Source organism: Stegostoma tigrinum, chromosome 37 (assembly GCF_030684315.1).
Source record: "Stegostoma tigrinum isolate sSteTig4 chromosome 37, sSteTig4.hap1, whole genome shotgun sequence".
In the NCBI taxonomy this organism is placed as follows: domain Eukaryota; kingdom Metazoa; phylum Chordata; class Chondrichthyes; order Orectolobiformes; family Stegostomatidae; genus Stegostoma; species Stegostoma tigrinum.
In genome coordinates this window covers 11,236,137-11,308,225 of record NC_081390.1, presented here as the reverse complement: position 1 = coordinate 11,308,225, position 72,089 = coordinate 11,236,137, and the positions used below count along the sequence as shown (strand labels likewise).

Genomic DNA, 72,089 nt, shown 5'->3' with positions numbered 1-72,089 from the left:
GTGGAATATGAGTTGCTGTTCCTGCAACCTTCGGGTGGCATCATTGTGGCACTGCAGGAGGCCCATGATGGACATGTCATCTAAAGAATGGGAGGGGGAGTGGAAATGGTTTGCGACTGGGAGGTGCAGTTGTTTATTGCGAACTGAGCGGAGGTGTTCTGCAAAGCGGTCCCCAAGCCTCCGCTTGGTTTCCCCAGTGTAGAGAAAGCCACACCGGGTACAATGGATGCAGTATACCACATTGGCAGATGTGCAGGTGAACCTCTGCTTAATATGGAAAGTTATCTTGGGGCCTGGGATGGGGGTGAGGGAGGAGGTGTGGGGGCAAGTGTAGCATTTCCTGCAGTTGCAGGGGAAGGTGCCTGGTGTGGTGGGGTTGGAGGGCAGTGTGGAGCGAACAAGGAAGTCACGGAGAGAGTGGTCTCTCCGGAAAGCAGACAAGGGTGGAGATGGAAAAATGTCTTGGGTGGTGGGGTCAGATTGTGGATGGCGGAAGTGTCGGAGGATGATGCGTTGTATCCGGAGGTTAGTGGGGTGGTGTGTGAGAATGAGGGGTTCCTCTTTGGGCGGTTGTGGCGGGGGCGGTGTGTGAGGGATGTGTTGCGGGAAATGCGGGAGACGCGGTCAAGGGCGTTCTCGACCACTGTGGGTGGAAAGTTGCGGTCCTTGAAGGAGTTGGACATCTGGGATGTGCGGGAGTGGAATGCCTCATCCTGGGAGCAGATGCGGCGGAGACGGAGGAATTGGGAATAGGGGATGGAATTTTTGCAGGAGGGTGGGTGGGAGGAGGTGTATTCTAGGTAGCTGTGGGAGTCGATGGGCTTGAAATGGACATCAGTTACAAGCTGGTTGCCTGAGATGGAGACTGAGAGGTCCAGGAAGGTGAGGGATGTGTTGGAGATGGCCCAGGTGAACTGAAGGTTGGGGTGGAAGATGTTGGTGAAGTGGATGAACTGTTCGAGCTCCTCTGGGGAGCAAGAGGCGGCGCCGATACAGTCATCAATGTAACGGAGGAAGAGGTGGGGTTTGGGGCCTGTGTAGGTGCGGAAGAGGGACTGTTCCACGTAACCTACAAAGAGGCAGGCATAGCTGGGTCCCATGCAGGTGCCCATGACCACCCCCTTAGTCTGTAGGAAGTGGGAGGAATCGAAAGAGAAGTTGTTGAGGGTGAGGACGAGTTCGGCTAGGCGGATGAGGGTGTCGGTGGAGGGGGACTGGTCGGGCCTGTGGGACAGGAAGAAGCGGAGGGCCTTGAGGCCATCTGCATGCAGAATACAGGTGTATAGGGACTGGACGTCATGGTGAAAATGAGGTGTATCCCCTCCCTACCTCCCCACCTACACTCTCCTCTCCACCTATCTTCTTTTCTCTCCATCTTCGGTCCGCCTCCCCCTCTCTCCCTATTTATTCCAGAATTCTCACCCCATCCCCCTCTCTGATGAAGGGTCCAGGCCCGAAACATCAGCTTTTGTGCTCCTGAGATGCTGCTGGGCCTGCTGTGTTCATCCAGCCTCACATTTTATTGTCTTGGATTCTCCAGCATCTGCAGTTCCCATTATCACAGATGTTTATGTCACTGCTGTTTGAAGGAGCTTGCTGTGTGCAAATCTGCCATATCCTATCGTTGTGAAAAATGCTATATAAGTACAAGATCTTTCGTTCTGCAATGAATTAGATGAAGGCATGAGGATAATGGCTTGGACAAGGCTAATTCCTTAAGCTAGTTGGTTGAAAACTGAAACCAACTTTTGAAGTTAAACAAAGTTCCTATTTAGCACTGAAGGATTGATTGTCTGGCGAGATCAATCGTACACAATAATTACAGTTGCCACCACAAAATTCTGACTAAAATACTATGTAACAAAAAAAAATGGGTCTTTTTGAGCTAAGACTGAATAAGAAATATTTTTGGGTATCAATCAACAGGGTCATGACCTTCAGCAAAACTCAAAAACCAAACTTCAGGAATGAACTCAACTGGGATTGGATGACATGTGCTTGGAGTGTTTAAAGGGTATTTATTACCAGGGGACTGGGTTTTTCTGAAAAAAAGTCTTTCCCTCTAATTCCCATAGACCCAGCACAAGCTCTATTTTGACAAATGCTCGTCTGCAATGTGACTTTCTATCCTAGTTCCCACAGCTTACAATCGACACATCCATTCCATTGCCAACTGGATAAAAAATTACTGAGACTATTTCTGTGCTGTTGTTTGAGTTATGTTTTTATTTTGAGAGGTTTTAGGATATATAAACTTCACTTAACTTTGCTTGCAATCTAATGGTTGACTGCGTTCACAGTTAATGAAAACAACGCAAAAACATTTCGAATATTCCTTTGACTGCCTGAACTATTTTCAGTACAGTAATGATAAAGAATTAATATTTAATTCCTAAAGACTCCAGTCCAGACCTGAAGGGCTGGAAACCTCAAAGTGTCTCAATCTTGCTGGCGGTGCCTTGTTTCCTATTTCTGAAATGAACATTGATTTAGGAAGTAGCAGAAATGAAGGCCTAGTGGGGGCAGAACTCCTAATTCCTCAAGGTAGGAAAAAATCATTGCAGGTGCTGGAATCTGCACTGAAAACACAAAGTGTTGGAAATCACAGCAGGCCAGGCAGCATCCATGGAGAGAGAGCGAACTAATGTTTTGAGTCTAGATGTCTCTTCATCAGAACATGAAAAACTCATCTAGACTTGAGACGTTAGCTTGCTCTCTCTCCATGGATGCTGCCCGACCCGCTGTGGTCTCCAGAATTTTTTATTCTCAGTCCCAATCCTCAATAGAACCAACTGGGCAATATTTGTTAATGAACTTATAAAATGCCTGAAACCTGGTGTTGGTAGTTTGAAATAGAATAATACTCCTTTGATAGACACACATCTTGCAAAAAGAAGGAGGATACAGGTGGACAGATCAATTTTCTGGCAACAAGGTGGCAGAGGAGATGAAGAGTTTTGGCAAAGATCTGTAGCCCAGAGGAGATGAAGACTCTACAAGTAGGGAAGGGTAAGTAATGAGATCATAGGGTAGGTAGAGGGGTGTTGTAGCCTCAAGAAGGGATGGTAGCTCATAGAAACTGTGAGCAGAAATCATATTTATCAGCTATGGGTGGATTTTGATAACAAGACCAAGTAAATGCCCATACATACTTGGCAAGCATAGAAATGGACAACAGCTCTTTAACAGTCAGAAATAGTGGTCACCAGTGTTGTGTAAACACACCTACCAATGACAAAAAGCAAGGAACTGTGGCCGAGCTACCACGGGAAGGATAACTTATCACATTGAGCCACATACAACTTCAGTCTGGTAACAAAATTACATTTAAGTGTGTCCTGAAAGGTCAGTTGGAATATTTGCAACCTCAGGACTATTTTGAAATAGGTTCCAATACCTTCTTAGCTGCAGACATTTTGGGTAAATTGTTTTGTTTTGAATTGACTCGGCCTTAAATGTAATGCAGGTGGAACTGCTCCTAGGAGGCCAACAAAGGCCCAGGCAGTGGGTGGATGAGGGAGAGGTTCAACCCAACTGCCCTGCTTCCCTTTGATAGTTACCTTTCCATGGAGAGAGAGACTTCTGTGACTAGGAAACAGGGCGCATCACCTATCCTGGGAACAGAAGAAACATCACAACAAGGGGCAGAATTCAGCCCCTCAGGCCTGCTCCATCATTTAGTATAATCATGGTTTATCTCATCTCAACTTCAACTTTCCTTCTCACTCACCGTAACCCTCAAACCCATTACTAATTAAACGTCTGTCGATCTTCTCCTTAAATTTACTCCACGTTCCAACATCTACCGCAATCTGCGATAGTGACTTCCAAACAGACTCATGACCCTTTGAGGTAAGTAATTTCTCATCAGTTTTAAATCTGCTTCTCCTAATCCTAAAACTATGACTTTTCATCCTGGTTTTACCAACAAGGGGAAACATCCACTCTATGCTGACTTTGCCAATTCCTTTAAGCATACACCTCAATTAGATCTCCTCTCATCTTTCTGAACTCTAGACTGTAAAGGCCTAGGCTGCTTAATCTCTCTTCATAAGACAAGGCTTTCATGTCTAGAATTAGTCAAATGAACACTTTCTGAACTGCCTCAAATGCAATTACATTACTCCTCAAGCAAGGGGACTGAAACTGCGTGCAATACTCCAGAAACAGTCTCACAAGTACATTATACAATTGCAAAAACACTTCCCTACTCTTATACTGCATTCTTTTAGCAACAAATGACAACATTCTATTTGCCTTCCTTATTACCAACTGTAAGCGCATACTTGCTTTCCACATGAGGCCACATAGACCCCTTTGTACCAAAGCACTCTGAAGTTTCAGAAGTTTTTCTCCTCTTAGATAATAAATTGCCATTTTATTCTTATGACCAAAATCGTTAATCTCACACTTATTGATGTTAACTTCCACCTGGCAAATTTTAGCCCATTCACCTAACTTATGCATATTCATTTGTAAGTTTCCTATTTCGTCATTGCAACTTACTTTCTCATCTATTTCAGCTTCATCTGCAGATTTGGAGATAGTATATTTACCCTTGTATCCAAATCATGGGCTGAGGAGTGGCAAATGAAGTTTCGTTTAGATAAATGTGAGGTGTTGCATTCTGATAAAGTAAACTAGGGCATGAATCATTAGTACTGCTTGTAAATAGGTGGGGCCTGAGGACCAACCCCTGTGATACCCCACTAATAACAGCTTGTCAGCCAGACAAAAACCTATTTCTCCCAACTCTCCACTCCCTGTCAGTTAGCCAATCCTCTATCCAAGCTGATAAATTATCCCAAAGCTGTGAGGTTTTACCTTGTGTATTAATCCTTTGTGTGGCACCTTGCTAAATGTCTTCTGGGTGTTATTCTGCTTTGTTTTTACTTTTTCTTTATTTTTATTGCAGTTCATTAGTGTGTTCTCTTTTAAGGAGGAGGATCTCATTATCTTCACTTAAATGATTGGTTTAAAACCAGTTACTATTGACTGAATAAAAGAAATAACAACAAATTCTTTGTGTGAAGTTTATTTTAAAGCTTTCCTATAAGTTACATGATTAGTGATGTCTCTTTAAGAATGGGACTGCTAAATGCCTCTTTTTAATTGATAAACATCTGTAATTACTTGAATACAAAAGCTGTAGAACTAAGACAGTAAAACAGTAAAGCTCGAGGGGCATTTGCAGAGTACTCTGTGTTTGACTCTGTATGGGAAATGCCCTCTGGTGGCTAGGCAGGAAACAGCATCTCAATCTCACCATTTGGATTTGAAAAGCCCATTTGAGACCTTTGCCTATGAATTGATTCAAGTGGTTTGTATTCTGGTAAACACAAATGCTCAAGGAGGAACAGTATATTGTTCCTATTAGAACTGAAACTCATATTTTGTACAACTTTCTTTGTCTTCCTAACATTCCATTCATTCGTTTTACAAAGGAAAATCTCAGCAGGTCTGAAGAGAAAGTCAGAGTTAACGTTTTGGGTCCGGTGTCCCTTCCTCAGAGCTGGACCTAAAGCGTTAACTCTGATTTCTCTCCACAGATGCTGCCAGACCTGCAGAGCTTTTCCAGCAACTTCTGTTTTTTTGTGGCAACAGGTTAGTATGAATCTTTGGATCTTCAAGATGATCTTATGAATGAAATGCAATAGGTCCAAGGAGTATAATCAGGAATGGTGATCTAAGGTTTCCTTTGATTCTGATAAATACTAATTAGTAACAATTTTAAATGATACTAATATCACATTTTTTAAAAAAAAGGTTTATTCACAGAATGCAGCGTTACCTTCCTCTACCTTCTAACTACTCTCATGTGCCTGCAATCCCCTTGTACGCCTTTCAGCATCAGTTGGCAAATGAAACAATAGTAAGGAGTTAATTTTCGCTTAGGGGAACACTGAAATGAAACAGAAATATCAAAGAGAACCTCAGTTAAAATGCAATTATGGACAGTGATAATACATAGCAGTCCCCGCAGAGTCCACTGATCAGACAGTGTCAACAGCACCAGTGGATGTCATATGCCTAAGCACACCGTGTAACCATGGAAGAGTGTCAGGCAGCTGGGCTGGACACCCCACTCAAAGCCCAAGGCTTGGACTTGTTAATGGCCATCTTGTCTAGGCCCTGGAGCAGGGTAAGGAGGAGGTACTCTGCCCTACTTTTCACACAATCTCCTCCTGCGAAGATCAGGAGCGTGCAGCTGAAGTGCAGGCAAAAAGTGATGAGTAATCCCCTCAAACATTGGAATGGGACTGCAACCTCACCTACATGGAACATATAGTTGGCATGGACTGTTTGGACCGGCGCGGCTGTTTCCGTGTGTACGGCTCTGTGACATATTTTGAGAGGCTGTAGAAAAAGTCAAGCAACCTCCGAGTGAGTGAACCATCTTAATCTTCCATTGAATGTTAATTTAAGAAAGTTACCAAGCAATTCAACAGGGAATACTGAATAGCAAAAAATGAATGAAGGTGTGAATGTGGACCTCTCTACCAGGGGACTAGTTGAAGCAGTTAGGATTAACTCATTTGGTGGGAGATTTGGTAGAATGATGGGTAAAGGAAGAATTGAACGTTTTACTGATAGAGTTAGTTAGGAAGGATGGGAGGAGACTTGGTTGCCAACATAGACTAGTTGGGTTTAATGGACCTCTCCTATTTTGCAAACTCTTTGTAATTCTACTTAAACTTAACACTTGTACATCACAATATACTGCAGCCAATGGAAGAAAAGGACATTTGGTGAATTGTTACTATTCACTGGTGATTCCACTGTGTTCAACTCCATTCAGAATGCCTGCAATATTATAACTGCAATTGCAAATTTACAGTTGGAAATAAAAATAGAAAATGCTGGAACACAATATATCAGAGAGTATCAGACGCAAGAGGAATGTTGGGTCAACATTTCACATCAATAATGAAATGTCAATGATCCAAAATACTAACTTTGTCACCGCCTGTGATCAGTGGACATTGTAGGGTCTGGAGTGTATTATCACTGCTCACAATTACGTTTTAATTTCAGTTCCCTTTGATATTTCTGTGTCTGCCTAAGCAAAAATTAACTTGTATGATTGTTTTGTTTGTTATTCAATGCTAATAAGCATAAAAAGGGGATTGCATGGATATTACGGTATGGTCAGACATGAAGTAGAAATTTCATATCCTGATGACTGTGTAAAAATGTCTGCAATGTTTTAGGTTCCATTAATATGTGGTCACATTTTTCCAAGCTCTAAGTGAGGTTGACTTTGGCCTGCCTGGATTTGTGTTCTTTTCTTTTATATTTAACAGTTAATTAGTCACCCAGCTATGGTACTTGTATCAAAGGAACAGGCTTTGTACTGAATTAGACATTCAGCTTCATTTTGACCCATGTTCTCTGCACGACTGGGACAATCTGAAAGAAGTTCTATAGTGAGCATTGTCTAAGTAAATTTTGGAACTCTGGTAACAACAGTGAGTGGCTGGAGAGGGGACAAAGATAGAAAAAAATGCTGACTTTTATCACATGCCTTTCACATCCTTTAAGGCCAATCGATGTTTTGGATTCACAGTGCATTAGGAGTTTGGGCAGAAAAGTGGAGTTGAGTTTGAAGCTTGACCACGGCCTTACTGAATGATGGAATAGACTCGAGAAGTGATACACCTGGAACAATTTCTGATTTTCTTAAGAAACAAGGAGGAAGCAAAGGAAGATGCAGAGAATCATAGGATTTAAGAGGAGTGCTCAGCTCTCTAGTCCTGTGCTTTAAATGGAATTGCCTGGTAACTTTGGAAAAGGAGATTGTTGGATAGACGAGAAGGATTTTCATGTAGAAAAAGGTTGTCAGATAAAACCGCTTGTAATCTCCAAGCTGATGAAGGTATGTCCAGGGCTGGAGTAGGTAATCTCCCTTCTTTATTAGCCTGTGCTCCATCTGAAGAACAGAGAAGATTAAATTAATTCCATTTCGAATAACACACGTGTAATAGAACTGGTGCCTCAAGCAGTGCCAGACAATGTCAATAAACATGTCCAAGAGAAATGACTTGTTCAGTTGGCAGGATGGTTGACCTATTTATTCACACATTACTCACGAGGACCATTAGCACTATGGGATGTTGTTACCAATGCTAGACAAAGTCAGTCAGACCCTTGCCCCATCACACTTCTATGGAAGGTCTGTAAATCTCTCCTTGGAGCCCAATATTTGTTACATTGATGTTCTCAGCGATGTTACTTAAAAGAAATTTCCTCTTGAATTGTGTCAAGTTACCACCTTTGGCAAGTGCATGGGATTCTCCATTCACCATGGTGAACCAGTGTCCTTTCTGTTTTTCAAGCTGGTTAAAGTCACTAAGAGGGTACCTTGAGGAAGAGATAGTCTGTCTTCCTCCCTCCCTCCTTTACCAGTAATTGGACAATCTAGCTCCATCCATGCAGAAGGCCCTTCTATTGATGTTCCAAATTCAAGAGTTTTCCTGCTGCCCTTTATTGGAGGTGATTTTGCCACTAATTGTCCAACTCAACCTAAGCCACTGTTAGACATCTGCTAGGGGAACAGTGTAGGGTTGGGATAGCACAGTGTGGAGCTGGAGGAAAACAGCAGGCCAGGCAGCATCAGAGGAACAGGGAAGCTGACATTTCGGGATTGGTCCCTTCTGGGTCCCGATCCAAAATGTCAGCTTTCCTGCTCCTCTGATGTTGCCTAGCCTGTTGTGTTCCTCCAGCTCCAAACTGTGTTATCTCAGAATCCAGCATCGGCAGTTCTTACTATCTCTCAGGGTGGTGTTGGAAAATCTATTAGATCTTGACCCAAAATACAAAGTCCTGTGGTTCCCAACATCTTACAATGACCTCCTAATGAACGTGCAGAGTTGCATTAACAGGGGCCTGGTCCCTTGTTCTCCATTACGGCTGAAAAATGTAAAAAGGAAGAAAATGTCTACCCGAAAATAATGCAGAGAACTTAGCATTCTGCAATGTGAAAAAATAGGGCAGACAGTAATTGATGTTTAAATGTTCCTCCATATGAACGGATAGGTCAGCAATATCCCTAAACGAAATTGTTGATTCAACTGAATCAAGGCATTGCATAAAAATACCGGTTATTCTGTTGGAAAAACTCAGTAGCTCCTAGTTACAATGCAGCTGTCTTTGTACACCTGGAGATGTGGCGATAATTAGGTTGTCCATTTTGGTTGGAGGAATAGAAAGACAACGTGTTATCTAAATGGAGAGAGCCTCCACAGTGTTTTAGTGCAGAGAGGACTGGGTGCCCTTGTGCATGGATTACTGAAAACTAGTTTATAAATACAGCAGACAATTCAGGAAGACAAATGAATTTTTGGAATTTATTGATAAAGATAGAGTGTAAATGTAGAGAATTGCTGTAAATGTACAAGGCACTAGTAATACTGCACCTGGAGTATTGCATACAACTTTCATCCCCTGACTTGAGCAGGAATGGAGTAACATTGGAAACAGTTCAGAGGAGGTTCACTAGATTGATTCTATAGATGAAGGGTTTGTCTTCTGAAGACAGATTGCGCAGTTTAGGCCTATACTCTTTGGAGTTTCGAAGAATGACAGGAGATCGAATTGAGGTATGTAAGGTGCTAACGGGGATTGTGGGACAATCTAGCATGAAAGGTTGTAGTTTTAGGATAAGGGGTAGCAGATTTGAAATAGAGATGAGGAGAACTTACTTCACTGAAAGGTTTGTGACTGTTTGGAAATCATTATCACAGAGTTTGATAGATTCTGCGACACTGAGTCAATCTAAGAAGCATGTAGATAGATTTTTAATTAGCAACATATTGAAGGGTTATGGGGAATTGGCAGGAAAGTGGAGCTCAGACTGAGATGAGATCATATTAAATGGTGGCAGGCTAGGGGGCTGAATGGCCTACTCTTGCTCCTAGTTCTTATGTGTCTTATAACATAGGGTACTCTGAGAGAGGCCGAACGACAGGTTGCCACAGAATTTTCGTGGATTGGGAATATTTGTCCTAGAATTGGAATTCTGTCATTCTCTGAGTAGTATAGGAAAGGTTTCTTCTATAGATCCAAAATACACCCACATATAAAGGAAAGGAAAAATAACTAGAATATACTTTATTCTGATTGTTTCAATTAAAATCCCCCTTTATTATTCTCATTGAGAGTGAGGAGAAAGTTTTTTTTGCAGGAATGCTGGAATACTCTACAAAAAGGAAATGGTTGATTTAGTGATTATTATAACCTTCTAAACAAGGAATAGATAAACCAGTTAATCACAAAAATACAAAGCTCTGAGGAGGGAATGGTTGTAATTTTGGATCGCTCCACTAATGGGTTGAAAGGCCTTCCCTGCACTGTGAGCAAAATGGTAGAATTTTTACTGGTGCTTTCCAGAACTCATTTGAACTAAAGCTAAATCTTTCTGGTGTTATTTTGTAGAACCATAGCATTAGTTCATCACAGAAAGAGACCATTCAACCATTGAGCCCATGCTAGTTCTTTTTACAGCAATCCATTCAGTCCTATTGTCCATTGTATCACTGAAGTCCTGTAAGTTTATTTCTCCATGTTCTGTTTCATAGAAATCATTAATTATCTCCAATTCCAACACCATCATAGGTAGAAAATATCTAGTTGTTACCATTGACTGAGTAAATATGTTCTCCTTCACATTGCCCCATATCTCTTGCCCAAACTCTCAAATCTGTCTCACCTAAACTTTGTCCATCCTGCTGGTGGGAGCATTTCTTTTCCTGAGCACTTCACGATCAAGTACACATCTGTAAAATCTTCACTCAGACTGCTTTACTCCAAGGAGATTAACCCTGAATTCTCTAACCTAACCTTGTCGTTAAAATTCCTCATTCACAGGACTATTCTGGTAAATCTCTTCTGCAACCTTTCAAGGAACCTTGTGTTGTTTGTAAGTTGTGGGGACTAGAATTCAATGTGACACTCTCCTTATGGCCTAACCAGTACATTATAAAGGTACTGCTTTTATGCTCTGTCTATTTTGTGAAGCCCACAATCCCACATGACTAATATGTCTAATAACTACCCTCTCACTATTTCATTTCACATTCAAGGATCTTTAGACATGAACACTAGGTCCCTCTATCCCTGGAGGCTTCAGAATTATCCATGTCAATCCAAACTGCTACTCCATAACCCCACTCCCAAAACACATCACCTGACAATTCTCTCCGTAAAATTCTGTCTTTCACCATTCTGTTAACCTATTCATGTTCTGTGGTTGTCAATTGCTACCATCCTCATTATGTTCCATACCTCCAAGTTTGGAATAATTGAAAAACTTTAAAATTTTACTTTGCACTCCAATCTCCCAGTCATTTAAATGCATTAAAAATCGATGACTGTAGCTCTGACCCTTGGGAACATCATTGACCGCTGTTCTCGGTCTGGAAAATCACTATCTGCCACAACTCACCGTTTTCTGTCCTGAAGCCAGTTATTTTATCCAAGTTGACAATGAACTTCCTATCCCACGTTTTATTAAACAGCCTTTTATGAGGCACTCTGTCAAACACGTTCTTAAAATCCATATAGACAGCATCCATTGCATTCCCTTCCACAGTCTGCTCTGCAATGAGAAAATATCAAATCGGTTACTCAAGCTTGATCTGTTTTATTTACATTGCACGCTGGCGCTTCTTAATGAACTCAAACCTCTTTAAGTGCCTATTCTTCTTTCCCCTAATTATTCTTTCTGAAAATGAGCTTTCACTGAAGTTAAATGGGCCAGCCCATTGTAACCAGGAGTGTTCTTAATATTTACTTCACAAACCTCCGTATTTCCTGATGTATTTAACTAGCAGTATACCAACAACAATCTCAGACAGATGGCGAGGCCCACATTGCTTGACTCTCAATTTATGGACCTGTCAAACATTGCAATAATAAATGGAGATTTTATCTGCACAAGTTGTTCCTGGACACATGGGTAAAGAACTTGATTTATCAGGAGAGATTAGTTTCTGTAGGTTAAAACAATCAGAATTAATGTGCTTTGGTTTTCTGTATTTGCTGAGAGCAGTACTGAGGACACAGCCTTGGCCAGTGTTCACAACTAAATGTCTAGTGGTTTTCCGACTGATTTACACTAGCCTCATTACAAGGGACCATAGCTTGCTCATATGGTCCTTGTCTCTTATTTGACACATTGCCTTCGCAGTTGTCTTTTTGACATTCAAAATATTATGGAAAATATGATTTTCAAGGGTCTCCTTTTATGTTCAATCTACAATAAACCCTCCCACAATGTCTCCCATCTATTTGATCTCCTCATTCCATAAGCTCTCTGATCTCTACATGTTTAAGAGTCCAAATTTCATTCTCATTCACTCTGGCCCATTTTGTCCACGTAACAGCCTCTTTCTCTCAGCTTTCAGCTAAAGTGCAACCGTAAGCAAGCCCTGAGTGTATGAGGCCCAGCCTCTGAAAATGTACTCCTCTTGTTTCTGACGAGAGTTTTTTCTTCATTATTCACTGGGATTGTGGGCATCGCTGGCGAGGCCTTCATTTATTGCCCACCTCTAATCGCCCAGAGGTCAATTAAGGGTCAACCAGGTTGCTGTGGGTCTGAGTCACATGTAGGCCGGCACTTCCCTTTCTTCCCCTAGGTACGTTACTGAAACCAGATAGATTTTCCTGACTATTGACAATGGTTTCATAGCCGTCATAGAGTCTTACACCACAAAAACAGACCCTTTGGTCCAACTAATCCATGCCGCCCATAATTCCAAAGTAAACTAGCCCCACCTAACTCTGTTTGGCCCATATCCCTCCACACCTTTCTCATTCATGAACTTATCTCCATGTCTTTTAAACATTGTAACTGTACCCACATCCATCACTTCCTCTGAATGTTCACTCCACCCACAAACCACTTTCTGTAAAAAATTGCCCATGTTTTTTTCACTCTTTTTCCTCTCACCTTAAAGATATACCCCCTACTCTTGAAATGCCCCACCTGTCATTCTCCTTATCGATACTCCTCACGATTCTATAAACCTCTATAAGGTCACGTCTCAACCTCCTACCTTTCAGTGAAAAGAGTCCCAGACTATCCAGCCTCTCCTTATAATTTAAACCCTCCATTCCCAGCAACATCCTGGTCAACCTCTTTTGAATGCTCTCCAGCTTATTAATATCCTTCCCATAACAGGGAGACCAGAACTGGATATAGTACTTCAGAAGAGGCCTCACCAACGTCGTTTACAACCTCAACATGGCAGGCCAAATCCTATACTCAAAAGCTGGCGCAATGAGGGCAAGCATGCTAAATGCTTTCTTAACTACCCTATCTATATATGATGTAAACTTCAAAGAATTATGTATCCGAACCTCCAGGTCTCTCTGTTCTATAACACTGCCCAAGGCCCTCCTTTTAATTAAGTTCTGCCCATGTTTGTTTTACCAAAATTTAATACCTTGCATTTATCTAAATTAAACTCCATTTGCCACTCTTCAATCCACTGACACAATTGATCAAGATCTCTTTGTAATCTTAGATAATCTTCTTCACTGTCCACTCTACCACCCATCTTGGTGTCATCAGCAAAATTACTGACCATGTCTTCTGTGTTCTTATCTAAATCTATGTATATAAATAGCAAACAAAAGTGGCCGCAGTACCGATCCCTGTGGAACACCACTAGTCACAAGCCTCCAGTCCACAAAACAACTCTTCTCCAATTCTCTGCCTTCTACAATTCAGCCAATTTTGTTTCCAATTGGAAAGCTCACCCTGAATCCCATGTGATCTAACTTTACTAATCAGTCTACTGTAGTGAACCTTGTCAAAGGTTTTACGAAAGCCCAAGTAAACAATACCAGTAGACTCTTGGTTCTAAGTTTGTATTGGTTTCAAATTCTATCAGCTACCACAATGGGATTTGAACCAGGGTCCCCAGGACATTAACTGGGTATCTCAACTAATAGTCTAGTGATAATACCACTAGGCCATTGCCTGCCCCTGTTCTCAGTAATGAATGTTAGATCTTGCCTGCATTTATTATAAACCAAGCTGAAAAGAAAAAGACCTTCATTTTGTGCAGCGTGGGGAATTTCACCAAAGCCAAATGCCTTCCTGCCCGAACCATCGGTGATATCTTGTGGATTTGTTGCCACCAAACCCTCCAGCTGGTGTTGGCCTTGGGCTACTTATGTGGGGAGCAATGCCCACATGACAGCTCAGGCAGGCAGTAACTCAGTCTTGGGTGAACAGTTAAATAGTTTATTGCATATTACTCAATAATGAGTAACATTGGACTGGATTTCGCAAAGAGTGACAATCACACGAGATTCCCAACGTGCTCCAGACAGGAGGTTTTAATCAGGGCTCCATCAGAAGTGAGGAGCCACACTTTAAATCTGGCAGATTGCTCAGAGTGCAGGATAGTTTGGGGGAAGGCATACCACGTCCCCTTTATCGCACTGCTGTATCCTTTGGTTTTCTCAGGCAGTCACTTCGGCAGTTCCAGTAAAAGGGCAAGTATATAAAGAAAGTGTCAAGTTAGGGTGCCAGGAAATGGATAGGTGGAGAGAGTACTGGGTTCCAGCTGGATGGGGTGTAGAGCATCAGGTAAGTAGGGAGCTGGGTTGTAGGGTGATAGGATACAAGATGACAAGGGGGAATCAGGCAGTTTTCAGTAAGGGTAGGTGCTGAGTTCAGAAAAAGTAGGCATTCGGTTCTAGGGGGAGAGTTGGGTGTCAGGTTTAGGAGCCATTTTAAATAGCAGTGGTCGAGGGTAAACTGTTATGGAGCCTTAATGAGAACAGATTACACAACAAGCTGCTGCTTGTTGCATGATAGGAATCGGTACACGTTGCGTTAACTAGTCAGGCACAATTACTAACGGCTATCAGGAGTCAAAGAAGTCATGTCTATCTCCATTGGAACCTCAGCCTAGACAACCTCTTATCCACCAACAATTGTGTGACTTCATCAGACAGTGCACGGCTTACTACCTTCTCCAACATTTACCCTTTTAGGACCAGCATCTCATACAACAGATGTGGTTTTGTACGGATGTTTGTTATTGATAAGTTTTTCTATGTGTGCTGTGACGTTGTCCTTAGTTACTCTTATCACTTTCAATATGCCTTAGGTTTCCTTTTCTCAAAACTGAAGCCTACATGCCCCAAGTGCAGCAGTGATGGATGCCATCTGGCCCATTGTATCTTTGCCAGCTCTTTGAGAGGAGCTATTTAGTCTCGTCCCACTCCACTGATCTGTCTCCACGTCCTGTTTTGCTTCTGAAATATATATCCAATTTCGTGCTGAATGACATCACAACATTGTTATGTATTTCAAAATGCCAGAAGTTAAAAGCTTTAAACAAAAATACAGTTTAGTGGGGAGGCAATGATTTGATTGTAACATCAATTGATGTGGAATCCAAAACCCCAGGCTCATGCTTCAGGGACATGGGTTCAAATCCCACATGACATATGGTGGAATTTGAATTTAACAAATACCTGGGGCTAAAAACTAACCTAATAGTGACCATGTATTGTTGTAAAAATTCATCTGGTTCACTAGTGTTGTCGGGGAAGGAGATCTGCTGTCTTTACTTGATAGGCCTACACGTAACCCCCAGACCCATGGCAATGTTAATTGCCCTCTGAAATGGTACTAATGAGCCACTCATATCAAAGGGCAAGTGCGGATGGGCAATAAATGCTGGCCCAGCCAGCTTGGCCTCCACCTCATTAATAAATAAACAAATATAACAGTAATTTTGTTGAAGAGTTTGAGGCAAATCTATGATAAGATATCAAGGGGTATAATGAGAATGTGAGAAAATGGTGCGGCGGTAGAAGATTAGCTATGAGCCATCAGCTGGAGCATTGATGGGCCGAATAGCCTACTCCTACTCTTATCCCTATCTCTTAAGTGCATCCAAGTTCGAGGGTAACTACTTTATAAACAGGTTACAAAGCCAATGAGGGAATCCTTTTTCTGTATACATGGCGTTTGTCCCTTTGTAGCTTTCAATAAAATGATTATGCTTGTCCTGAGTTTTGTCTCCACTGAGGTATTTTCCCTGATACAATAATGCTTATGCTATACCGTTAGAAACTGGGCTTAAATATTGTGTTGCTAAGAAGTCAAACAATGGGAAATTTAGTGAAGTAATCTATCACAACGATGTGACCTTCTGCATGCACTGTCGTTGGCGGTCTGTTTCTACTTGCCTCCAAGGATTGGACAGAATATCTTGTGAATATAGATGTTTTCTCCATTGCTGGCGTTGACATGTCTCACAAGCCATTGAATATCCTGATTCACACATTCATATGTTAGCCATCTTGTGTGTTCAATACCCACATACCTCTGCTATAACATGAACAAGATATCAACCGTAATGCTTGTAATACTAGGAATTGTTTGCCCTTGAAGACAACTAGATGAGACGTACCAAGTTTACCTCAGTACGACCCAAAATGAATAACATCAGGCCAGCCCCGGGATAATGATCCTTTGCAACTCTTGTAAGTGCTCATCTTTGGCAGCTCCCATTTGCAATTGGTCACACTGGCTCCGGTCTAAGTGTAACCCTGAGAAAGTTTTGGAGATTGAGGAGCATCCTGATTCCAGATTTATCTCTGACTTCAAACCTTAGAGACTGTCGTCTGATTTTGACTCCATCACTTGTCAGCTGTTTCTCCGAACCGTGTTTAGTATGTGGTTTAAAGCCTCATGAATTGTGACTATACTGAGGTCTGTGCATACAAGTATTCTGGCCACTGTTGGACCATTGGCATCAATCTGAAAGAAAATGGCTAGAAGCTAAGGTGAGCTTGTATTTTACCACTGCTGCATGATTCTTCTAGTGCACAGAAATGATCTAATATACACTGTGAGTTGGTCTCTCACAGGCTGTACCATGCAGTGTTACTTGCTGTATACATCCACTTGGATGTATTGTAATAATATATTGGCGCTAACTCCTTTATCAATTTTCGCTTTCCACGTGTGTTGTAACAGCTGTAAAAGCTTCTGATTGCCTTACAATGTCGACATGGTGTGTGACGTTAATAATATGCAAAGTGAAAATTGCTCTTTGTTTAGCTCACTCTGAACCTCTTTGATGTGTTTTTCTTTGTGCAGCTTCTCAACACTTTGCCTGCTGCCGGTGTTCTGTTTTTGTTGGCCACCTGTGTTGCGTTCTGAGGCTTGGCCTGGTGTTTGGATGTAGATTTCCAGCTCATGCCCAACACCGCTAGGAGTAACGAGCTGCAAGGATATGAAGAAAAGTTGGACAGATTTCTGGGGAGGTGTAACAAGCCACATCTGGTGCTGATGTTGTGGCTTTGTCAATTACAGTAATAGTATCGGCTACAATTAAAACATGTCATTGTCGTTGGCCTGTCTCTATGGCTTCATCCTTACAAGTAATGCATTAATATATAGCCCTTCTTCTTTCTGAAAAGATCCCTTATTAAGACTTGTATTGATGTGATGGCAATGACTAACTCAATGGGTCTCTCTGTCAGTTCCGCTTTTGAAGAGTCTCGCTCAAGCCTTTTGCTGCAGCATTGTGCAACAACCTGCTCAAAAGACTCTGGAGGTTGGCTGTCTGTCTGATATGAGTTGGAGGGCGTTAATCTCGATCAATCCTGAAGTCAATTCTTACCTTGATCTGACCTTCAAGAAATTTCCTTTCTTTTCTGAATCTGTCTAATCATCAACGTATTAATTCTGTGAGGTCTCTTCTTATTGATCGCAGGCAAACTTTTTAAAGAACTTAACAGACGTCACTTTTGTTAAAAATTCATTCAAATGTTGATGCGAACATTTTGATAGACCAATGATTGTACGCCAACAACTTCCCAACCTTGACAGGAAAACAATCCTCCTTTGTATAAAAGAGAAATTGGATTGGAGAAAATGCAATGGAATTTAGTTTCTTGTGTATCATGATTATTCTGCCACGAGCTACTAGAATTCAACGGTATTTAACAAAATGCAAAGCTCAATGCAATTAAAAATTGATTTCTGTGTATGGTGCAAAACAAATTTTCTTTAAGGGCGAAGGCTGATTCAACAAATTCAATTGCCATCTGTAGGTAATTATTGCAATTATAAATTAACCAGCGCATTCCCTTCCAAATCATACATACTTAACCCAGGCCCCTCAGCTTTGCTGTGCCATTAACTGCAGACTGTTTGGTATTTTACCACTGCGGGCATAAATCCATCAATTTCACTCTTGTTGTGGCTCACACTGAACTTCTGACAAACATCATTTTTATTCACAATGCAAAATTGCTTCCAAGGTGATGTTTGCATGTCGCACTACATTTGTTCAGTTGATCGTTTTGTATTAGTTAGTTAATGCCTGAGGTGGAATGTCTTCTGTTTCTGCCAAATGGTGCTTTTGACTTCTTGATGAAACAGAGTTAGGAAAATCAAATGGAAAGGAATACACACGCACATGCATGCACACACGCACCCCATGCACACACGCACCCCATACACACACACACACGCACAACCCATGCACACACGCACATACACACACACACACACATACACATACACACACGCACGCACACACACTGCACCCCATACACACACACATGCATACACACATGCATGCACACACGCATGCAAACACACATGAATGCACACACACTCACAGAATCATAAAGTGCCCTGGTCACTTTTCCTGCATTCGCTATACTCGCAAGATTTAATAGCATCTCTATTGATTCAGGAAAAGTTGCCCTATATGGTTTCTGCTCAAATGATGTATGTTTATGTGATGCACTATGCCATAAGCTACCTATAGAATTTCCTCAGAGTTCTCTTTCAGTGTAAGAGGATGTTGACTATTGTCTCAAGGGTGTAGGAATACAAAATAAACATAAGGAAACAAGAAATACAAGCAGGAGCACGCCATCAACCCTTCAAACCTACTTCACCTATCAGTAAGATTTTTGCTGCATAATCTTCAACCTTGAAACTATTTCCTGCAATATCCTTTTATCTCTTGTTATTTTCATTGGGCAGAGTAATGTGTAGTCTCGAGCACATTTAATGACTAATCCTGCACAGGCTTCTGGAGTAGTGAATTTGAAAGGTGCACCTCTGGGTGAAGAAATTGATTCTCATCTCAGTCCGAGATGACTTGTGTGGTCCTTGGTTTTAGAGTGTCAGCTGGGGGAAACACTCTTCCTGCAACTACGTTGCCATGCCCTGCAAGAATATTTTTTGGAGATTTCCTCCAACTTTTCTAAACTCCAGAAAATATTGTTTTAATTGATCTTTCCTCATAGGACAATCCCTCCATCCTGGGAATGAGTTTGTTGGATTTACACTTCACTCAGTCTAAGGCAAGTGTATCTTTCCTTGAATAAGGATACAAAACCTGCGTGCAATGTTCCAAGTGCAGTTTCACTGAGGCTTTATATAATGTCAGTGAGACATTTTTTTCACTCCTACACCCAAATCCTCTTGTGATAATGGTGACCATCGCTTCGGTGCTGAATTAACTCCCCAAAAGTGGGTGGAAATTAAGCTTCAGTTGAACAAAACCTTGGGGATCAGATTTACAAGGCAAAATGATCAATGCAAATTAAATAGACCTGACTTGTATTCCATTGAGTGAAAATGCTATGGGGTGATCGAATCAATGTATTTAAAATGCTAAGGGGTTATAATATTATAGCAGAAAGAAGCTCTTGCATGCATATGATGCCTTTTGCAACATCGGTGTTTGAAATAATTCCATAGTGGCTAGTATCCTGTCACCAAGCCACCCTTTATTTACACAAGCACAGTACATGAACTCTGTCAGGCTAGCTAACGACCAGACCCTCAGGTGAGGAGCATCTCTGAGAGTCCTGTTTATATCTGTCAGCCAGGGCTCCCTGATAACAACCCCAACGCCCAAGGTAACAACCCCAATCAGGGATCTCATAGTCAATGACATCTACTTGGCCAATCTTAATCCAATCACTGCAGTGTTCAGTTTCAGAAAGCCAACTGATGAAATACAGGAACTGCAGCCCAGCCTTTTCAACCTTCTAAACTTTTAGAGAGAGCGAGAGTGATTAAGATGCACTTCAAAACCCAACAACTACACTTTCAGTTTGTTCTGCATTTGTTTGTTTAGCTTCGCGTTCACCAACTTGACACACCTCTCTGGGCATCACATGGACTTGAATCTGGACCTGCTGGCCCAGCAGTAGGAATGTGACAACTGTGCCTCAAGACCCTCAAAACAGGTAGAAGACCAGTTCATATGCACACAGTTAAACATGAAATTAATATACAATTAATACTCAGGAAATACCAATGTTTATTACAGCTGAAGAAATAGTATGTTTTGAAGTGGAATCATTGTTGGTAGATACATTAGAGCTATTTCCTGTGGATCCAGAGGGACCAACTGAAAATTAGAGCCGGACCAAATCAAGAAATAGGCACAAATCAAGAAATACTTTTCAGACTGCCTTTGTTGGAAATCGCAAATATTCTCCCCCAAATTTATGGAATTGCCAGACAAATTGAAATTTCAGCGTGGAGATAGATAAATTAGTTAGGTGAAGACATGACCTCATTCACAATCTCCTTTAGCCCTCCTAGGTGTTCTCGCACTTTAACCATTTCCAATTTTAATGGTTTCAGAGATAGTAGGAACTGCAGGTACTGGAGTATCTGAGATAACAAGGTGTAGAAATAGGGGAGGGGTGGGCGTTCTGAAATAAATAAGGAGAGAGTGGGAGGCAGAGAGAAGTTGAATAATGAAGAAGATAGATGGAGAGGAGACACACAGGTCAAAGAGGGGGGATGGAGTCAGTAAAGGTGAGTGTGGGTGGGGAGTTAGGGAGGGGATAGGTCAGTCAAGGGAGGATGGACAGGTCAAGGGGGCGGGATGAGATTAGTTGGTAGGAGATGGGGATGGGGCTTGAGATGGGAGGATGGGATAGTTGGGAGGAAGGACAGGTTAGGGAAGCAGGAATAAGCTGGGCTGGTTTTGGGACGTTGTTGGGGGAGGGGAGAGTTTGAAGCTTGTGAAGTCCACATTGATATGATTGGGCTGCAGGGTTCCCAAGCGGAATATGAAGTGCTGTTCCAGCAAACTTCGGGTGGCATTGTTGTGGCACTGCAGGAGGCCCAGGATGGACATGTTGCCTAAGGAGTTGGAGGGGGAGTTGAAATGGTTCACGACTGGGAGGTGTAGTTGTTTGTTGCGAACCGAGCGTAGGTGTTCCACAAAGCAGTCCCCAAGCCTCTGCTTGGTTTCCCCGATGTAAAGGAGGCCACAACAGGAACAGCGGATGCAGTATACCACATTAGCAGAAATGCAGGTGAACATCTGTTTAATGTGGAAGGTCTTCTTGGGGCCTGGGATGGGGGTGAGGGGGGAGGTGTAGGGGCAGGTGTAGCAATGTGGTATACTGTATCCACTGTTCCTGTTGTTGCCTCCTCTACATCGGGGAAACCAAGCAGAGGCTTGGGGACCACTTTGTGGAATACCTACACTCGGTTCACAACAAACAACTACACCTCCCAGTCGCAAACCGTTTCAACTCCCCCTCCCATTCCTCAGATGACAGGTCCTCCTGGGCCTCTTGCAGTGTCACAACCAGGCCACCCAAAGTTGGCAGGAACAGCACCTGAACCCTGCAGCCCAATGGTATCAATGTGGGCTTCACAAGCTTCAAAATCTCCCCTCCTCCTACAGCATCCCAAACCCAGCCCAGCTCATCCCCGCCTCCCTAACCTGTCCTTCCTCCCACCTATCCCCTCCTCCCACCTCAAGCCCCACCCCCACCTCCTACTGACTAGCCTCATCCCACCCCCTTGACCTGTCCATCCTCCCTGGATTGACCTAACCCCTCCCTTACTCCCCACCTTCACTCACCTCTAATGGTTCCACCCCAGCCTCTTTGACTTGTCTGTCTCCTCTCCACCTATCTTCTCCTCTATCCATCTTCTATCCACCTCCCCCTTCTGAAGAAGGATCTAGGCCCGAAACGTCAGCTTTTCTGCTCCTCTGATGCTGCTCGGCCTGCTGTGTTCATCCAGCTCTACACCTTGTTATCTCCAATTTTAATGGGTTGAGAACTGATGGCCAGATCTTCAACTGCTGAAGCTCCTGGATCCATTTGTGCATTCATCAAACCTGCGTCTTTAATTAGGTTTTTGGTCATCCTTGTTAATGGATAGAATCTTCTTGTGGCATCGGGAATTCTTGACTGGCAGCTGAAGAGCTGTTGAGAAACCCTTTTCAGCTGGAAGTTTAGAAAGTGACATAATTCAAACCTGCCCCCACTCACCTAATTAAATGCCAGTTGTCAAAGCTCACTACTGGTGAAAGACTTCCCGACCCATTTCTTTGGTGTCACATTTTGTTGGTAATACACCTCACAAGTTCCATGGGATATTTGACTACATTAAACGTGTGATAGGAATAGTCAACTTGCTGCTGATATAAATCAAAATCACTGAAGCACTCAGCCATACCATCTTAATGAATAGTGGTGCAGTCTGTGAGGATTAAATGACTTGCTTTTTTTCAATGATCCTTTACTGTTGTTGATTGTGAGAAAAACAAACATCTGGTTCACTATGTCCTTTAAGAGTCAGAAGTCACATGATGCCAGGTGACTTCATCTAACCAAGAAGCAGTGCTCCGAAAGCTTGTGATTTTAAATAAACCGGTTGGAATATAACCTGGTGTCATATGACTTTTGCCTTTGTTCACCCCAGCCCAATACTGGCATTTCCACATAATGTCCTTTAGTTACCTGGTCTGGCCTACCTTTGATTCATACTCACAGGAATGTGGTTGACTCTTAATTCTGGCCATTAAGAATGGACAATAAATGCTGAATGAGCAGCGATACCCACATACCATGAATGAATAACGAATTCATAATGTAGGCTCAATTTGCAGTCACTGGTCTTCAGTTTTAAAAACTGATAAAACAGCAAAAAATCACAAAAAAAGGACAGCCTAGTGTGGATTGTTTATACCCATTCCCTGCTGTCATCAACAGCCTCTGTGATTGCCCAGCGCCTAGAGAGCGCATTACTAGGTGTCAGTCACTATTTGTAAGATCACTACTCAAAATGAAAAACAGGGCTCATGGCAAACGCTACTATTTTAAACTGGAAAGGGAAGGCAAAGGGTCAGGCAAAGATGAACGTTTCACAGAAAAGGAGAGAGGATGAGGTAGAATGACCAGGTGTCATCAAACTTGGTTTTAAAATCTTACAGATTAAGGAGGAGAGAGTGAGAGAGAAGATGGAGACAAGGAAATAGACATAAACAAGGGTTTAGTTGAATTCTTTAATCAGAAGTGTGAGGTCTGATTTGACCTAAGATTCAAATATACTATTTGTCTTACTATCCGGTCTCCTCCTTATATATCTGTCTTAATCTCGTTCATTAATTTAAATCCGTGTTAACATTTTTTAGGCTGCTCGTGGTCTCTTTGGTAGAAGATACATTATTGAAGAAAACGCATTCAGTTAAAATTGCAGGTCAAGTGTTTTGTGAAAAGAAAATAGTACAAGTTACATAATGAGTTAGAGCAGGATTCCCTGAAGAACGGGAGGGATAATTGTATTTTTGGAAAGGTCACTGCATTCTCAAAGAGCAAAGCGTTTTGCCAAGCCAGAACCGATGTCTAATCATTATAAATCGCCTTTTTCCAGTTTTAAAAATAAGTAGACATATTGTACAGTCTCCCCCATTGGGTGTTTTAATCCTTAATTCTTTTCAAGGTAATAAAACAATGAATTATGATCTTTCAGTGTATATTTTATGAAAGGATTGCCCACAAATTCATCAGGCAAGATGCAAAATAAGTATATATTGAATTAAAATGAGTGAGCCAGATGTGAAAGGTACCTTGACGTAATTCAATACTGACAATCATCCCAAATTTCTCTTTGGGGACTGCAGCAAAAAGCGATATTAACCCTTTACACAGCCAGAAATGTAAAGAATTCTCATTACTTTCAATTGGTACGAGTCCCATGGGACAAGTTTTATGAATGGCCTTATTGGGTCACATTGATTAAAACTGTTGTCATTACCTCAATGATAATTTGGGTCATTGCAATGTTTATTCAGCTGTTTAAGGCAAAAAGCATTAGAAAATCATTGGAATAAGGAGGTTTCCTGTCCCACTGTGATTAAGTATCAATTATTTATCAGGAATATTTAGGTGATGCTGATTCCCATTGCATTCTGTGCAGATTTCTTTTCCGTCTTGACACTGCAATGAAAGGATAAAAGTCAAATCATTGTTACGTTCCTGCAGTATTATCATGATGAACTCTGATAAGAAGCCAAAAAACAGCCCCCTTCTTCAAAAAACAGCTGCTGTATAGGATCCAGTGAAGAATTTGCCTGTGAAAATGGGGGTGGGGATTAAATAAAGCAGGCGCCATGCGTTAAGAGAGCTGTTTCACAATTGAAATAACTGCAGTAACTCACGGTTAGTGCTGTGATACTGTGTTTACTCTAAATCAGGGAAAGTTTTAAATAACAAGGCTGCGATGGCCAGCGGTTTAAATGTATTGAACGAGACTGTTTATTGAGTTGGTGGGTGATGAATAGGGCTTTGCATGAGAGGGCAACCATCATCTCTTGCCTGGGTCCTGGGCTCTCACCAAACACAAGTCACTATTGTCAGTACTGCATTGGGCTTATAGGTGAAAGGTTGTCGGCTTGGATCTTACCAGGGCCTGCTCTGAATTCGATCCTTTGGAGAATATTGAAATGAACAGTGCTAATGTGGGTGGAAAGCAGGATGTCCAACACAAACATTGTTTGTAAGACAACAGAAAGTGTCTGATATCATTTCAGGATTAAAAGAGGCCTATAAATGGGGATGAACACTTCTACAAAACAGATCAACCTGCTAGGACTCCATTACTTCCTTTATCTTTCAATTGTATCTCAACAAACATAATGTCCTAATTTAACACATTTCTCTAACTCAATGGGCAATTGTCCCAATATTTCCTTCTGTAGCTCACTTATTTTATGCTCATTCCTCTGAAACGTTGTGGGACATTTTGATATGCTATATAAATGCATTTTGTTGTTCTTATAAGTGTGAACAGTAGTATTTTATTGTCATTGAGGTGAAATAGAACTCAGCTAAATACAAGTGACACACCTGCAAGACACGCAATATGCATTTGGGAAGAAATATGCTTTCAGATCATGTTAGAGTTAATACTTTCCTAATAGGCACAGCATAATTCAATTTACCCTGTGAGCAGTTGGATGGTTTGCTAAAAGTCTTTGTGCAAGAATATGAGCAAAATCTAGGGCATTTTATTCCGGATATTTTTAAAATTCTGCAATATAATGCCAACTTTCATATCTACAAAATATTTCAGATAGATTCATCACCAATAGTGAATTTTGACCTGGACCCACTTTGATTATATGGGCTAAGGGCCCAGTCAATTTGTACACAGAACAATCTGATAATCAACGTGCGAATCCAATGATTTTTTGGAATGTACACATTGGCCAGGACACTCAGAGAACTCACAGCTCTCCTTCAAACAGTATCATCCATCTGACCAGATGGAAAGGGTTCATTTAACATGTCATCAAAGAAACTCACCTCTGACAGCACAACACCATTTGTGGTGAAAACAAAAAATGCTGGAGATCACAGCGGGTCAGGGAGAATCCATGGAGAGAAAGCAAGCTAACGTTTTGAGTCTAGATACTTCTTCATCAGAGCTCTGATGATGAGCCATCTAGACTCAAAACGTTAGCTTGCTTTCTCTCCATGGATTCTCCCTGACCCGCTGTGATCTCCAGCATTTTTTGTTTTCTGTACAGTTTCCAGCATCTGCAATAATTTGCTCCCTTTGTGGACCAGACTGACATCTCAGTTTAGATTAGATGGAAATAGGGATTGAACCTGTCAAGTTCTCTTAACATTTTAAACACTTCAATCGTGTCATTTTAGAAAAACCTATATTCAGAGGAACATAGATCAAGCAGTTCTCACAATTTAACTTCCAAACAATGTGCATTTATATAGCACCTAAAACGTGGGCAAACATCCTGAGGTGAATGACATGAACATATTCAGACAAAAACAGACAGTGATTTAGATAAATCACATTTCAAGGCAATCTCCACTGTCTCTGGGGAACATTTCCATTTCACCAGCCCCCTGGTTCCTGTTGACAGTGATTTATGTTTGATGGGGTTGCATAATTTGATTTGTTTTGCTGAGTCTCCTGTGCCTAACCAGAGGGAGGATGTTAAGTATCTGGGTTGAGTTTGTTAACCTATTTGATCGCCTGGACCCCAGGACTGGGAAGTGGTCCAGCTTAATCAGTTGGGGTAACCTCCTCTGCCGGTCGAAGGAAAATATTTAAAAAAGAAAGACTTATCAAAACAATGATGCAAATAAAATTTTGATTAATAACTGAAATGAGCAGTTATACTGATATAATGGAAGCAATCAGTTAATCTTCATTAGACCAGACAGTTATAGCTTGTGATATATACACTATTGTCAGCCTGCATCGTTATGCTGCATGCAGATCTTCGGTTATTTACTCACCAGTTGAATGGATTAAAAGGGAATTTATGAATGAACTTTTCTTTTTAAATGTTTGCAAAACTGAAGAAAAACTTATGGCTGCTGCAGGGGGGAGTTTATCCCATTTGTCCGGGCTGTTTTTTCTGACTGTAGAATCTGATCTCTTCCTTCATGCACTGAAGGCTGAGAGATAACAACTCCAATAGCAGCAGTGCTGTGATATTTGTCCTTTATAGTAATTTTGCTATCAGTTCTGCAGTACACACCAGTGCTGAGTCCTGAATAGGCCTGATAGAGTGGAATACCTGAATTCCTCATTGTCTGGGGACATAACAAGTGGATTTATAGAGCTTATCCAGAGCTGAAGATGCAGATTAGGTGCGAACTATTGCTCTTCTTCACTCAAAGACTGATGCTCGAATGCACAGATGTTCAAGGTTCTTTTGTGGATGAGTGCAGTTAAAAAGGGGATCAAGCTAGCAGATTATCACAGGACATTGTCCAGTCTTACATTTCTTCAGCCTTTTTTGACTGGAGCTGAATCTATTCCAGTTATTGGGAAAGAAGTGCAAATGTAATCACCTTGCCAGTTTTTGATAAACTACCATCCTGGGTATTCCCTCTTCATCCAATTAGAAGTTAGGATGGGGGTGGATTCTTTCCAACTGCAGAGCTACATTTAGCTGGAAATAATTTGAATTTGGGATCTCTGAATCTGCGGTGACTGTGCTGTGCAAACCTCTCCAAACCACCCAACATGAATGTGAAAAGTTCCATGTTAATTGCTCTTCTGGTTGGAGTAACCTGCATCAACTGGTCATGGGGTAAGTGACTATAACTTAGTTAATTGTTGACATGTACATTACAGTAAGAAACTAACTTTCAGCTTTTCATAACACATTACTGCTCAGCATTATCTGGAGAGTGGATCAAAAAAAATGTGCTTTGTAAAAAGAAGCAGTTAATGAGAAACAAATGGATGACTTTGAAATGACACCAAAACAAAAAAAACCGAGAAATGAAGCTACTTGTTGTAAAATTCTTTTCTGCATTTCTTGCATTTTCTAGTGGGGGTGCGCAGGTTTACTTCAGCTTGCAAGTATCAAGAATGAAGGCATTTTCCAAATAACTGACAACTCTACTATGGGTCTGACATTTCTTTTTAGCCTTTCTTGAAGTTAATAACCTGAAGAAAAGCGGGTACAGCTCCATTTCACATCCACATGCAGATGATGCTTGATACTTGTTTAAACTTTAATGCTCTTGAATTTACTGCAATCTCTGAATGACATTAAATTATCATCAAGCAAAGATGATTTAGTTCTAATTATATTTTGGACTTTTAAATAGAACTGTTCCCTTTTTTAAGCTATGCTTTAATGATTATCTCCTGTTGGAATTTCATCATCTCTGACTGGGATTATCTGTCCATTTGTGGTGCTACAGTGCTTTTTTTAAATAATGAAACAATTTATGATTGTTGAAGTGAAGACCCTCTTCCAGCTGAATCATCTTCAGCACAATTTGTTGCAAAAGTATATTTTAATTACATTTCTCTGCCATTATGATAATGCCATGGACACAGGGATTGTCTGACAATTGCCAGTAATGAGAGAGATTAATTTGGGTGGCAATAAAGCATGTCTTTTGCATGCTGCCTCCACACTGCCACTTTTTAGGGTAATCTGTTTTTTAGATCATTATCCTTAGAAGTGCCAGAGAGGTTGCACTTATTTAAGATGTTTCTCTGTCTTTAAAAGGAAAAGATCTGCTTATCTTCATTTGAAACTGACATGAAGATTTCGACATGCTGAGAAACAATTCAACACTTTTCAAAAATTTTTAGACATGATTTGTTAATCCTCTTTTTGGAATGTCATGCAATTTTAAAGTATGCAAGACGGGGCAAGTTTGGAGTCATAATAAAAAGAAACAATTCACATTGTGCAAGATCTTTTGTACAAAAATGGGTAAGAATTTTATCATCAGAGGAATCCAGGGAATGCCTAGGGAGATGTAGATTAGCTAATGACTGTTTAATCATGCATTCAGTAACAAATGAAAAAGAACAAACAAAATTTCCACGTGGTAATTGCATCCAATTAATGATAGATGGACAATTTCATGAGTCCGCCCAAGTTGTTGAGCCCAAGTTTACAATTTGTATTGATAACAAGCAAAGCACAGGCTCATAAAATGCCCCCTAAGAGGTGAGCAAAATCCCACAAACAGCTACATCAGCTTAAAGGTTATACATGTAGCAAATAAACTGAGGTGAAAGAGGTTAAAGTCATATCACATCAAGTTTCTTTTTAATGTGTCAATTCATTATGTGCAACTTAATGTCCTCATAAATTTTGGAGGCAGCTTCTAAAATTGATTCTGGCAAGCCCCCTTGCAGCTACTGAAAGGTTATCCCCCTCGTGTGAAATGTATCATTGTCACATGACACGGTAGTCATTCTTGTCGATTGCAGTTTTGAGACAGTTTCAAGTCTCTGACTAAACAGAGCAATGGATGTGAGTGACCACTTGGATTTTCAAAATTGTGCCCAAATGTGCCAGATATCTTGCGATATCTGAGTCTGTCTCCCTGCCTGCTCTGTGCGCTGTGAACATTGACAGTTGTATTGTTTACTACTCTCCTCACCTGTCTCCTTATGGAGAAATGTGAACCCAAGACTCTCCCTCTCCCTCCTCTGTCCCTCCCTCTCTCTCTGTCTATGACTGTAACTGTTCTTCCCTCCACCTCAGAAATCCATAGTATCGAATAGACTGACTCCTCGTGAGCATATCCAAGTACTGAGGCAGTTAACTCAATGTTCAGTGGTTTGAACTTGATGTGTGTTACAAGAAAATGGAATTTATTGGGAAGACACTCCTAGTTCTGTCTCGAGTGCAAGGCAGCCCTAGCGGTCGGCGAATATTTAGAAAACTGTCCCATTTGGAGTTGGCATCTGTAAACCTGCTGGATTTTCCTGCTCATAAACTGGTGGAATTAAGTAGATTAAATTTACATGCATGGACTCCAAACTGTGAGATTTTCCCATATTCACAGACATCAGGTGATTGAGAATGCCTGGGCACAGAACCAGGAAAATACCTCTTAGTTTTCCACTGGGGTTGCTATTTATTCCAATGTTGAATCTGCAGCATTGTCAAAACTGAGGACAGTGCTGTTCAAACTTTTATGCACCTCACATAATGTCGCTTTACTGTAGTTTAAGGTATAATACCAGGCAACCTCTGTTAGAAGTCTAGGATGAATTTTAAAAATGAATTAACTACCCATAATAGTTACCAATGTCTTATGCAATTCTTCCTCAGAGAGGTCTTCATGTCTACAAGGCCTCTTGCAATGAACAACATATTTGCAAAAGTTATTTTTCACAGAATTGCAAAAAACCCAACATGCATCTCCAAGAAGAGAAAGAAAACAAAACCCAGGAATTCCATGCAATGAAGACCAAAATTCTATTTCCTCAGTCACTCCAAATGTGTTGGAAGTCAAGAAATATTTCCGATAGGAGCAAAATGACTGCAGATGCTGGAATCTGTACTGAAAACAAAATATGCTGGAAATCACAGCAGGTCAGGCAGTATCCACAGGGAAGAGAGATCAAGCTAATGTTTTGAGTCTAGATGACTCTGATGTATTTCTGATATGTGTCACACCTCAGAATTCTCCTTCTGTGGTAAGCAAGATAATACTTTCCCACTTCTTCTGATCATTCTTCTATGCGTTTAGTCCTGAAGGTAAAGATCTACCTGTTGTGCAGCACTCCATTACCTCATCAAAGTGCTTTTTTTTGTAGAAAACTGCACAATGCAGGTCAACAAGCTATGTCATCATGGGCTAAAATCAGATCTGAGAGAAGCTTGCAGTCTAGAGACACATTCCCAACAATGATCAATGGATCATCCTCAAGGTCAATCACTTTTCCTCCTTTCACATTTCACTTACACTTACAACCAATGGTACCATTGGCTTAGAATCATAATAAATGGTTAATTTATCATCTGCTTGTTACTACATCAGCAAAGCTTTTTTTAAAGAGGGAATATGAATAATGAGGCATTCTAACACCATGGTATTTTGGTCATAACATGGGAAAGACTATACTTCCAAACTGTATGATACAGTGCACTTCGTTTGTCTCACTCCTCTTCATGCAACACACTTTGTTTAACTAACATCATCAACTTCTGAAATGGAGAGATTGAAAAAAAGGTTGCAGGAAAGGGTTTTAAATTCTTTTTGTACATTGTTAGAACGTGACAGAAATTCTCTTAAATTTTAGATAAGTTGATGCTGACGTGAATGTGACAAATACAACAAGCTACTAATCTGTGTTCCTTCTTTTGTCTTGTATTATCAATGGTCATAACAATTTAAGAAGGTTTGTAGCCAACCTGTTATATAATGAAACAGATAATGAGACTCTCTGGATGTGCAGTAGTTTGATACACTTTGCAAGCCCCGAGCATCACCTACTGACCTGAAGTCCACATATAACATCAATATCTTTCACTAGAGCTTGCTTTGAATTGCTGTCAAAACGAGGCACAGTGTGGATATTCTGCACACCTGTCTTCAGAGCACTAACACTTCCACAAATCAAATATCTGCATCTGTTTTACATCGTTCCAACAGGCAAAGTCCAATTTAACTGAAAACATTTAAGTAGCATTTTTACTAGAAGAAAGATTGTGTCGAATAGATTGACAGTCCCTCACATTGGCTCAGTTAGCGTGACTGAGCGCTCAGGGTCTCGGGTTCAATCTGTGCTGAGCAATTTGACCTTCACCATCAGGGTGGCTGATGGTAAAGTCTGAATATCTGTCCTTGATCACAATTTGGAAAAAAAAACACACATGTGAGAAAGATCAAATGATGACAAGATGGGATTGACCTGTAATTCTCTGGGATCACGCTGAAGCAGGCTGACACTCCTTATTGATTTCCAACACCAGGAATCCTTATTGTTAGTGTCAATTATGCCAACTGTATAATAATTGAACCTCCCATACTGCTTTATTAGAAACATTTATGCTAACGTGTGGGATGTTATAAAATCTTACTGGAAGAATATTGGGAATTCAAAAATTTTCTCTGGGCCCATGATACTTCGTTTATTCTGTCTTATATAATATTCAAGCTTAAAAATGTGTGACAAATCATTCTTTGGAGCATCATGAATCTGGTTTGCAACCCAGATGTCCTGCAAGCTTGCCAAGGCTGTGTGTGGCTTAAGCAGAACAAAAGGAGATTCACAATTTTATGATATTTATTGCAAATATTTGTCATATAAGCAATGCAAATGCTCAATATTAATTCTTTGCAGTCTAACCAGAGACTAATGTACAATCAGTGACTAGCAGAAGACTCAGGAATACTATACTAGTTCATGGATGTGTAAAAGTAGAACATTCTTTGCTGGAATTATGACATGCCAATGATGATGAACCAGTGAAGGACTTATGCATAAAGGGTTAATAGTTACTACATTGTACTTTTGTGCATTTATGTGTTTTTCATGTTCCATTAAAATTAAATGTTTACTGCTTAAATTTGGGCCTCTGAAAAGGGATGGTGATAAATTAGGGTTTGATTTTAGTCTCTGGGCTCTTTTCCAGGGGAGCATACAAAGGCTGCCAGAAAATTTACAAACCAAACTCCTAACACAATCACGAAGGACTGACCTGCAACCCAATCCCTAGAGTAATTTAAACTTGGTTCACAACTGATAAAGAGCAGTGATTTAAAACATTATGGCATATCATGAAAAATTCAGCCACAATTACTTTCAACAAACTATGAAATTCCAATTGTTGGGATTAACTTTATCTTCCAGTAATTGTAGCATCCCTTCACCATCCATTTGTGCCTCACAAATGAAGGTATCAAAGTAACATTGTTCTCTTTTCTTACATAAGCCATTCTTAACAAATGTCCAGCTCCTGTTGGAGATATTGATGGATTTCCAAAGTTCTTTTGAAGTTGAGCTGGCAAAAAGCAAAACGAGCATGTTGATTAGCAGTGTGCAAATGATCCTCCAGCTGCCATGTCTCTCTTTTCCAGGGTCAAGGTTAGGACCTAAGATGAGATTAATTCAGAGGCTCCGCTCTTTAAATAAGATCTCACCTGCTGGGCACCTGGTCAGTAAAGAATGGGAACTGCACAGCAACATGGAGCAAGCAGAATGAATCACCTAGTGACTGAGCTGGTTACTGATGTCCATCTATAACATACTCCAAACTCCCAAACGAGAATAGCCTTGACGGGCAGGCGTAGGAGCAGATGATGCAGGAAAATACCAAGTTCCCCTGCAAATCACTCAACACTTTGACTTGGAATCGTGTCATTGCTTCAATACTTCAACTGGTTCAAAAACGTGGAACTGCCCAACAGTACGATGGCTGTACCAACTCCACATTTAATGCAAAAGTTCAAGAATGTGGCTCACTAACCTTTTTGTCTAAGGCAATGAGGGGAAGGTGGTAGCATGTCATTGGACTGGTAATCCAGTATCCTGGTTTAATGTTGTAGGAGAATGGGTCTGAATTGCTTAGAACATAGAACATAGAACAGTACAGCACAGAACAGGCCCTTCAGCCCACAATGTTGTGCCGACCATTGATCCTCATGTGTGCACCCTCAAATTTCTGTGACCATATGCATGTCCAGCAGCCTCTTAAATGACCCCAATGACCTTGCTTCCACAACTGCTGCTGGCAACGCATTCCATGCTCTCACAACTCTCTGTGTAAAGAACCCGCCTCTGACATCCCCTCTATACTTTCCACCAACTGGCTTAAAACTATGACCCCTCGTGCTAGCCATTTCTGCCCTGGGAAACAGTCTCTGGCTATCAACTCTATCTATGCCTCTCATTATCTTGTATAACTCAATTAGGTACCCTCTCCTCCTCCTTTTCTCCAATGAAAAGAGACCAAGCTCAGTCAACGTCTCTTCATAAGATAAGCCCTCCAGTCCAGGCAGCATCCTGGTAAATCTCCTCTGAACCCTCTCCAAAGCATCCACATCTTTCCTATAATACGGCGACCAGAACTGGACGCAGTATTCCAAGTGCGGTCTCACCAAAGCTTTATAGAGCTGCAACAAGATCTCATGACTCTTAAACTCAATCCACCTGTTAATGAAAGCCAAAACACCATATGCTTTCTTAACAACCCTGTCCACTTGGGTGGCCATTTTAAGGGATCTATGTATCTGCACACCAAGATCCCTCTGTTCCTCCACACTGCCAAGAATCCTATCCTTAATCCTGTACTCAGCTTTCAAATTCGACCTTCCAAAATGCATCACCTCGCATTTATCCAGGTTGAACTCCATCTGCCACCTCTCAGCCCATCTCTGCATCCTGTCAATGTCCCGCTGCGGCCTACAACAGCCCTCTATACTGTCAACGACACCTCCGACCTTTGTGTCGTCTGCAAACTTGCTGACCCGTCCTTCAATCCCCTCATCCAAGTCATTAATAAAAATTACAAACAGATAGTGTAATTTGAATTAGATAAACAATTGGAATAAAGATCCAGCCTAATGGTGACTGTGTGGACACTATCACTTGTTGTAAAACCCATCTGGTTCACTAATGCCTTTTAGGGAGGGAAGTTTGTTGTCTTTACCTGCTCTGGACTATATATAATTCCAGACCCAAAGCAATGTGGATGATTCTTAACTGTCCTCTGGGCAATTAGAGAAGTAACACATCTGGCCTAGCCAGTCAATGCTAATAAATCATTTTTAAAGATCTGAAAGCAAATGCTTTGATACCCTACGACAAATCCGTCTGACCTTCATTGCTTAATTACCATTATTAAAAGTTGAACTAACTGTTCATCTGATTTTCTGATTGTGGGATCTTGCTGTGCATGAATTGACTGCAGGAGGTCTTGTGGTGCACTTGGTAGTGTCTCTGCCTCTGAACCAGAGGTTTCGTTCCAGAACTTGATGGTCACAAAGAGTGTGACAGCAACATGGTCAAACAGACTGGTTAACAATCTGCAAAATCTGTCCAACAAACTTGTGGAAAGGCAGGGACATGTCCTGGTCAGCAAAATGCATGTGAGAACTTCATGTGATAACCCATGTAAAAAATCAGGTTGCACCATATGGGAAGACAACTTTTTGTTTTAAAGGATTGCCACAATTTTCTGTACAGCAACAGTTGCTGCACTAGCAACAGTAATTCATAGGTGGCATAACGCTTGGAAACCCCTTGAGGATGTGAAAAGTGCAAAATAAGAAGAAATTCCACGTTCCGAATTCACAAAAAAGGAATGTCTGTATCCAGTTTGGAGGAAGGGTAGTGCTAGGTTAAAGCAAAACTCTGCAATTTGTATATATTCCTCTTAAAGTGATGATAGTAAAATGAAAGGTACGCGGGTTAGTTTGATCTTAGAGTAGGATAATGGGTTACTACAACATCGTGGGCTGAAGGGCCTGTACTGTGCTGTTCTATGTTCTTAAAAGCTGTACTGTATGTTGGATGGTCAACAAGATAATATTTCGAAAAAGCCTCACCTCTACACAGAAAGGAAGCTCTTTCTAATTTTAAAAAAAATATACAGCTTCCTTTATAACTAACGTAGTAATTATTGAAATGATTCATTACTTTGTTTTTCTTTCATTATTATAAACAGTGCAAAATGTTATTATATTTTTCTAACAGAATTATTACTTATTTCTTTAAAAGTCCTATAAATTCATTCAATAAAATTTCCAGTTTGTAAACTATTCGTTGAAATCATTGATTTAGCTTAACGTTGACAAAGGTAGTGCAAATACCATTCATCACAGTATTTAATCGCCTTATTAATTGTAATAAGCTTTTTAAGTTAACCTTGAGTTTGTTGTATATTTTGGATATCAGGAGAGATTTAGCTTGTGTGTGATAGAATCAGTCACAATCAAGAAAGTGTTTTTGATATAATGCACAAGCCTGGCAATGAACAAAATGCTTTGGACCTGAACTGTGTGTAACGGTTTATAAGGGGAAGATTTCACTCTACATTAGAGACAAAAAAAGCTGCAAATGCTGGAGTGCAAGGTAGACAAACAGGAGGCTGGAGAAACACAGCAGGCCAAGCAGCATCTGGAGGAAAGGAGCAGTCAATGTTTCGGGTATTACCCTTCTGCAGGACTGGATGTGGGGGTAGGGGGAGGTGCAGAATAAGGGTGGGGAGGAGGCAGGTAGCGAAATGGTGGTGATAGGTGGACACTGGTAGGAGGTACAACGTGGTTGGTTGAAGGAAGGGAGGGTCAGTAGATAGAATGGAAGGGAGGAGGTGGGGCTGGAAAGGGAGACAGAGGATGGGTGGGAAGGTTATTTGAAATGAGAGACCTCAATGTTGAGTTCGTAGGGCTGTAGGGTGCCCTGGCGGAAGGTAAGGTGTTGTTCCTGAACTTCGTTCCCTACCCCTGTATCCATTCCTGAAGAAGGGTCATACCCGAAACGTTGACTGATCCTTTCATCCCAATGCTGCCAGGCTTGCTGTGTTCTTCCAGCCTCCTGTTTTTCACTCTATATTAGTTGTACCAGAATTGTAAATGTGATGTTTTAGAATAGTATTTGTGTCCATTCTTTCACTGTCATTGTCTTCTCTCTCACTCTTGTTTCCTGACTCCCCAGAAAAGCCATCATCAATAATTAACAGATGCAAATGCAGAGGTGGCACCACTCGACTGAGCCCAAACAGCATTCAAAAGCTGATGATCCTGCCAATTCCAAACTGCCCCCTGCAAATCATGTGAGTTCTACTGATCTAACATTTCACATTTACATCCTTCTTGATTGCAGCTATCTTTAAGTAAAATTTGTTCTCAATGTTCAACTTTGCCTTGACTCTTTCTGCTCCTTGCTGGTTTGATGGTGTCCCTTGATAGTGAGCTGACTGGAGGTAACATTTTCTGCTCTTGTTAGACATCTGGGTTTGAGGAGAAGGCAGTGTATTGGTGCTAGCACTGGACTAGCTCTAGGGACATCCCAGCAACTAATGGCATTTGAACTCAGTGAAATACATCTGGTCATAAAATCATAGAGACATACAGCACAGAAACTGACCCCTTGGTCCATTATGTCTATGTCGAGCCAGATATCCTGAATTAGTCTAGTGCCATTTGCCATCACTTTGTCCTTATCCCTCTAAACTCTTCCTATTCATATATCCATCCAAGTGCCTTTTAAATGTTTTAATTTTACCAGCCTCCACAACCTCCTCTGGCAACTCATTCCATACATGCACCAGCGTCCACGTGAAAATGTTGCCCCTCAGGTCCTTTTTAAATCTTTCCCCTCTCACCTTAACCCTATGTTCTCTAGTTATGGTCTCCCCTACCCTGTGGAAAAGACTTTCGCTATTCGCCCTTTCCATAGAACATAGAACATAGAACAGTACAGCACAGAACAGGCCCTTCAGCCCACAATGTTGTGCCGACCATTGATCCTCATGTATGCACCCTCAAATTTCTGTGACCATATACATGTCCAGCAGTCTCTTAAATGACCCCAATGACCTTGCTTCCACAACTGCTGCTGGCAACGCATTCCATGCTCTCACAACTCTCTGCGTAAAGAACCTGCCTCTGACATCCCCTCTATACTTTCCACCAACCAGCTTAAAACTATGACCCCTCGTGCTAGCCATTTCTGCCCTGGGAAATAGTCTCTGGCTATCAACTCTATCTATGCCTCTCATTATCTTGTATACCTCAATCAGGTCCCCTCTCCTCCTCCTTTTCTCCAATGAAAAGAGACCGAGCTCAGTCAACCTCTCTTCATAAGATAAGCCCTCCAGTCCAGGCAGCATCCTGGTAAACCTCCTCTGAACCCTCTCCAAAGCATCCACATCTTTCCTATAATAGGGCGCCCAGAACTGGACGCAGTATTCCAAGTGCGGTCTAACCAAAGTTTTATAGAGCTGCAACAATATCTCACGACTCTTAAACTCAATCCCTCATGATTTTATAAACCTCTATTAGATCACTCCTCAGCCTCCGATGGTCCGGCAAAAACAGCCCCAGCCTCTTCGACCTCTCCCTGTAGCTCAAACCCTCCCACCCTGGCAACATCCTTGTAAATCTTCTCTGAACCCTTTCAAGTTTAACATTGAGGGCTCTTTGTGCTGAAGTGGTCGTATTTATACCTCTGGGTCAAGAGACCTGACTTCAAGTCCCAGAGACATGTTGTGACAAATTTGAACAGTTTGATTGAAAATGTCTAAATCTGAAATTGAAATTCAATCTCTGTAATGTGACCATAAAATTATTGTCAACTGTTCTAAAACCCCATCTGATTCACTAATGTCTTTTAGGGAGAGAAATGTGCCATTCAAACCTGATCTGGCCTAAATGTGACTCCAAGCCCACAGCAATGTAGTTGATTGATTTTAATTGCCCTCTGAAATGGCCTAACAAGCTCTGCTTAAATTAGTTAATTTATGGGCAATAAATACTGGCTTGATCAGAGCTCCTCATGCACCATTAAATAATCAAAGGTCTATATTTCAAATGATGTGCTGCTGGCTAATGGCCAACTTGAAGATGCCTGGTTGTCCTACTCAGGAGTAGTGAGGGCAGGTTTCCACTGCCATGTTCAAAACAGATTTGGATAAATGCATTATTAGGAAAGGTTTAGGTAGAAATGGAACAAATGCAGGCAAGTGAGACTGGTTTAGTTTGGGAGCATGGTTGGCATGGACTAGTGGACCTGTTTGTTCTGTGCTGTATGACTCTATGACTCTATGTGACTTGAGCTGGGTCATGGGGAAGATCTGAATTGTTTGGAGATATTGAGGTAAATGTATCACTGGTTTGTTCTGAACCAGTCTTTCTCACTTCAAGCCACTGTGGGCTTAATGTCCCCAAGCTAAAGAAAGAAGAGCAATTAGCCAGGGTTCCCAACTCTGAGTCTTAGCCAGAACCTACTGCTTCTGAGAATGTACATATGTCGATGCCAGGCAGTTATGATACCCCTCTCATGAACTTAGCTTATTGACCATTACTGACCTTACAGGTAAATTATAGTCTGAAAGACCTATTGGAGCAAATCCATCATAAGCTAACAGGGTAGGGAAGACACTGTGGGTGGTGGAGGGTAGAAAGGGGGGAGGAGAAACAGATTAATTTGGCAGTGATGTACTCATTCAGCATACAAATGTTCTGAGATCAGTAGGAGATAGCAAGAACTGCAGATGCTGCAGTCAGAGATGACACAGTGCGGAGCTGGAGGAGCACAGCCGGCCAGGCAGCATTGGGGGTGCAAGAAAGTTGATGTTTCAGGACGGGACCATTCTTCAGAACTAGGGAGGGGAAAGGGAGCTGGGAAATAAACAGAGTAGTGGGATTGTTGGGGCAGATAGGTGGGAGAGAAAATGAGCAGGTTGTGTCAGATCAAGGAGGCGAGAGGGAGAATGGGGTGATGATAGGTGGATGCAGGTAGGAGGTGGTAGGAATTGGTTGATAGGGAGGGTGGGGAAGATATGTTGGGAGGAAGATGGACAGGTTGTGTCAGGTCAAGGAGGTGGGGACAAGAGGGAGGGTTGGACATGGGACACAGCCAGGGATAGGCCGATTTTAAAACTGGTTACTTCTATGTTCAGGCCATCGGGCTGTAGGCTCCCAGGGCGGAATATAAGTTGTTACCCCTCCAGTTTGGGTGTGGCATCATTGTGGCACTGGAGGAGATCCAGGGTGGGCATGCCACCCAGCGAGTGGGAGGGGGATTTAAAATGGTTGGTGACCGGAAGGTGTTGTCGATTATTGCATACAGAACGCAGATGCTTCATGAAACAGTCTCCAAGTCTATGCTTGGTCTCGCCAATGTAGAGGAGGCTACATCAGGAGCAACAGATACAGTAGACCAGGTTGGAGGATGTACAGGTGAATCCCTGTCAGATACGGAACGTTTGCTTTGGACATTATATAGAGGTGAGGGTGAGGTGTTGCATCTCCTGTGATAGCAGGGAAAGGTTCCGGGTCTGGTGGGGTTGGTTGGGAGTGTGGTGCAGACGATGGAGTTGTGGAGAGAGCGGCCCCTACGAAAGGCAGATAGGGGTGGGGAGGGAAATATCTGTTTGGTTGTGGGGTCAGATTGTAGGTGGTGGAAGTGGCAGAGAATGATGTGCTGGGTGCCAAGGTTGGCGAGGTGATATTTGAGGACACGGGGGCTCTGTTTTTGTTGGGGGGGGGGGGCAGAAGTTTGAGGGCAGAAGTGCGGGAAATGCAAGAGATGCAGTTGAGGGCATTTTTGATCATGGTGGGGTTTGGGGGGGAGGTTACAGTCCTTGAAATAGGAGGACACCTGGGATGAGTGGGAGTGGAACGCTCCATCTTGGGAACAGATGCAGTGGAGTTGGAGGAATTGGGAGTAGGGGATCGCATTCTTGCAGGAGGATGAGTGAGGGAAGTTATAGTCTTGGTTGCTGTGGGAGTTGATGGTCTTGAAATAGATGTCGGTGCTGAAACGGTTACCGTGGATGGAGACAGAGTGGTCCAGGAAGGGGAGAAAGGTCTCGGAGATGGTCCAGGTGAATTTGAGGTTGGAGTGAAAGATGCTAGTAGAGTTGATGAACTGTTCAAGCTCTTCATCGGAGCATGAGGCAGCACTGATAAAGTCATCAATGTAATGAAGGAAGAGGTGAGGGTTGGTGCCAGTGTAACACAGAATAGAGGCTGTTCCACATATCCTACAAAGAGGCAGGCATAGCTTGGACCCATACAGCTACCCATGGCCACCCCCTTAGATTGTACAGTGAGAGGAGTTGAAGGAGATGGTGTTCAGGGTAAGGATGAATTTGGCTAAGTGAATGAGTGTGTTGGTGGAGGGGGCCTGGTTGGGCCTGCGGGGGATGAAGAAACAGAGGGCTTTTGGGCCATCTGCATGGGGGATGCAAGTGTACAGGGATTGGATGTCCATAGTGAAGGTGAGGTTTTGGAGTCTTCTTGACCTGACACAACCTGTCCATCATCTCTCCCACCTATCTACTCCATCCTTCCCACTGACCAATCCCCACAGCCCCCTACCCGAATCTACCTGTCACCATGCCACCTACCTTTCTCAGCTCCACCCCTCCTCTCTCTGTATATTTCTGAGCTCCCTTTCCCGTCTCTGGTTCTGAAGAAGCGTCCCAACCTGAAATATTAACTTTCCTGCTACTCTGATGCTGCCTGACCTGCTGTGTTCCTCCAGCTCGACACTGTTGTTTCAGAGACAAGTAATTTTTGTATGTACTCTGCCCTTTATTTTTGCTGCCCTTTGTTGAAACATTTTAAAAGTGTTAAGTTGGCCTGAATCCACAAAGCTCTCGAGGAATATGCTCTGTTTTGGCTCTGGCAGCAATCTGAACTTTCCTTTTTCAACTGAGCTAATATTCAGCTGAGCTCTTTATTTGGTAGAACAGTGATACTGCTGGGTGCTGGCCACATGAGGCACATGGGTATGAAGCAAAGAACTACAAATGGGCTGGAAACCTGCCAGCACCATGATAGTTCATATAGAAAACAAGAGAGAGTGTCGATCATTAAAGAAAGCTTTTAACCCTGGGATGCTTTTAGTGCAAGTGGTTAGTAACTTTGTGACAAAATCACCTTCAGGCTAGGTTTCCATTCCTGTGACTGATGGGTCATTAGAGTGAATGCCATTGCTGCCATGAAGTACAATGAGAGAGAAACCCACAAATCTTAAGCTTTGCTTCCTGGAACCTAACAACTACTTACCTCAGTGTCCACTGACCTACATTACCCTCTTGTAAGGAAAATGTTTGATTTCATAGAGTCTTAGAGCCATACTGCATGGAAATTGACCCTTCGGTCCAACCTATCCATGCTGACCATGTTCCCTAAAAAAACAAGTCCCACCTGCCTGCACTAGGCCCATATCCCTCCAAACCTCTCTTATTCATGAGCTTATCAAAATGAATTTTAAATGTTGTAGCTGTACCCACATCCACCACTTCCTCTGACAGTTCATTAGACACTTGACCCACTCTCTGTGTAAAAACACACTCTTTTTAATTCTTTCTCCTTTCGCCTTAAAAGTATACTCCCTCATTTTGAACTCCCCTACCCTAGGGAAAAGGCCCTTCCTATTCACCTCATGTACATCCCTCATGATTTTATAAATGTCTATGTGGTCACCCCTTAACCTCCTACACTCCAGTGAAGAAGTCCCGTATCCAGTCTATTTTTCTAACTCAAACCCTCTTTTCCCAGCAACATCCTGGTAAATCTTTTCTAAACCCTCTCCAGTCTAATAGTGTCCTTCCTATAACAGGACGACCAGAACTGGGCACAGTACTCCAGAAGAGACCTCACCAACGTCCTGTACAGCCTCAAGACCTGTTTTCAATCCCTTCTGCATCCACCTCATCGGTCCCTACCAATGTTCCCTCCTCCAGCCCTGCAAATCTTCTGATAGCTCTGCAAGATTGGCCACAGTTTTATGAGCTTCATAATTCATATTAGTTCCTTCATACGCATACATCCCAGATTTCCTTCTTGAATCTTGAATTTGTCTTGACTTGTCTCCTTCGCTTTAAGGTGCTTCTTAACCCTACTTCTTTGTCACTTGGTCGTTCGTTTGATTGTCTTGTTTGCCCCCTAATTATCAAATTATGCCTGTTAACTGTGAGACACCTGAGTTTTTTTTAATCGTATGAAAGTCCAATAAAAATGCATATAGTTGTGTAAAGAATCATTAGATGAAAGCGGGAAGAATAAGGGGTGTACGTAATCTCACATTATGAAATGCCCAGAAGGTGACATTGCCTGAGAGACGTTGATGGGAGAATGAAGCTGCCAGTGATATGGAGTGTGTGAGGCAGAGAAGCCCACAGGGGAGAGAAAATCCAATAGTTATGCATCACATCAAGAAGCATTGCATTAAAATACAACAGTCCTCAGTTCATTGGAATCTACAATTGCTAATGAATCATATCTGAAAGAGAAAGTAAACTCCATAATTTACAGTCAAATGTTATCGCGTACTCTGCATTTCCCAGCTTTAGTGGCTTGGAAAAGATGCAAAGCACATGGAACAGAGACAGCCAGATCTTTGAAAGACAGCTCAGTCCTTTCAGAGGCGTAAGGAAAACAAGTGATGACAGTGTAATAGATTGCTGGTATTTTTGGGGGTATTCGGATCCTGACATGTGGAAATCTGGCACTGTGTTTAAATCTTCCACTGAGCTGCTCAACAATCCACAAGGAGAGAGGCCAGCATTCTCTTGGCTTTAAACACTTTCAGGCAACGGAGCGATTTGTGGGGTCCCAACCCCCACTTCTGGCAACTATAATCCTGTGGGAGGCGCTGATCAGCAGGCTAACTCCACTTTGACTGTCCAATTAGTGATGGAGAGCGGCAGGCTGATGGGTACCCAGGTTAGAATTAGGGCCAGTTAAAGGGATCTAAGGGAGGGACAGGCAGCTACACAACTGAGGAAGCTATCTGCACAGGCACATGAGAGCAAGAGTGGAGGTTTTCATAAAATGATTGACTGGTTTGTCGATGTAAAGAGTCTGAACTGGCAGGGACATTAATCTGAAGGGGAAGCACCTCCAGGAGAGAGGATCTATTGGCTGACGTATTGTACTGAATGCTTCAGCTCCCTTGTTCATACAGATCATAGACACCCTGCAGGCCATTTGGCCCATCAAGCCCACACCAACCCTCTGAAAAGTAAGACGCAGCCCCCTACCCTATCCCTGTAACTTTGCATTTGCCATGGCTCATTTACTTGGCCTGAACATCCCTGGACACTATGGTCAATTTAGCACGGCCAATTCACCCAACCTGGACATGTCCAGACTGTGGGGGACGCCAGAGCACCCGGAGGAAACGCACACAGACGCAGGGAGTGCAAACTCCACATAGACGGTCACCCAAGGCTGGAATCAAATCCAGGTCCTGCTGCTGCGTGGGGCAACAGTGCTAACCGTTGAGGCACTGAGCCACCATGCTGCCTCCACACGTATATCCAGTGCTTGTACCAGCTTTTTAAGGTACAAAGCAAAGCTTCAAACAATGCAGGAACATGAGAGTTTTCAATCTTATAGGTGCCATGGCAGGTCCTGGGAGACCTGGCACAAACTCCTGAGAGGTGGTACCAACGATTGCAGGTGACACACCCGTTAGATGTAATGGATTCCCTTTCCTGCAGGTAAAATCAGCTGTGTTAGGATAGGCTGGTCTCAACGCGATGAGTTGATGCAGTCTATAACACCCTGAACCCAAAACTGAAATTGCTGGAGAAATTCAGCAGACCTGGCAGCATGTGTGGCGAAGAAAGCAGAGTTGACATTTGGAGGCTAGTGGCTCTTCATCAGAACTGCTAGCAGCTCGGAAAAACGGATAATAGTGCTGACAACGAGGCTGGGGAAAAGGGGAGGTGAGCTGTTGTCTGGAACAGGGTGTTCGAAAGACCTTGCAGACTCCCTAAGCAGTGTACACAATACAGTCAGTTCTGCTATAACGCATTTTCTGGCAAAGCGATTTGGCTGTAATGCGACTGATGCACACGGGAAAGCTATTTTGAAAACACAAAGTTGTGTTGGCTACAATGTGATTCCATCAGCATGCGGAGAAGTATGCATCGACATCACATGACCATTTTGTGGGCTTTGTCTTGACCACGCGTGATGTTAGTGCTGAGAGAGTTTCTGTGCTGGCTTCACATGATCATTTCACAGACTTTGTCATGAAGTGCTTTCTGTGAGAGGTACGGTACTGTGATTTTCGGCATCTTTTTGCAAATTCAGCCGTGTTACCCACAAAAATGCTAGGACACAGTGACCAAGAATGTTAGCAAGAAGCGTCTTGGTGATAAAATTGCAGGTGATGAACGTGGATGTGAGAATGTTGAAGAGCTGCCTGAGTCCCACTGTGAAGAGCTCCCTACAGCTGATCTACAACAACTTGTCCCTGAGGAGTAAGTGGAAGCTGGAGATGAAGGAGATGAAGCTCAGGATGCAGTACCATGAAAGCTTCCCACTTCTGTTTAATCTTCTATCCTGAGGGGGAATTGAGAAATATTTGCAGCTCTTAGAGGACAACGATTACAATGCAGAACGCAGCAGGGTAGCAGTGTGTGGAATAAGAACTTATTTGGCACCCAATGAACAGCTTCTTCATGAAAGAAGAAAAAAGGCAAAGCAGCGAAAACTGGATATGTTTTTTAAGCCAACTCACAAGAAACAGTCAGAAGACAATGAACACAGCCACCGACTTCTGGATTAACGATTTTTAGTCCTAACCCTGCAGGTGATGATGATGATGATGATGATGAAGACCCTAAACCCCTGCATTAACAACAGAGGAACTTCAAAACCACCTCCCCCATCAAGTCATCTTGACATTTTTTTCAAGGCAAGGTGTTAAATTTACTTTTATTTCATTATTAGATGTGAATTATACATTTATTTAAACTGCCCTACCCTTTGTGTTTGGATTTTGAGTGATTTTTTTGGTGGTCTGCCCCAACCCCACTTTTTCCATAGGCTTGGTTATTTTTATAGCTCGATTTTCTATAACGTGATGGTGCGCAGGAATGCAGCTATCACATTGTAGCAGAACCGACTGTATTAATTTACCCAGATAACTTCGCATGTACCAGGAAAGGACTAAAAATCACGAGTCTTCAGTCAGTGAAACAGGTTGCAACTTTATTTGAAGACAACAAAGGTTAAGAGTTAAACTTTACACTTTTAACAACTCTACTGCTGACTATCTGATTCCTTAGAAACTTAAAATACTTCCCAGACACTTGTAACTTTAATGGTGTGATGAATTGTTCAGTCTGTTCCTCTCTTCATGAAATGACTCTTTCTCTCTCTCTTTCTTCTCTCGTCAGAGGGTGAGCTCCTCCAGTCACTGCTGCATTGCCAACATGCCTCTAGATAGACTGGAGAATGGGCAACACTCTGAGTCCTGCCAGGCAGTGATGAAGGGTCTAGGCCCGAAACGTCAGCTTTTGTGCTCCTGAGATGCTGCTTGGCCTGCTGTGTTCATCCAGCCTCACATTTTATTATCTTAGTGTTCTTTATACTCTTCTGTTACCTTCTGGAACTTTCCAAGGACTTGAACAATTGGAGGTATTGAATTAATTTGTTTTATCACCTTGAAATGCTGCTAATGGGTTTCAATAACGTGGTTAACAGTGACCCCTTCGATGTGTCTGCTCTTGGGACCTGGACATCTGGTTTTATCCCACAATATACACCTGGTCTTTTGTCTTACTGAGGCATGTCTGCCCCATGCTTCTAGTGTTTTCTTGTTTGTCAGGAAGGTTTGAATTGACCTTTCACACTCCGGGTGCCTCTCTGGTTTCAATTGTCTCGGGTTGAACTTGCCCCCAAGCAGAATTGACTGCTGTGGCTTGTCTTGGCTCAGGCATTCCCAGAATACATTGCTTTTGGCCAATTCTGATGTCCTTTTATTTCAGTTTCAGAGATGAAAGGGGCAGATGGGCTGTAGTGATCGTAATGAAGTCAGCCAGGTGGCCTCATAGAATATGAGCTCTTTGATTGGACCTGTTGATCTGGTCCAATCAGAGAGCCCTGGCTGACAGTTAGGAACAGAAGTGTCAAACGTCCTGTTCACTCTGAGAGCTGGCTCCGAGGGAGCTGGACCAAAGTCAAAGACTCTCCGTGTGTCAACATAGGGTGACTTTGTGACAGGGTACAGCCGCTGTGGAGTTATTTCACAGGCAAGGAGACTATTGACAGTAAGCCAGGACAGAAGAGAATCTGAATAAATGATAATGAGAATGAAGAGTAGCAGAGAATCTGTAGCCTGTACTGAGAGCAATTGATATCATTTGATGATAGATGTAGGAGTACGTGAGAACAGGTTAGCTGTACTGAAAGCAACCCATGCTATGACCCAGTGTAGGTAAGATAAAGAACATGATCAAGCTCTTGAATGTGATGTTGAGTCCTAGGAGCTTCAGGATTCCTAAGGAAAGAGAAAATACAGTTTTTCAAGCCTGTGCTGAGCTTCGCTGGAACATTGCAAGAGGCATGAGACAGAAAGGTGGCCAGGGAACACGGTGGTGTGTTGAAGTGACAGGCAACTAGAAGCCTGGAATCATTTTTGTGTACAGATTGTAGGTGTTCTACAAAGCAGTCACCAATTTGCATGTCGTCTCCTCACGGTAGAGGAGACCACATTGTGAGCAGCACAAGCCTGAACCTGGGGAAGCCGAAACTATATTGGCAAAGTCTACAGCCTAGTTTGCAGCATGGACCTCGTCATGGGGAAAACAAATGAATTGGTGCAATCTGTCACAAATGACCTGGTGTAGCAGCCTTGACACATTTGTGGGTGGACAATTAAGAGATGCTTGGAAACAGCTCTTTACATAAAAATTTAATGCAGCCATTGACTTGATGGGATAGGAAGGTCACCAACGCCCTCACGTTGTGTATCTAAATAGATTCAAAGTGAGTGAATGTTAAGAGAGCTAGCAAGGTGATGTGGCCTGGTTAAATTCCTGAGATGGGTGCTTGGCCCAGAGTTAAAAGTATCTTGGCTGCAGCATTACATTGAAATCCAGTGCGTTCCAAAGTGAATCATTGAAGTGCAAATCTATATTGTAATTGAGTCGAAGATGTGCCATGATGGTATGGGGAGGGTGGTACTAGTCTGATGCCAACCTTTCTGGTCTGCAGGCGGTTGCTGCCAATGGAGCCTGCCTTGAGATGTCGGGAAAGCTGTACCAGAAGGGAATCCGAAGGATCATTGTAGCGAGCTGGAGGCACTAGGCGTCTGCTCTGACTTTCATGTTAGAAATTGTTGCTGTCTATTTTCTATCTCGTTGGTGTGAGAATGGCAAACTGTGTTTTAGTGAGGTGATTTAGTGAATCATGGCATGCTAATACATTCAGATAGGTGCAAATAGGCCTCTCAGTGCTCACGAGAAATTCTCATCTCATATTACGAGTGACAAATTACATTGAGCATATTAATGAATGAACACCGTAATGACTTGTGTGCATCATGCGTGAATCTTTAGGGCAAAGTAATTCATCTGTACTTTATAATATCGTTGGTAGCTCTATCATTTATAAGAATTTTGTTTTGCTGCTTAGCACTTGCATCGTACCAATGTTAGCTTCTGAAGTGGATATCAGGATTCTAAAGAACATTCCACAGTCTGAAGCAAATATCCAATGACGCGCATTCAGGGTCCTTCAATGAGACCCAAACAAAATAAAAACATACTTTAAATATCAACATTCAAATGCAAGTTAATGATAAATCTTGCGATTAAATTTTGCTTTTGTGGTTAGGTTTACAGATTAGGCAACGGAGATATAAACTAAAGTCTCAGATCATTGCCTTGATAACCCCAAGGCATAGACATGCAAATTAGGCATTTCATAACACAGACTTGCTATGGATCAGATAGTTGCCAAATAACCAATCCTTCACTGTCAACGTTTCAACATAGTTGGGCCCTGAATAAATAATAGGTCCCTTGTGGAAAATTTTCCCAAATTACTGATAAAACATGTCATATATTTCTTTTGGAGTGTCAATGGTCTTTGTTTCGATGAAGAGATGGAAAGGGGAGGAAGATGGATGGAAAGCAGTAATGAGCTTTCTGTCTGTTTTGTGGCACCCATCTTAAAATGTATTCAAAAGGAAGGGCCACATCCCAGGACTTTGGCCCAAAATTTGGTATTGGTTATCTCTTGGCATGTCTACTTAGTTCAATGTGATGCAAAAATATTTAATTACCATTTGGGAGTTGGATTTTAAGGAAAGGTTAGTAGGCATGTGGTTTATCTTCTGTGAAGGTAATATTTTAAAGAGATCAGAAAGTCATTGGAAACAGTGAATTAAAGTTGTTGGATTGAATCCTGGGAGGGTCTAAATTACATGTTGTGAGAAATCTGTGAGAATTGTATGAGAAGCCAAGTGAAGTCTAACATGACATTGGAGGCAGCGAGTTATGTTTTCAACAGATTTCAAGGTATCAAGGTGAGATTCACAGTAGTGAATATGAAATGCCTATTTAATGAGGATTATCACTCATTGACACTCTCATTAACACCAAAGATTGCTATTCTATCATGAGCTAATTGAAATTTAATACTGTGAAAGCCCAACATGACAATCAGGGTGGGAACCTGGTAACTCCAGCTCGCCACTTACGCTGACTCACTGCCCTGCAGCTTTATGTCTACATCCTCAGGAAGTCTCATGTTCCTGCTGTGCTTGAGGGCCTGGATGTCTTACAGGGACAAGGTCTACCCTCTGCAACCATGGCTGATGAATCCGTTATGCAACCCTCTGGCTGAGGCCAAACATCAGCACCATTGTGGATCACATGTTAGGCCTCCTGAAGATGAGGTTCTGCTGCCTGGGCAGCTCTGATTGCCCTTGTAATACACTCCAAACTAACATATCACATGATCTTTGCTGTGCTCTTCACAACTGGAGCGAGTAATGAGGAGATGTGATGGATGCTGAGGGAATGTGAGAGTGGGAAGAGCCTTCCAAAGAGGAGGAAGAGCAGAAGAAACATCATCTTTCACATAACCGAATGCAACTGCATCAGGTGCTACAAGCCAGACAGGACTGAAGTGACAGCTGATTCTAGTAAGTGGGACCTGGATCCAGTGAACAATCATTGGCATTCAGCAGTTCATTTGCATTCTGGGAGAGGAATGCAGCATCTTTTTGTTTGAAATCTGTTTGCTTTCATTTTCTGGAAGTTAAAGTCAATGTTACACATTCTTTGAAGGTTTTCCTGTTTGTGACAGTCCCACAGTGAACAATGATCTGATGCTGGGTTCTAGTGGATACTGTGGCAAGACTGACAGTGTTACAGAGGGTTTGTACAGTGGGAAGAGGTTGAGGTGGGTGGCTTGGCCCTTAACTGCCATTTGGGTTGGGAATGTGCAGTTGCAAGTGCGAGGAATTGCCAGCTGAGAGAAACACTGGTTTATGGCTTTTGTGCCACTATATTGATGCAGAATGCTAATGCTTGGCTTGGTAAACACCAGTGTTCTAAGATTGTGCTGCTGCCAGGGATGATGGTCTATTCCGTCTTATCCCAACAATGGTGAATACTTCCAGCTTCAACAAGTGGGAGAATTAGCTTTGCATTAGATGAGTGGAAAGTCATGGGAGTAGAATAGATGATCAGGCTCATTTTGGATAATAGCATGCGAAAACTCACTAAGCCCAGGAAGAAAAACTCTTTATGAAACACAGAAATGTGACACTGAGCCAAGATCTCATAAAATTCTGCCTACCATTTCCCTGAAGGCTGATGCCTTAATTTTAGCATACAGCAAGACACCAATGATCTTAACTGAGACTTTACGATGTTGAGCTTTTATGACATGCAGAGCAAACAGACCAGGGACCATCATTTGAGTGTAATTCAGTTGAGGGAAAAAAAAATCAAGTTTTCATTTCAGAAGTATGGTTTCACCTGAACAGAAGATTAAGCTGATTTGCAAAATCTTTGAGCTGTGAAGGCTCATCTAGAGGTTTTCCCACTATCAAAATTCTAAAGAGTTTTAGGCCATCAGGACTGCAATGGAAACCAATCCCTCAGAGCTAGAATGAAGTTTCTAGGCCATCAAAGTTGTAAAGCGTCAATTAAGTAAGAAATTAAACTTAATATAAGACTGACTCTTCACTGAGATTGAGTATCTGTGAAGGATATCACAGGTTTCACTCCGTGATCCGAATTGCCAATATTACCACGAGCTGAGATCTTCACTGTGTTCTCGAACCCTTCAGCTTTTTTTGCACAATTGCTGGAAGAAATAGCTTCTAACATTATAAAGGAAGCATTGGAGCATTGAATAGTAGAGGCAATCTTCTTTTAACCAATGAGAATTATAGATTGTGGAAGAAAGAACTAAGAAGGAGGTTGATTCAGAGTGGCTGAGTTCAATGTCAAAATTGGAATAGGAAATGAATGAGCAAAAATGGATTAAGAAAGAAACAAATATGACATAAAGAAAAATTAATAAATATTTAAGTTTGAAGGAATTGGTTTTTAAAAAATCCAACAATTTACTTCTTGGCAGTGAGGGACTCCATACTTATAATGTTGAATTTTCTGGGTTGGTGAGGTTAATTGGCAGTCAATGTTACCATATTATTAAAAGGGCATTTAAATTCTCATGTATTGGATTTACATTGTTACAAGCTTAATGCAGTTAGTATGTAAATACAGCCATTTCATGCAAATGTTAATTGCAAAATGGCATGCTGCTGAAATTAATGTTGCAATTTAATTAATTAATTCAGCAAATTGAGGTTAACTACCACTGTATGATGAGCTACAATTATGTCAGCAATGCACAGTTAATTTGCAATCCACTATCTCTCCCACCTGGCAAATTGCTGGTTGATTTGTGCTGCACAAAGTGCATGTCATACAAACATTTTTGATATTTTACAGGTATCATTCAGGCATTTTTGCAGCAAATTCTGTGTGTTTCATTTTAAATGAATTACTTTTTGAGGTGTGACATTTCTCATTTAGCTTAATCCACTATTATGCTAACTCCGTACTATTTCTCAAATGGGTTTATTTTAAATACAGCGGAGAATTTTGTCAGTATCAAGTCAAAATAAAAACCCTCCCTCTACCTTATATGCAAAAATGAAAACAAAAGCTTATTCTAGGATAGTTCACGAATCAGTAAATCTCTTGGATAATCAGCTATCCCAGAGGATGAGGAGATCACAGGTAGATTGACAACCCACATCCACTGCCAATAACTAGAGGGAAAACATTGAGAGACTGAGATGCAAGGAACTACTACTGAGATGGTCAGTCTGTAGCCAAATTATTGTAAGTTGTCACTCGGATATTCTCAGGCAGCCGCCGTGGGACTGTGTTCAATTTCCAGTATTGTTCTATAAGGCCTTTGTGGTTCGATTCCACCAGCCTTTGAGTGCAGGATCAGCAATGAATCTGGCATCTGGAAATACTTACTCTAGCCTACCTCCCAAATGGTTGGCACTATGAACACCTTTGTTTAGCTAAATGTCTGAGTGGATTGTTTATTTGAGTTGATGAGGAGGGTGTTGATTTTCCTGCTTATTTAGCTTTGTGGATAGTTGCCAAATTGGAAACTCTCCTCACTTCTGTTCAGAGCCTGTTTGAGAATGTTAGGTATTCATTTACAATTCACTTAATTCTATTGCTACTTATAAAGCTTTTGTAAGGTCAGGAATAAGGATTAGAAATCAATGCATAATATGCTTTCTATGCTAATTATTAAAAAAGAACAATTTTATATATATTTATGTCATTAAATTCCATTGCTGCAGGCATTAGGATTGAAAACTGTCAATATACATAGATGTAGAAATCGTACTTAAATTTTACAATTGTGTAATAGAAAAGAATTCCTCATAAAATTTCAAAATATCTGTTATAGATGTTTAAAATATGAGTAAATTCCATTTTAGAATCATATACTCATATAGTGTGGAAACAGACCCTTTGGTCCAACTCATCCATGCCGATCAAGTTTCCCAAGCTAAACAAGTCCCTCTTGCCTGCATTTGGTTGATCTACCTCTAACATTTCCTATTCATGTACCTATCCAAATGTTAGTGTAAATGGTACGTGGATAAAACCATAACTGAATTGTTAAGTCCCACTGTGCTGAAGGTCTGATATGCTGCAGATTTCAAAGTATTGGATAAGTCAAAATTGGATGTAGGGGATGGTCCCTCAGATTGAAACAATGGGTCTTGGGGTTCATTGCTTCTGCCAAACCATACAACATAGCAGCGACTGTTCAGAAAGGCTCTATAGAAAAGGATAAAAGCAACATATGAGAAGATTCTGGAAATCTGAAACAAACTCAGAGAATGGCGGAGAAACTCAGCAGGTCTGGTCCTTTCCTGTGGAGAGGGAAACAGTTGATGCGTTGAGTCTGGTATGATTCCTCTTCAAAACTCCTGGAGTCCTTGAAAAACTCTTCTGCATTCTCTCCAGTGCATTCATATACTTACGAAGAGTGTAGACATTTCCATTAAGAACGGAACTGATATTGCTCATGCTCACTTCACATTCTTTAAAACGAAAGCAGATGGGGAACTAATAGAATATTATCATGTATTGTGGGGAGAATTGAGTACAAAATAGGTTAGTACAAAAATTTGAGTACAAAATATGTAGGTTGTTCTTAAGTTATGCAGGGAACAGATGAGATCACGTCTGAAGTACAGTACTAGTTCTCCTTATTTAAGGAAGAATGTAAATATGTTGGAAGCAGTTCGGAGAAGGTTTGCAAGACATGTACTTGGAATGGGCGAGTTGACTAATGATGAAAGGTTGAACAGCCTGGGCTTATATCTAGTGGAGTTTGTTGGAGTTTTCTTGGAGAGTAAAAGCAAACTTGATTGAACAAGATCCTGAAGAGTCTTGGCAGGGTTTTTGTGAAGAGGAAGATTATATTTGTGCGAAAATCCAGAGCTAAGGGATCACTATTTCAAAATAAACATTCACCCATTTAGGACAGAAATTTTTAGCGAAATTTTTTCTCATAGAGTGTTGTTTGTCTTTGGGACTCTCAAAGGTGATGGTAGTAGAGTCTTTGAATATTGCTAAAGCAGAGGTAAATAAATTTCTGATAAGCATCATGGACCAGACTATTTCCTCTCAAAATATTTTCAGAAGATAGTCTTGACCCTAACTTTTTATTATTTTAAAGGCAAGTGCCAGGCATTGTGTTCCAGATGCAATTTGATTGGTCGAACTACCAGATTTGAAGCAAAACCCACCTTATTTGTGCACTATAGTTAAAATACAACAAACAAAAGAAGAAATTGGAATAACGTAACTGTGTTGGAAAACTTAACAAATAGCAGATTATTTAACTACTAAACAGTAACTGTTCCAATATATTAACATTCCCGTAAGCACACCCTGAACAAAGACAAATACAATATAGTAGATTGTATCACAGGAAATTCCCTAGTCCGGGAGGAAAACATCAAGAGAAAACTCCAAGAGACAGTGGTAGGGAGAGAAATGCTGCAGCGTCCAAACCCAGGTTCAAGACTCAGCAACAATTGCTTCTGAAAATTAAAAACACTATTTCTGTGGGAGCTTGATCCAACCCATTCAGGTTACTTCTATTGTTCTAAATTTTAAAAAAAAATGGCTGTTTAGTCTAGTGGCACTGAACAGACCGCTTGGTACCTCTACCTTAAAAAATCTCTTCAAATAAAAGGATAAAATATACATCTTAAAGCCATAGTATCATTTCATAAGCCAAAGGCTGAAAGGCTAACAGCAGAAAGTGGGAATGTGAAGTTATCAGATCAGTCATAAATTTATAGAATAGCAGACTAGGTTTAAGCTAAATCCCCAAGGTAGGCAATGGACCTAGTGCTAGAAAGTGGGACCAATATGGATTTAGTGTAGCTTTGATGCGAGACAGTTGATGGCCTGAAGGGCCTCTTCTGTACTGAATAATTCTTTGGCTCTAGATGGCACATCTAAACATTTGCACCTTCCAAATCTTTCTTTACTGAAGTATTTCCAAACCTTTAATTTTGAAAATTGTCAACTGTTTTCTTATTGATATTGGAAAGCAGGTTGTTGATGATTATATGCTGAGCCATGGCAAAGAGCCATGATTTTTATTGTGCGAAGGGTAAGGCTGGTCCTGAATCCTCTTCAGCAGAACCGGAAATGTACTAGTACTGTTGTCATTGATCTGATCCACGTACTAGTTAACTAGACAACCCAGTTAATGAACACTCTGAGTAAAGACACGCAGGAAGATAATCATTGTTGGAAACACTTGTAAGATTAATTTTTAACCAAGGATCATGAAAACGGTGACTGAATGAGTTAGTAGTATTCAGTCTTGGGAAGTGAGCATTACTTGCTAGGCCAACAATGTTGCCCAATCCTAATTGCACTAAAGAAAGTGCTGGTGAGCAGTGATAGTCGGACTGGTGTGGCCAATGTGGTATAGGGACTCCAACAGCACTGTTCTAGAAATTCTAGGATTTTGACTGACTGACACTGAGGGACATGGATATGTTTTCCAGTCAGAATGGTTTGGAGTGTCTTGGAATGGAATTTGCAGATGGTATGATTCCCATGTATCTGCTGTCCTTCTAGATGGTATGGTCATGGGTTTGGAAAGTGCTTTTGAAGGAGGCTTTGTGATGGATGTAATTAATTACATCAAAAAATGATTATAAGGCCAGGAATCAAAACAGTGAATTATCTTGGATATTGGCTCGAAGGCTATTATAATATGAGGAGGAATGAATGGCTCCCCTTAAATTGTTGTTGTTCCTCAGAACCATGAGCAAGCCTTGATGAGTGTACATTCTTGAATTAACTCCCAGCCCAGCTCAGCAGCCTCCAAACGCTCACCCACTTCAATATTCACCACCCCATACCCTCCACCAATACCAAAACCCACCCTCAGATAGTCCTAACCTCTTCTAGAACTGAGGAGGTGGTTTTGATTTGCTGGGGGCAGAGGTGAGGAGCTGGACAATTTTTGGGGAATGGGACTGAGTTTTGTTTGGGAGGTTTGAAGTAGGGAAAGGGCTTAGCATCGTTGGGAGATGGGTGACAGTCTATGTTGCATTGTTGGAAGATGGGTGACAGTTTATGTTGCACTGTTGGGAGATGGGTGACTGTCAATGCTACACTGTTGGGAGATGGGTGACTGTCAATGTTGCACTGTTGGGAGATGGTGACTGTCGATGTTGCACTGTTGGGAGATGGGTGACTGTTGATGTTGCATTGCCAGGTGAAGGAGAGTCATGTTTTCTTGCAGGGAGAGTCTGGGTTCTGTTGATTGGTGAGGCTGTGACGTTGGCAGGGGTGAGGGATTGAAAATTGTTGGGTATGCCTGGGGCAATCTGTACATAAAAATGTCATTGGTCCATTGAAATTGCAGTCAGTGGCACATGCTCCCATTCGCTGTGCTGATTGCAAGAGGTGTCCAGCAGTAAATGAAAATATAGGACAGCCTTGGTATTCCTTTAAAAACAAAATGAAAGAAATTCGGATGCTGTGAATCAGAAATAAAACCAGAAATTGCTGGAAATGCTCAGTAGGCCTGGCAGCATCTGTGGAGAGAAATCAGAATTAACATGATCAGGTCGAGTGACCCTTCCCAATAACTGCTTGGCACTTCTTTACCTGCCTTGCACTTTCATTTTTCTATGTTGGCCATCCCATTGGGAATGTAAAGTACAGCTTGATTGTACTGGGACCATGAACTGTGTGAAATGAGATTTGCAACCTGCAATCTCTTATCCACAGTGTTTTGCAGAATTAACAAAATGAAGCGAGGTGTTTTCATTCCATAGCAAAACATTATTGCTCTGAACCCAATTCTGTTGACTTGTCAGCTGGGGAATTACTGATTATGGAAATAAAACAAAGCTGACTGGATCTGGGATTTCCCCTCAGCTCCAACATATCTCTATTGAAATTCCACTTGGCTGCTCATTGGGACGTCCTCTCATATGCTTGAATAAGCTGATAAAAATGAAGGATGGATTTGCTCCCTGCATGCTCCCAACAATGATCTTATTGAGTAGTCGATCAGGCTCAAGGAGTTGAACAACTTTCTCCTATTTCTTTTGGTTTGATGTTCTCATGCTGTTGAGGTACACATGCTCTCTGCTTTGTGAGGCTTATGATGACACCATGCCAGAAGTCACAGGATACCAAGTTATAGTCCAACAGGTTTATTTGAAATCAAAAAACTTGTGTAGCCCCTTCGTCAGGTGCAGCTCCGAAAGCTTGCGGGTTTTCAAATAAACCTATTGGGCAATAAACTGGCATTGTGTGATTTCTAAATGTGTCCACTTCAGTCCAATATTGGCACCTCCACATCACAAATACATTGTGGCCATGGATATATCATTGATTTGTTTTCCCTTGTAATAAACTTAAACTGCACTTTGCTTTTTGTTTTGACAGAGCCACTTTGAAGAACAATGGTGACCAGATCTGCATTCATCCTAAAACAAGATGGCTTCGTTTCAGAAACAGAAATCTGTAAGGGTACAAAACCATGTGATTCTCTTAAAATTATTTACAAATGTAGTGTCCCTCCTGTTATTGGGTGCACTTATATTAAACTTTCTTTTTCAACTAGAACATCTATTTATAGTATATTTAAAGTTGCATATCTAGTGCATTCCCTGACATCTAGCACTTATATCACACTGCACTGATTTTGTCACAGGAGTTGGCATTGAAACAATAGTATTTCTGATGTGTGACGTTTGATGGAGCATTTTATTTTCATTTGAAGTCAGTGATTCTAAATTTGTATCTTTTTCCCAGCAAAACTCATTTAATCATATACATTTGAGTCTATTTCTCCTCCTTTATTATTTCAAAATCATTATCATGTGGAAATAAGTTAAATGGTGAACAATAAATGGCCAATGGCAATAATCCCAACTTCAGTTTAAGAATCACTTTTTAGGTGTCCATGATTAGAGAATATGAACTTTAACTCTCATTTGTATTTTGAGAAGAATTGATCAATGATTCTGCATGCAGGTTTCCATTTGAAGCCAGAACATTATGAGTCAGAGAGATTTGATAGTTTATGACCTGATGATTTGTGTTGCCCAGAATTAACAAAAGAAATAAAAATATACAAACAAGACTAGACCATTTGGCATGGTGGCTCAGTGTTAGCACTGCAGCCTCACAGCGTCAGGGACCCGTGTTCTATTCCACCCTCGGGTGGCTGTCTGCGCAGAGTTTGCACATTCTCCCCGTGTCTGCGTGGGTTTCCTCTGGGTGCTCCAGTTTCCTCCAGTCCAAAGATGTGCAGGCTAGGTGGATTGGCCATGCTAAATTGCCCGTAGTGTTCAGGGGTGAGTGGATTATGGGGGATGGGTCTGGGTGGGATGCTCCAAGGGGTGGTGTGGACTTGTTGAGCTGAAGGGCCTGTTTCCACACTGTAGGGAATCTAATCTAATAGTCTGTCCAGCACACTCTGCCTTTCAAATAAATCAAGGCTGAGCTAATCATGGCCTTTCCTCTACTTTATGGCTATCAATCATAATTCTTTTTCCATGGTCATTCAGAAATCTGTCAAACTCGACCTTGAATATATTCAATGACCTGTCCTCAATCCGCTGCCCTGTGGATTAAATGGGAGACCCCTTATTTTGAAAATGTGGTCCGTTCTTCTAGAATTCTCTGTCAGGTCAATGTTCTCAGCATCCATTGCATCACATCATCGAATCATAGAGTATGGAAGAGACCCGTTGTCCCATTAATTCTGCCAATATTTACTTTCAAGTCCCTGCAGGACCTATTCTATTATAGTAAGATTACCTCTCATTTTTCTAAACTCCCATGAGTTTAGACTCAATCTGCTGAACATTTCCTCATAAGACAACCTCTTCACCTACCTTCCCTGAACTTTCTTCAAAGCTACTGTATCCTTTTAAAATAAGGAGACAAAAACAGTATGCAGTACTTTAGTTTGTGGTCTTACCAATGTCCTCTACAGTTATAGCAAGGTTTTCCTACCTTTGTACTCCACGCTCACCCTTCCAAAAAGACAACTGAGCCAGCTATCATCAAGAGGAAAGGCTTTAAGACAATAAGCAATAATATTTAGATTCCCTACAGTGTGGAAATAGGACCTTTGGCCCAACAAGTCCACACTGTCCCATGGAGCATCCCACCCTGACCTATCCCTCTATAATCCACTTACCCCTGAACACTATGGGCAATTTAGCATGGGCGATCCACCTAGCCTGCACATCTTTGGACTGTGGGAGGAAACCAGAGCACCTAGAGGAAACCCACCCAGCCACAGGGAAAATGTGCAAACTCCACACAGACAGTCACCGAAGTTTGGAATTGAACCCAGGTCCCTGGTGCTGTGAAGCTGCAGTGCTAGCCACTGAACCACCGTGCCATCCTATTTTTATCTGACAATATGAGGAGAATCTGAAGCTTGTGTTTGGGATATGTATGCATCAGTTAGTTGTTCAAACCACCAGTCCAAAGAAACATATTTCACTGCATGAGAGAAAATAACTGAAATTTTTGATCTTCTGCCGAGACGTTTTGGGCAATGGGAAGCTGTCTGTATTATTCTTTCTATCGGTTTATGCATGAGACTGACCATTGGATTTTCTGCTGGAATTAACATTCAGCATGCCTGCCCAGATGTGGTTGGTTGAAATGAAATAATATACAAATGGGGAAAATACATAGTGAAACACACTTTCATTTGCCTTAAATACTCATTTGGCTCCTCATGCCCAGATTTTCTATAGAAATAAAGGGAGAAATGTAAATGTAATAGCAACCTGATTTGGCCTGGAGTCAGAGTCATACAGCAGGAAACAGACCCTTCCATCCAACCAGTCCAAACCAACCATGTTCCCAAACTAAACGAGTCCCACCAGTCTGCTCCTGGCCCATATCCCTCCAAACTTTTCCTATTCATGCACTTACCCAAGAGTCTTTTAAATGTTGTAATTGTGCCCGCATCCAACACTTACTCCAGAAGTTGATTGCACTCGCCAACCACTCTGTCTGTAAAAGATTTGCCTCTCATGTCTTTTTAAATCTCTTTCCTCTCACCTTAAAACTGTGCCCCCAGAGTCTTGAAATCCCCCACCTTAGGGAAAAGACACACACCATTAAGTCATCTATACCACTCATGACGTTACAAACCTTTATATAGTCACTTCTCAACCCCCTACTCTCTAGTGAAAAAAGTAGTCAAAGGCTTGGCAGGGACCAGGTGGGGAGTGCGCCCCTGGTGTCAAGAGTTCAGTACTGCAGGTTTCTGAAAGCTCCATTGTGCTGGGGATGTAGTCCAATTCTGCTAAAGGGCTCTGGGGTTACTGCGTCCATGAAAGTGCCACGCTTTAAGCTAATTATACCCAGAGTATCACAGTTTAAGCTCCATTACTTGAAGGAAGCTGATTTAGTGCATGACCAGAACGAAAGGGAATTAAAGTTACTGCAGCTTGAGATGTTACAGTTCCATTAAACGCAACAAATTTGGTACTACAGTAGTTGCTAATGACAGAATCCATTACTTTGCAGGAAATCCATGATGTAAAGGCTATGAAGATGTGATGATCCTCAGTGCTGATGCAACTACAGAAAAATGAGATACCCTTATGTATTCCATGCAGACTGCCATCATGCACAGTATATTACCTAGTAACAAGCCTTACGATATGATTTACGAGCTGAATATCTATATAGGAATACATGGAGACCTGTGTCTTAAGGTTCTCTGTGACAATCAGTTTATTAACCGTTCGTCTACATATGTCACGTCAACCTTAAGTTTTAAAACTTAAAAAGAAACTAAAAGAGCTGAGCACTTGCATCACAGTTTCAATCCTGCAGTTTCGATGAGGTTTAAAAGTTGCTAATGTGACAATGCAACCTGCAGCCTTTGCCCAGTAATATAAACGAGTCTGGCTACCCAACAGCTTATATAAAATAAGCAAGCTTTGAACTCAGTCAACTTCATATAGTCTCAAAGATGCAGTTCCTACAGAACAAACGAAGATTATTTGTACCCTCCAACCCAGTCGTAAGTTCAATGGGAGTTGAATGGAAATCGCCACTTCCCCTGAGAAATCTTTTGGTCTCCCACCAGGGTCTTAGTTGGAGCTAAACTGGTGGGATTTAAATTTAATCCACAAATTACATACGCACACTTGAGTTTTTGCAGAATCCTGTATTCTGAATAATAGCAAAGAACCAGAATTGGCAAAGTTTTGGAGCGGAGAGGTAGAACAAGGTATGCAGTTTAAATGCCACAGCAGTAAAGAGTTCTCACTCACTGCAAGACAGATGCATCATTCCACATCGAAGCCTTGGCGCCAAGGGGGAAATGATGCATCTATCCCAGTGCACAGGGTAAGGAAACCTAGCAGGAAAAATAAACATAATAGCAGTCAATGGCAGACCCACAAAACATTAATAACAGTCAGAACGTTTAAGTGAGAAGCTAATCTCTTGGCGTTTTGGTCTGCTTCTTACAAAACATAAACATATGTTGATAATGTCAAAAAAAAAGAAATTATATTTTTGCATTGTGTTAATCATGTAAAACAAAATCAAGCTTGAATTCTTTCAGTTTGTAAACTTTATAAATTGCGGGGGCAGGAATGCCTTTCAAAGTGTTTATTTGGATCAGTTGTAAGTAATCTTACTTTTAAACCAAAAAAAACGTCCTAGACCAGTTTGTGACCCAAAAACTAAGATTGACACTGTAGTGCTGTATTGAGTCGAGCTGTTGATTTCAATCCCCTCTTTGTACAGACATTAGTAACACTGCAACAATTGTCAGATGTTAATACTCTGGCCCACAACAGGTCAATCAATCATCTATCCCACAGCAGTTTAGGAGATCTAGCTGTGTGCACAATGTGTTTGCATTGATATTGATCATGTTTCAAATTATTGTGTGCAAGATGCTTAGTGCCACTCAAAGATGTGATGAGATGATTTTTATAAACCCAGTGGATAATCCCAGTGGAAAATCTTTGAGTGAAGAATACCAAAATGCAAAGGCTTTTTTTTGTTGGAAGAATATGTATGAAAGCATTTAAGCCAGTTGGAACACATTTAAAAAAGAACATATTAGTATTGTGTAATCGAAGCTACCGACAATAGCATATATACTGCAATTATTGTTGATATAAATTCAGTTATATTAAACACTATCAATGTCTGGGGTTGGAGGGACAATCCAGATTTATTTAGAGAAATTTGAAACAGGGTGGTCTGAATAAAAACTGAATTACTTTCAGGGAAATACCCCAGGGAACAAGTATATTCTATAAGCCGGTCATTATAACCATAAATCTGCATAATGGTACTGATTTCTCCTTCTTACACAGTGATCTGAACCAGCTATTGATTTTGTCCTTGAATATTCTACATTGTTTTCCAAATATTTCACAAGTACAGTAACAAGCCGTAATTGGGAATTCTGATGCCTTTCTGTCTGACTGCATTCTTGAGTCAGGTTTACTCATTGTAACACAATACAATGCTACTTTTATAGGGTTCCTTCTAATTCTTTCTAAATTTACAAAGTCTTTGTGCTGGCTCCCAGGAGTTCAGCTTGCTTTGTTTCTGGCCTCTGTCTTGTTTCCTGCCCTGAATCTATGGTTGTTGCAAAGGAAAGTGAAGAATTTGGGCAAGTTACAGTTGCTGCCAGAAATGTTTATTCAGATATTCTCTTCTCTGGAGTTCCCTAAAATGTGGAAAAAGATCTTATTTACCCGGAAACGCTTTCTGTTCAAACTATGCTTTTGAGCGAAGGTTATACAAAATAAAAGCTTTTTGAATTTAATGTTTGCCTACTCATTAAGTGTGTTAATTGCACCAAGACAGAAATTACTGTTGGAAACATTATCATTAAACTTAATGGTGTCATTTTGACAAAGGCTTTAGTTTAATTAAAATAGTACTGTAATGCCTACAATAAGGCAAAACAGCTCCTTATGAGGTTTTATGTATTTACACAATAAAATAACTAACTTCTATCCTTAAATAAAGAAGATGTTTGAGTGGGAGGAAGAAAGGAGAGGGGACTGTCTTGTGGTGTATTGCATAACATCTCTACTTTCAAGACAGAAGTTTGGGAAAGACCCCTTTTTCATCATCTCCAAACAAAGGAATTCAGAATGTACTTTTATCATTAATCCTCTGAATTAAGAAAGTCTTTTAAAGCTATTTGTATAATGGGTTTAAATGATTTGAAGACACTTGTTATGAACATATGTTCTTTCGTGAGGCTTTGCATTTTCAAAAGCTTATATTTTTGACTGAGTAGTTATTGATATCTCAGCATCTGTATATTTGAATTGTTTTTACGAGCTCACAGAATAAACCTAGGTGGCTCGCCTCTTTTAAACTCAACTATTCATAAATATCTCTAAACGCATCATCCAACTCCTTTCAAGATATAATTTCAGTTCAATTCTTTGACCTGGAATTGAGTCTAGGTGTCGATCACTCTTAGACCATAAAATATAGGAGCAAAATTAGGCCTTCGGCCCAGCGAATCTGCTGTGCCATTTGATCATGGGCGACGTATTGCTGTAGTATTTTCTTAGATGATGACTGCTGGCATTCAATGTATAAGGTACACAGTTTTTCAGACATGGTTTGCTGCCACCAATCTGCCATTATCTTGGGTCTGTATAGCAATTGATGAAGAAATTATCACTGTAGACTATCAGAAGAGGTATTGTTTTCAGATAACAAGAGGGTTTATTGCATAACACTGCTGTGATAGAGTAAATATAGATAATACATTAACTTCCATCATTTAATTGTTGTACCTGAGAACTTTCATGGACCCAATGGCTTTAAAAAATGAACAAATACTGACCTAATATAGCTGGTAGGACCACCTGATCACAGTTTGAGGTTAGCCCAGGAGACTAATGTGGAATAAATAAATCTGCTCATAATGAAATTATCATTGTTTCTAGAGACTTTTCAAACAGGCAACTGAACCAGCAACTATAAATATGCATCACTTGTTTAAATTCATTTTAAAATGGTAAATGAACAAGTTGCTTTATAAATGTTGCTCCAACTATTTCACTTAGAAAAACAATGGAGCCAGACTTGGGGATATACACAAGAACAATAGTTCAGCAGCTGTTTTTGAGAAGCAGAGAGAAGGTAATTAATTTTTAAGCAGGAACTGAAAAACTCTCTACCTGTTTTACTCGTTATCATAGAAGACAACAGCTAGTGAAAAAGCAAATTGAAGAAACAATAATTAACTGACAACTGAAATAGTTTTAGAATCTTCTCAGGTTAAAAGTCTAACACCTCAGCAATGCTAAGAACTTCTAAACTGCATAACCTTTTTTCTTCCTGTCTGAACCTAAAACAGACACACTTCCATTTATTGTCACATTTTTATTATTTTTACACAAGGTTAGCAAGTAATAAAATCTCTTTTTATGTCACTCGAATAAACTATGTACTACAAATAGTTTGAATGAGCTAAATTCAACTGTTATGAAATATCTCTCAACACGAGTAGTTCGAGAGGGTTTAAACTAGTATCGCAGGGGGGTGGGAACCTGAGCTGTATACCGGAGGTGAGAGTTGATGCAGGTGAGGCAGTAGCAAGAAGTAGACCAGATAGTGGGAAGAATTTTCCTGGGAAGGAACCAAGGGATCAGTTAAATTGTGTTTGCTTTAACGCAAGGAGTATCAGGAATAAAAGTGATGAACTTAGAGCATGGATCAGTACCTGGTGCTATGATGTTGTGGCCATAACAGAGACATGGGTTTCTCAGGGGCAGGAATGGTTGCTGGATGTTCCAGGATTTAGAACATTTAAAAAGAATAGGGAGGGGGGAAAAAGAGGAGGGGGTGTAGCACTACTAATCAGAGAGGGTATCACAGCTACAGAAGCTTCCATTGTCGAGGAAGATCTGCCTACTGAGTCAGTATGGGTGGAAATTAGGAACAGCAAGGGAGTAGTCACCTCGTTAGGGGTTTACTACAGGCCCCCCAATAGCAGCAGGGAGATTGAAGGAAGCATAGGTCGGCAGATTTTGGAAAAGTGTGGACGTAGTAGGGTTGTTGTAATGGGTGACTTTAACTTTCCCAATATTGATTGGAACCTCCTTCGAGCAGAAGATTTGAATGGAGCTGTTTTTGTAAGGTGTGTTCAGGAGGGTTTCCTAACTCAGTACGTTGACAGGCCGACGAGGGGAGAGGCCATTCTAGACTTGGTGCTCGGAAACGAGCTGGGGCAGGTATCAAATCTTGTGGTGGGAGAGCATTTTGGTGACAGTGACCATAACTGCCTCACATTCTACATAGCTATGGAGAAGGAGAGGATTAGGCAAAATGGGAGGATATTTAATTGGGGAAGAGGAAACTATGATGCGATTAGACATGAGTTAGGAAGCATGGACTGGGAGCAATTGTTCCATGGTAAGGGCACTATAGACATGTGGAGACTGTTTAAGGAACAGTTGTTGCGAGTGATGAGTAAATATGTCCCTCTGAGACAGGCAAGAAGGGGTAAGATAAAGGAACCTTGGATGACGAGAGCGGTGGAGCTTCTTGTGAAAAGGAAGAAGGTAGCTTACATAAGGTGGAGGAAGCTAGGGTCAAGTTCAGCTAGAGAGGATTACACGCAGGCAAGGAAGGAGCTCAAAAATGGTCTGAGGAGAGCCAGGAGGGGGCACGAGAAAGGCTTGGCAGAACGAATTAGGGAAAACACAAAGGCATTTTACACTTATGTGAGGAATAAGAGAATGGTCAAAGAAAGAATTGGGCCAATCAGGGATAGCATAGGGAACTTGTGTGTGGAGTCTGAGGAAGTAGGGAAAGCCCTAAATAAGTTTTTTGCTTCTGTCTTTACGAAAGAAACGAACTTTGTAGTGAATGAAACCTTTGAAGAGCAGGTGTGCATGCTGGGATGCATAGAGATAGAGGAAGCTGATGTGCTGAAAATTTTGTCAAACATTAAGATTGACAAGTCGCCAGGCCCGGACCAGATTTGTCCTCGGCTGCTTTGGGAAGCAAGAAACGCAATTGCTTCGCCACTTGCGAGGATCTTTGCATCCCTGCTCTCCACTGGAGTCGTACCTGAGGACTGGAGAGAGGCAAATGTAATTCCTCTCTTCAAGAAAGGAAATAGGGAAATCCCCGGCAATTACAGACCAGTAAGTCTCACGTCTGTCGTCTGCAAGGTGTTAGAAAGGATTCTGAGGGATAGGATTTATGACCATCTGGAAGAGCGTGGCTTGATCAAATGCAGTCAACACGGCTTTGTGAGGGGCAGGTCATGCCTCACAAACCTTATCGAGTTCTTTGAGGATGTGACTAGAAAAGTTGATGAGAGTCGAGCTGTAGATGTGGTGTATATGGACTTCAGTAAGGCATTTGATAAGGTTCCCCATGGTAGGCTCATTCAGAAGGTCAGGAGGAATGGGATACAGGGGAACTTAGCTGTGTGGATACAGAATTGTCTGGCCAACAGAAGGCAGTGAGTGGTAGTAGAAGGAAAATATTCTGCCTGGAAGTCAGTGGTGAGTGGTGTTCCACAGGGCTCTGTCCTTGGGCCTCTACTTTTGTAATTTTTATTAATGACTTGGATGAGGGGATTGAAGGATGGGTCAGCAAGTTTGCAGACGACACAAAGGTTGGAGGTGTCGTTGACAGTATCGAGGGCTGTTGTAGGCCGCAGCAGGACATTGACAGGATGCAGAGATGGGCTGAGAGGTGGCAGATGGAGTTCAACCTGGATAAATGCGAGGTGATGCATTTTGGAAGGTCGAATTTGAAAGCTGAGTACAGGATTAAGAGATAATAAAATGTGAGGCTGGATGAACACAGCAGGCCAAGCAGCATCTCAGGAGCACAAAAGCTGACGTTTCGGGCCTAGACCCTTCATCAGAGAGGGGGATGGGGGGAGGGAACTGGAATAAATAGGGAGAGAGGGGGAGGCGGACCGAAGATGGAGAGTAAAGAAGATAGGTGGTCTGAGGTTGGTCCGGAGGGAGGAGGGTAACTTCTTCAGGTTAGGCATCCCTGGAAGAGGCTTCGCAGTGAGGTTAAAATAGTATCAGAGATAATGGGAACTGCAGATGCTGGAGATTCCAAGATAATAAAATGTGAGGCTGGATGAACACAGGATTAAGGACAGGATTCTTGGCAGTGTGGAGGAACAGAGGGATTTTGGTGTGCAGATACATAGATCCCTTAAAATGGCCACCCAAGTGGACAGGGTTGTTAAGAAAGCATATGGTGTTTTGGCTTTCATTAACAGGGGGATTGAGTTTAAGAGTTGTGAGATCTTGTTGCAGCTCTATAAAACTTTGGTTAGACTGCACTTGGAATACTGCGTCCAGTTCTGGTCGCCCTATTATAGGAAACATGTGGATGCTTGGGGAGGGTTCAGAGGAGGTTTACCAGGATGCTGCCTGGACCGGAGGGCTTATCTTATGAAGAGAGTTTGACTGAGCTTGGTCTCTTTTCATTGGAGAAAAGGAGGAGGAGAGGGGACCTGATTGAGGTATACAAGATAATGAGAGGCATAGATAGAGTTGATAGCCAGAGGCTATTTCCCAGGGCAGAAATGGCTAGCATGAGGGGTCATAGTTTTAAGCTGGTTGGAGGAAAGTATAGAGGGGATGTCAGAGGCAGGTTCTTTACACAGAGAGTTGTGAGAGCATGGAATGCATTGCCAGCAGCAGTTGTGGAAGCAAGGTCATTGGGGTCATTTAAGAGACTGCTGGACATGCATATGGTCACAGAAATTTGAGAGTGCATACATGAGGATCAATGGTCGGCACAACATTGTGGGCTGAAGGGCCTGTTCTGTGCTGTACTGTTCTATGTTCTATGTTCTATGTTCTACATCATCCAACATCTTTCAATACATAATTTCAGGACTTTACTTCTTCTAACTGGAGTTCAGTCTTTGTTTTGAGCATGCTTAGACCATCAAATACAGGAGCAGAATTAGGCCATTCAGCCCATCAAGTCATGTAGTTACCTACTTCATCTGGACCTAGTTAACAATATCTTAAAATTATATTTGATAGCTTTGTGTTAAAATAAATAATTATATTGGAGCAATCGACTGAGAGTGGTTTAAAAAGACTGGAAAGTTGAAACTCCCTTCAACATGTGGTCATTACAATACCAATTATGAGGACCTCAAGGAACTGGCCCAGTTACATCTGCTCCTTCTGAAAGGTAGAGTGGAACTCATTGTCTGCACCACAGGTTTTGTGTAGGATTAGTAGAATGGATGGAGTCAACATAATTAAAATATTAATCCCTTCAGAGCCATTTCCCTGTACAAAACCTACACAAAGAGCTCTCTCAGATCAGTTATAAATTTGTTTGCTGCTATTTTGACCTATACATAGCGCTCTAATTTCATACTTTATGTTGAGGTGATTTTCTGGATCCATTTTTTGAATTTGTTTGTTTTGGTATCTCCAAAATGCATCCCCAGATCAGTTAGACTGTTAGAGCTAAATATGTAGGACCTCGGGGAAGCCATTCAGCCCATTAAGTCTGCTTCACCACTCAATAAGATCAAAGTTGATCTGATAATCCTTAACTCTGCTTTCCTGCCTTTTCCTTACAACTTTTGATTCCTTTACTGATTAAAAATCCACCAACTTCAGCCTTGAATATAATTAATTACCTGCCCTCATCAGGCTTCTGTGCTAATGAATTTCACAGATTCACTACCCTTTGAGAGAAGAAATTCCTTCTCATCTCTGTTTTATTGAATAACTCCTTACTCTGAGATTATACCCTATGACTCTAGACTCTCCCAGGAGGGAAACAATCTTTCAGAAACTACGTTGTCAGGCCCTAAAGAATCCAATAGGATTCAATAAGATCACCTGTCATTCTTTTTAACTCCAATGAGAATAGGCACTGCCTACTCAGCCCCTCCTCATAAGACAACTCCAACAATTTATTTGGCATCACCTCTATGCTGATTGTAATTTTCCAGAGTTGCTCCCTCCCTCCATTTCCTGACAAATCACTGCTTCTGGGATGTTACTTGTTGCCCCAAGACTGATCAAAATATGTGTTCAATTCATCTGCTATTTCCTTATTTCTCCACTCATACCACAAAACAAAATTTGTCAAATTGTGTGTGAGCCAGGTCAGATAATAATGGCAGATTTCATTTCATACAGTTAACCAGAGGGGCTTTTGTGAAAATTGACAATAGTTACATTCTCTCCATTGTACTGGCATGTCCTCCACTCTTTACTACCTCATATATCTAGAAATTCTTACTATCTGTTCTGATATTTTCACTCATACTCTAATTTTTCCCTCTTTATTATTGTTTTGGTCATTTTCCAAAATCACACCTAATGAGTCCCTATGGACAACTGACACTGAGTCTAAATATAGCTTCTATATCTGTTCTGTCCTGGCTGAAATATGCAATTTCACATAGGGTTAGTAGTTAGACATCGCTTTGTTCAGTTTGGCCCAGAAACTCACTTGGGGAAATTGTCTGAAAATAGATGATCAGTCTTTAATTAGGATGTGATTGAGACCATTTCTTCACAGGCCTAACTATCGATAAGTATTGGTCAGATACTCTGTCAGATGGCTGAGCTCTAACTTTTGTTTTGTGTGTTCTGCTTTATTGTATGTTCTGCTCATTGGTTGCAGCAGCATGACTGGTCACATCGTTGAATGGAAAGTTAAACAAGATACATAGACCTAACTTCAGCCAGCTGCTGTAGCAAGAACCCCCCTACAGCATCAGCTGGAATGCAGATGTTCTGGTGAAGGCTACACATCTGAAATATCGATAACTTCCATTTTGTCTTTACAGATGTTGGCTGGCCAGATGTTTTTTTAAATATCCCAGTTTGATTTTATTCTAGATTTCTAATATCTGATTATCTTCGTCAGAAGTCCCCACAGCAATGGTGAGTCTTAGGCTGTTTCTACCTTTAAGCTTTCATCGTCATTGCGCTTGTTTTCACCTTTTGGCAATCACCATGCCAGGAAAGATTTAAGTTTGCAATGTGTTTAAAGAACCTTCTAAGAAGCTCACACAAGCCCCCAAAAAAATCCTGCAGACTTTCTCTGCTGCATCGGGCATATAAAGTTTCTGATAGCTTCCATTTGTTGTGGCTGAAGTTCAAGTCTTTATTTTTGTGCATTAAAACTCAATATACTTTTCTTCTCAAACTGACATTTAACTTCAGGGAGTTTACCTCTTGACCTTGTGGAACAGTTGCAAAATATATTTGGTTACACCATAGTGTCACGAACAGAGTGAAAATAAATGAGGGGAGGTAGAAGTGTCTGTCTCATGTAATTTGGATTTGTAGAAGATCATTAGCAGTTCACTGAGAGGTAGCACAGCATTCATTAACCCAAATGTCATTCAATGAGTATGTAGTTGCACCTTGGGGTTTATGCAAAGAAAAAAGTTCGATGAGATCTTCGTCCGATCACATGTAGAAATTATATCAGACAACTTTCGCGGTTAGTGTTCACCAGCAAACTATCAGTAACCACATATAATATTGTCACTAATAAATCCAATGAAAATTTCAGGACAAATGATTTGACCTGGAGATTTCTTATTGTAGAGTAATGGGATTAATATCAGAAGAATCTACAATAATAATACAATGTTCCACAGATATGCAATTAAGGGAAATGGAAGAGAATGGAAGCTTTAACAATGTGTGCTGAGAGAATTTATATTTAGATTAAGCTGTAAATAAAGAGAAGGATTCATACAGAAAGTTCAGCTGTTTTAGGATCGTTCTTCTGTTCTTCATATGAAAGACAAGCTTTGAAACAATGTTTATTAACAATACAAACATGAGAGCTCAGTAGCAGACTTCTCTGCTCTGAGCTGCTGTAGTTTCAAGCTTTTGGCAAAATCCCTAACAAATGAGTGCTAATTTCATAGTTATATTGCAACAAACCTAAGAGGCTCATGCATTTAGCCCTATCTCTACATCAGTAGGACTCCTTTGGGAGACCAAACACCCAACAAAACAGTTAGAATATGGAACTCATTATTACAGAATAGAGGATTGCATAGAATGATATGCTGAAGGGGTTAAAGGAAGCTAGTTGGGAGAAAGTTTGCGCAAAGCGTGAAAATGGAGCAGTTTGGCCGAGTGGCCAGTTTCTACAGTGTAAGCTCTACTCATCCATTACTGTGTAATTCTACATCATGATGAATAAGGTTATCCTGCACAATTACACTGAGTTCTTGAAACAGTGGAAATGTCTAGGGTGAGGCTGCTGGCTTGCAAATTCTTTAATAAAGCATGCCTAAATTTTAATCATACCTAATGCATTAAGGATGTACTGAGATAGAATAAAACCTGACTTTAAATTATTGTCTGCATGCATCTATTGCACATTCTAATGCTCTTTTGCCTTTGGATAACTGCACTCATCGTAACACTGCATTTTTCAACTGTAAATATCTATTGCTGAATCACATGTCATTCCCCTGGTGTTTGCTCTCTCACACTGTTATCAACTTGGTTCGGCCATAATTGCCAATATGTGATACCAATGACAATATTTTAATGCCATATTTTAATGTGAGACTACTACCAGTTGTGTGATAAAGATACATCATTTTTATTGTCATTTAGGAATTTGAATCTTTAAAATCTCAACTGATACGTTTTGGTTTCAGATCTGATAAGATTGTGGAAAGGAATTTTGTAAGAGCACATTTTCCAAAAAAGCAAGTAATAAGTATCTAGTAGGATATCTGTGGCATTAATTAAGCAACTGTTTACACTATTGAGTTTTAATGCACAGAAAAATAAACAATCGCGGACCACTGTTAGTTTAGTTTGAGTTCAGTTCAGAAGAATCATCTTTCAGCTCTCTCCTAATAAAAGAATCAGTTTTTCTGGAGAACGGCTTCATTTTAATAGCAGCGCAGTTTGTTCGGATCATAGAAACTCCAGGTAGAGAGCTCATAAACAGAATTTTAAAAGGGAACCCAGAGCCCCCAGAACTCAAAGGAGGTTCAGGTCATCACACCTGGGAGCAAGTCTTAAACCTGCTTAATCAGACCAAGATGGGGGAATTGGAAAGAAAATAATCATATAAGGTGTTCAGGTAGGAGTGTTTTTTTCTCTGGGATTGAATATCTATAAAAGGATATTGCTGTCAAAAAGCCTACGGTTTTGTTTTACTTATGCTGAGATCATAATAAATTGTCCTATATGCTGTAATATTGTTTGTTTTTTCTTTGGTGTAACAACTTTTATTCTTGTGTTAAAAGAACACTGGCAGCCTCATGTGAATTTGCTCATAACTAACTAGCAGAGTAACCAACTGTAACAATAAAAGTTATGATCTGGCAAGCCAGGTTTCACTCTTTGTTGAGTATTACCACCAGATGATGGTTCTTTCCATAACATGTAGTTTATCGTAGTAAAACACAGCATCAACTTCACATGTGATAATGGGAACTGCAGATGCTGGAGAATCCAAGATAACAAAGCGTGGAGCTGGATGAACACAGCAGGCCAAGCAGCTTTTGTGCTCCTGAGATGCTGCTTGGCCTGACGTGTTCATCCAGCTCCACACTTTGTTATCAACTTCACGTACTGTGCCTTTAATATAGTGTAATGAATCTTGGGCTTTAAAAGATAGCTATATTTTAAACTGCCTCCTGCAATTCAAGATAAAACAGAATATTTGGAGAGAGGGATATGATATATCTGGAGACACTTAACCTGATAGTTATTGGGTCAGGGAGCCAGTCAAAACTTAATGAATGCACGTACAAATTTTAATGCCTGTAGATAAAGGATGAGGCAGCTGGTCCAACTCGGTGCTGGCTCACCATTTCAGAACAAGTTTGAGAGACTGAACACAGATGCAAACAGCAGAAAGGGACAGGTTTGGTGTTAGCCACCAAGCAGAGTGTTGGTGAAGATGGATTCCTTATTTGAAAAGACAAAGTTC

The 72,089-nt window shown here is 41.3% G+C and overlaps 1 protein-coding gene across 1 annotated transcript; it reads left to right on the top strand.

Annotated features, from left to right (window-relative positions):
* The first annotated feature begins 27,169 nt into the window (after positions 1-27,169).
* Positions 27,170-61,938, top strand: LOC125467528 (stromal cell-derived factor 1-like). The gene is made up of 4 exons (XM_048563523.2): positions 27,170-27,392; positions 36,227-36,344; positions 56,547-56,624; positions 59,664-61,938. The coding sequence occupies exons 1-4, from the start codon at positions 27,326-27,328 to the stop codon at positions 59,677-59,679; spliced, it is 279 nt and encodes a 92-aa protein (XP_048419480.1). The 5' UTR covers positions 27,170-27,325; the 3' UTR covers positions 59,680-61,938.
* The last annotated feature ends 10,151 nt before the right edge of the window (positions 61,939-72,089 follow it).

Excerpts from the sequence above, each read along its gene's own strand:
- LOC125467528 (XM_048563523.2), top strand. The coding sequence starts at position 27,326 with ATGAATGTGAAAAGTTCCATGTTAATTGCTCTTCTGGTTGGAGTAACC. Across the intron at positions 27,393-36,226 it reads CTGCATCAACTGGTCATGGG|AAAAGCCATCATCAATAATT; the intron begins GTAAGTGACTAT and ends CTGACTCCCCAG. Across the intron at positions 36,345-56,546 it reads AACTGCCCCCTGCAAATCAT|AGCCACTTTGAAGAACAATG; the intron begins GTGAGTTCTACT and ends TTGTTTTGACAG.